General features: G+C 40.1%; 2 protein-coding genes and 1 long non-coding RNA gene across 4 annotated transcripts; 2 read left to right on the plus strand and 1 right to left on the minus strand.

The window, feature by feature from the left end:
• Positions 1-5,666: 5,666 nt before the first annotated feature.
• LOC130550401 (nucleolin-like) lies at positions 5,667-15,020 on the minus strand. 2 transcript variants are annotated; one of them, XM_057327856.1, is made up of 17 exons: positions 14,886-15,020; positions 13,740-13,835; positions 13,455-13,587; positions 13,249-13,377; positions 13,011-13,148; positions 11,731-11,850; positions 11,420-11,542; positions 10,442-10,528; positions 10,133-10,256; positions 9,840-9,976; positions 9,530-9,656; positions 9,306-9,442; positions 9,099-9,225; positions 7,227-7,384; positions 7,020-7,146; positions 6,424-6,704; positions 5,667-6,303 (listed from the first exon to the last, which is right to left on the minus strand). In XM_057327856.1, the coding sequence occupies exons 1-17, from the start codon at positions 14,901-14,903 to the stop codon at positions 6,245-6,247; spliced, it is 2,121 nt and encodes a 706-aa protein (XP_057183839.1). In that variant the 5' UTR covers positions 14,904-15,020; the 3' UTR covers positions 5,667-6,244. The 2 variants fall into 2 exon arrangements, with proteins under 2 accessions (XP_057183839.1, XP_057183838.1); XM_057327855.1 differs by having other exon boundaries at positions 13,249-13,380.
• Positions 15,021-40,963: 25,943 nt separating this feature from the next.
• Positions 40,964-42,481, plus strand: LOC130550399 (putative nuclease HARBI1). The gene is made up of 2 exons (XM_057327854.1): positions 40,964-41,785; positions 41,946-42,481. Exons 1-2 carry the CDS (start codon positions 41,125-41,127, stop codon positions 42,404-42,406), a joined length of 1,122 nt encoding a protein of 373 aa, XP_057183837.1. The 5' UTR covers positions 40,964-41,124; the 3' UTR covers positions 42,407-42,481.
• An 11,788-nt stretch (positions 42,482-54,269) lies between these two features.
• LOC130550398 (uncharacterized) lies at positions 54,270-65,032 on the plus strand. The gene is made up of 3 exons (XR_008962405.1): positions 54,270-54,685; positions 58,800-58,835; positions 64,307-65,032. It is a non-coding gene; the product is annotated as an uncharacterized LOC130550398 (long non-coding RNA).
• Positions 65,033-72,089: the final 7,057 nt, after the last annotated feature.

The following is a 72,089-nucleotide window of genomic DNA, read 5'->3' on the forward strand; positions in this document are numbered from 1 at the left end:
TACTACCCCGTATCACCCCGTTGGAAACGGTCACAGGGCTCTAGAATGCGACCAATTTGGTCGCACATGCGACCTAATTTCTCAATGGTGCGACTAAAAAAATTCTGAGGTCGCACCGGTGCGACCAGCCGTTGGAGGGAAAAAAAGTCTCTGCGAAAGTCTCCCTGTGGTTCAACAACAGACACATTAGGCCCATATCGTGGTCTAAACCAATCAGAGATAGTGAAGGGCGGACCCCCCTCTGATTGGCCGTGGTCCAGATATTCCTGTACGTGTGTGTACATTTGAAAATGCTGTGCTGCAGTCGGACAGAGAGGTGAGTAGCCTAGGCCCGTCAGATAAACAGAGTGGATGTAGCCACGGATGATGAGAGAAGATGAAAAGAACAATTGACAACTTTTTCGTTAAGAATGTTAAGATAAGGCCTGATCCGTCTGAAAATCATAACCAATGCTCTGACACGCTAGACTGCGACTAAATGGTCTCATTTTGCGACAAATTTTCCTGCCAGTGTGACAAGTTTTTCTTAATGGTCACACTGGTGCGACTGTCAAACTGATCAATACATAATTTTTGCGTATTATAAATTTAATGCGCAGAAATGTTATATTGCACAAGCTGCGCATTCAGTCACTCATTTTCGTCTCCCCTCCTTCAACCATTCCTTATCTATCAGTGCCCCTGCCCCCAAAGACGTAATTCGCGGGTTATGGGTAAGAGGCGAAGGACCGAAAGAGCAGACGAGTGAAGCGCTCAATCTTGCAACTTAAATAAATATGCAGAATACAAGAATTTCCCCTGCTAAGGTACAAAACAGCAAAGATAACGAAATGTGTTGCAAGTATTGTATGCATGTGAAGCTAATGCAGGAAACACGTGTTTAAACTTTAAGCACTGAACTATTGCATAAAGATCTCTAACAATACTGCAAAGCATACAAAACGGTATACATCACGCTAAATACTATTTGTGAGTCGCTATTGATAGAAGCCAAACGTGTATCAATGCAGCTTTCAGGAAGAATAATCACTAAAAGCCTTCAGATCTCGCGGGTTGTTTGAGATATGCGCGCGCCCAGAGAGTCAGAGCACAAAATACTAAACGGAGTTCTTTCACACATTCTTACTCTGAAACGGACATATTAACACAAAATAACCTAAAAATTCCCATATTAACAAGAAACCTTGTAAAGGTATTCAGTTTGTTTCGTGACCAAACAGTTGGGAAACAAAACACGTGTTCCAGTATATTGCGCGAGCTCTTAAAGGGGCAGCAGCATAATAAAGATCTCTGTTTATAATGTTCATCAAACAACAACGGACGGGCCCAAAAACACTCACTGATATGAATTGTGTTCTCTTATAGGAGTCGTTCACAACAAATAAAGGAAGAAAGTAGCTTTAAGAAAGATGTGCTTTAAATATGGTAAAGTGTTGAAAGAGAGTTTACATATACAATAAAAATAATTCAATCATAAACAATGATTTGTATTAATTTCTAATTGATTTATTAATGTATTAAACACATTTTAATGAAGTTTTAGTGATTCTTTTTTCTTACCTCACCCCACGACTCTGGTGCTATCAAATTAAGGGCTGGTGCCACCAACTGATTAACTTGGTAGCACCAGTGCCACCTCTCTCAAGTGTTAGTCTAGAGCCCTGCTTTCTTGTAGAATTGTGCTTCAAATAAAGAACTTTATGTTGACCAGATTGTTAGTTAATCATTTACAAGTCAATTTTGCCTATATGGACAGCGATTTAAAAAAAAAGTGCACTTGTAAAACTGCGATTAATTACTGCGATAATAACTGCGATTGTTAAATGCGATGCGGTCGAAAATTTGGGTGCACCTAACTTTTGTGCTGGTGCACCTAAGAAAAAAAGTTAGGCGCACCAGTGCAACCAGTGCAAAAAGTTAGTCTAGAGCCCTGGGTCAGTGCGAACGTTTCAACCGAACGTTGCACAACCTTTTGCGCACGTTGCTGGTGTCGAAAAAAGGAGATTGGCCATCTTGCCTTCCCCAGGTACTGTTTGCTTACAACACTACCCCTCACCAGGCTACGGGGGAATGTCCTTATTTTTTAATGTTCAGGCAGGAGCCTAGACTTCCAGTTGACTTCTTGCTTGGTCAAATTGAAGAGCCACGTGCCGGTAGCGTTCATCGGTGGGTCCTAGAGCATCAGGATCGGTTGTAGGTAGCCTTTGAGGGGGCCCATGAGCGGTTGGGGGCCGCGGCTGATCGTCGGAAGGCCAGACATGATTCACATGTCCGAGAATCACCTCTGAAGGAGGGTCAGTTAGTATATCTCCGCGATCATAGCGTGAGAGGTCGACACAAAATCCACGACCTGTGGAGTTCCGTGCTGTACCAGATCTTGAAGGCACCTAAGGAAGGGGGTGTGGTGTACACTATTGCCCCTGCTACAGATCTAGGTAAGCTAAAACATGTGCACCCATCTTTGCTGAAACCTTGGATTGGTAGGAGCCCTTCCCCCTGTCCTGCAGGATATTCCACTACTGGAACCTGTGCGGCTTCGGGAAGAGGAGGTAGATGAAGAAGACTTGTTTGTCTTGGTTCCGGAAATCTCTCAGGGTAGTAAAAGGCAAGCACCTTTGAGTATGGGCCAGCCCGCCACTCAGGGGCCAGGTGAAGCACAAGTTATAGAAGAAATCCCTGAGGTAGTGGTAAATCCTCAGCCAGTAATGCACCCCCCGTGCAGCCAGTAATGGACTTTTCCTCAGGTTCTGCTGTGAGGGGCGAGAATGTGTTGAGGAGGACTGGACGGAGTGCTGCCGGGCAGCACTCTAATGTACATCATCTCCCGCGATCATTAGGGACAGGTACAGTCTCTAGTATAGTGGGAAGTGCAGGTAATGTTTGGTTCCGTCCCTGGGACTGACCGTTTGAAGGGTAGGTTTTTTTGTTGGTTTAGTTCACCGTCGGGGCGACTAATGATTCGTGTATTACACCCCAGCCTGTCCATGTACCTATGAGTTCTCCGTCGGTTGCTTTACTAAATGGACCTAATGACTGCCCTCCCTTCAGGTATGTGAAAGCTGTTGGTTGTAAACAGAATGTCTAGCGGTTGATCTTAACGATTGGCGGCGGGTTGAGTAACGTATAGTTGTTTTATGCTTTAGTCTAGTAGCGAGTTGTTTGGACGTTGTTTATTCGGACTCGTGACCTGATTGTAAAAACTTGTATACCCTTGTTTGGTAAGTTTAGCATATGATCTTCAGTGGGAAATTCTAGCGGGTATATGTAATTATTAGTAACCCTGTTGTGTTATTCGTATTTGCTACAGGGTCCTTTCTCCGCTCCCTTACCGCAATTGGTTTCATCGTGCCCTTCCCCCTCCTTTGTGTGGGGCGATTAATGGTGCAGCTCAGTCGCTGTTTCTGCTGTATACTACAAGAACATTGCCATATGACGTTTATGTAAAGGAACTACTCACACTTACGTGGAGGAATTACTGCTGTCATTGTCCGGATTCTGGGGCATATTGCGTCCGTTGTGGTTTTACCTCGGGGTGGAGGATTATCCACATCTGTTGGAGACGGCGTGGTGATCACGCTGTCGTTCAGCTCGAGTCCCGTTCTCATTGTGATCCGCTTGGAGCTAGCCCTTTCTTTTGTTTTGCTTTTTCTGTTATATATTTTGTTCATTGCTGATTGTAGTGCTTTTTGCACTCTCTATTGGTTTATGATTTAATAGTGACCTCATTTAACTGATCTTCATTTATTGTTTGTAGAGAGTTATTTATTTTGTTTCTGATCTTCCTTCAGGAGCTGAGGACCCACGGGTGAAAGATCTCTTAGTGGTGGTGGTGGTGCTTCACCGTTTGCCGTGTGATACTCTTGAAGTGAATGAGTGTGTAATTTGAGTTCACGGTGTGTGTGTGTGTGGATGTGTGCTTTTTGGATATCTAGTCATAGTGATCACCCTCGTGGGTAACCTCAGCCCTGTCAGTTGGTGTATTTTGTTTGTTGATTTTGTTTAATGCTTTTCTTATATGTTGTTTTTCTATTTGAACCAGTTGTCAGTTACTGTGTTCCAATAGTTTTTCTTTTTTGTGTGTTTTTGTGATTTAGTATAATTTGAGTTTTTGATTTGTTTGTCTTTTTGTTTTACGGATTCTCTGGTCTAGCGTCAAGCTGCCAGGTTAAAGAGTGCCAGGAGTGGCTCCATACCAGTGAGACTGTTTTTAAGCATTTCTATTATCTTGAATGTAAATTGTTAATAAAACCTTTTGTATTCTTATATGATACCCGCGTCCTCCTGCCTACCTTAAATTATTAGAGAATGTACCTGTGTGCTTTAAAGATCAAAAAGGTTTATTTCTATTTCTTGGGTCATACCTTCTCAGGTGGCGTAGTCGGTTTTTCTATAAGTATGTCTCGTGTTGTTGAGAATGTGCGAGACTTGGTTACACCCTGACGTTTCGGCTACGTTCTAGCGTAGTCGACGGGGCACGGTTACATTGGGAACCGCTACTATCTGTTAATGGAGCCTAACGTTAACTTACACAATGAAAAGTTAAATCCTAAAGCTAAGGCTAAAGGGTGAAACTTATTTAAAACACGATGCTTCCTTCTTGTGTATTTCTAAAGTTTGTATTTAGTACACCTGCTTAGAACGACAAAAGAAATAGAGGATCTCTCCCAACACAGTTTATGTTTATCTAAGGTTAACAAACGCAACATTTAAATCGTTAGAAAGTAGGTAGATAACACTATAATGGTATGGTTCAACAACAACAAAAAAACTTACCTGATTGAGTCTGCCTTGAACTGGCTAGAAAGCGTGTACGTTTTAATATTCCATTTGTCTAGCAAATTGCAGCGAACCATTTGCATCTTTTATATCTTTCGTCAGTCTTTAAAAAGAAATCTGATTTCGAGCTGTACAATCTATTGCACAACTTTTTCCGTTCTAAACAAGGTAAAGATAGCGATAAACGCCGACTCGCTTGACTTTCGTGTGCGCTGCCGTCACGTGCAAGCACTGCCACCACAAGTCAAAATAAGCTTTGTTCAACGAGAGGTGAAATCTGATGTCAATCAACATAAGTAGCGAATCAACTTTTGGGGTGACAACCAGGGTGGCCAATTGGATGTCAGGGGTGTTCAGTACCACCTTAGACACCCCTCTGGCTCTGCATTGGACAGTCAGTGTATCCTACCTTTTTTGTTGCTGACGTCATGTGGTGAAGAGTTGTTGTTGAGGGGGAGGATCTTAATGTTTTTGATTAAAGATTACAAGTTCTAATTAATTTTGAAAAAATAATGGTGTGCACGGATAAATAATTTATAATAATCACTGCAACTGTAAAACACTTGCAATTTTCCAATTTGATTTCATGTTGACTAAAGCAAGAGAGCAAAAATAGTATAAAATCAAGTCTCAAGTAAACCGTACGATATTTACAGCAATAATTTGACATTTATTCGAACTTAACTTATTTATCAGTAAACATTACTCCACCACCTGTGACATCAACTAGGTTTCTGAACCACTTTGGTTCAATCGATTGATCTTAGACCAGAGTACCTTGGTGGTTAAGCAACAAATTACATAGTTGTTGCACCCCTAATTTAAAGTATTAATCATGCTTAAAACACTCAATCATTGAATATCACAATCATGACAATCCAAATCCCAAAGAGTTTAAAAACGGTTTAATCAAAATGGTAAGTTCTTTACATTTTGACAAGTTTGACTTGGATAAAAAATAAAACGGCCAACACGCCAAACAAATTTCATAGTATAAATCAGAATTCTTTTTTATTGACCGCCATCCTTTTCCACTCAAATCTGTCACTGAGCTCTACACGTCTAAATATTTGGAGTCAACTTAATCCATTGTTACAATATGCTTTGCACATTAAAAAGGTACTGCACATTAATTTCATAAATCACCTAAAAAACCGGAAATTAAATATGTTGAAAAAGACAACCGTAACACCATAACAAAAAAGAAACACTGGTCGCATGTACAACATGTACCTAAACCGGCAGAGCAAAATTACAACATTCACATACTAAATGTCTGAAAGAGCCTCTCTTCAACAAAGCAGATGAGGATGTACATGGATGGTTGGGACATTTCAGAACTCACAGTTAAAACGGGAAGCAAAGGGGTCACTGTACAGTTATCCATTACTGATGCTTTCTGGAATGTCCTAGAAACGCTCTGACAAAATAGATTTAAGCGATGAAACAAGTACATTCAATAACAGATTTAATCGTCAAACTTGATCTTCTTTCCTTGTGGCTTGTCGCCAAATCCACCTCGTCCACCTGAAAACATTTTACGTTATAAACAAGGTTAAGAACAGAGTATTATCACACTTTTACATAATATAGTATGCATAGTATACAACATTACACACTGCTGATGTCATGCTATTCTGAACCTACCTCCTCTTCCTCCTCTCCCTCCCCTGAAGCCACCGCCTCTTCCGCCTCCACGGCCACCAAAACCACCCCTCCCACCGCCTCTGCCACCGAAGCCACCTCTTCCACCGCCTCTGCCACCGAAACCGCCCCTTCCTCCTCCTCCCCTGCCTCCGCCACGGCCTCCCTCGCCCTTGGGCTTGGCATAGTCCAGAGACACTCTATTTCCGTCTATCTCGCCATCATCCATTGCTTCTTTTGCAGCTTTGCAGTCTTCTTCGTTGTCAAAGTCTACAAAACCAAATCTGGAGGAACAACATTTAGTCAGTAAGGTGCAGAGAGACACCAATAAAAGATAACTTTTTTGCTTTTAATGCAACATGAAAGCTGTACCTTAAATACTTCATTGGTTCTGTAATTTATAGTTTAATAAAACATCTCGTTTTAAGTAAAATTCTGTCTCACATCAGATAAAATTGTCCACAGAGTGGCAACACCATATAGAATGTGAATTTGAATCTACTTCTCGTGCGAATCCGTACACCACCACTGGATAGACAGTGAGGAGCTCATGAGAAGCAAAACCGTTGAAAAAAAAAGAAGGAATTAAAGGCAGATACCCTTTTGAGGATCCTGTATCTCGATCTGTGACGATTCTGGCACCGACTGATCCGTCAAATGCACCTTTCAGTGTCTGATCTGTAGTATCTTCTGACAAGCCTCTGACAAAAAGTGTTTTTGTGGGTCCTTCAAGCAGACGCAAGACAGTTAGCAATGACGAGCATAGAAATGGCTAATAAACAGTTGAGAAAGTTGAATATACGAACCAGAGCTCCCCCGTCCTCCTCCACCACCACCACCACCTCTTTCTTCCCTGCTCTGACTGAACTCAAGTCTGACAGTTCTGCCTTCAATCTCTGTGTTGTTGCAACTCTTCATTGCTTCCTTCGCATCCTCCATATCATCAAACTCCACGAATGCAAATCTGAAATAAAAGATGACTTTAATACATAAAAAGCAATGATAAAACTAGTCACATTTTCCAGTCAAGTAAGAACTTGAATTCATCAATTTTCCCAATGTTTGTTAATGTAGTGTTTGGAGGCAAAAAATTACACCATCCAAACGCAAAAAAAGGAGAATTTGCAGTGTGAAAGCCAATTCTGGTGGCTGCTAGAGTTCAGTTTAAATTATTTTTGGCTTCAAGTTGGACATTCAACTCTTCACTGTTATGGTAAGCGTGATCAACAGGTTTAGCAGATAACCCTTTTGCTTTGAAGGGGAGTCGGAAAAATCGTAATTACAAATTCCAACCACAATAATGACCAAGCGAAATCATATTGACGAGTGGGGCAACTCTGTGACCCGGGTAGAATTCTTGAGTAAGCAACACATGGGCCCTGACTACAAACATGAGGGAAAGAAAGTCTTGTTAATAGTAATTCATAACTTTGCAAAGTTTAGTGTTTGTCATTTTAAAGGTGGGATGCATAGAACATTGTGCGTTTTTTTATTTTATTAGGATTCCCGACTTGTGAATTGGGTTACAAGTTTGGGCACTTTAGTTGAATGAACTATTGGGCGCAATATTTTTTTGTTTGTACACAAATCTGATGTGAAAAAACCACTCCCTCTTCATCTATTGCTTTGAAATTTACATGTGATGTCTCGTTTTGCTTGTCAGCAATTTTTGTATCATGTTTTTCATTTAAATGGGTGCTGCAACAGTGTGTCATGCATTCCGACTTCTTTACAATGTTAAACGGGCCGTCTTCTCATGCTTAACATTGTCAACTTGTCAAAAACCAAGTTGGGTGTATTACGTAGTATTTCTGTGCTCGATACACTCCCCCAGCGATCGTACAGGTTTCGGAATGTTTTTTTCGAACAAAACAGTTTCGTACAATTTCTTAGTCCCTCATTGAACAATTCTCCCAGAAAAGCACACGGCACGCCCACGCGGAAGCAAGGAGCATGCGCAGACGTCACTTTCACTTGTGTGCAGGAGAGACAGAGCATACTGTATGTTGGATGGTGGATATAACGCAGGATTTTGAAATCGTTTGAAACTGATATATGGAGCAGTCCCAGCGCTAAAAGATACCGGACATGAACCGCATGTGGTGAGTGAAACTGATGTCTGCGTTTTGTTGGCAATGGGTGCGCACGTGCTTTAGTTCAGCCTACCTCTCCCTCCCGCACACGACATTTGCTTTTGGAAAAAATCATACAGCTGTATCCATCTTTTATAAATGTAATCAAACTAAATACACCTCAAAGATACGAAGTATGCAATACTACTCTATAGGTACTCGAGATTAATATGAGATTGGCAGAAACCGCATGTTAGGGCTGCTTTAATGAGATGTGCAAACTAGTGTATTACTGCCACCTACTGTCAACAAGTATCAGGCTTATACACAAATACGTTAAATTTTAAGTCGACTAATACACTTTCACATAGTATTAGTATAGAAAAAAGTTAATTCTAATTTGGACTGATTATTTGATGAAGGTCTAGCAACAAACTGGGTTCAAAACAAATCAAGTTTTACAACACACTGAAATAACCAAGAAATATAATTTATTAGTAACATGCTCTCCTACTTGTAAGTCACTTTAGATTTATTCATTTGGCTATGCTTTTATCCAATGTAATGTAACACAGTAAGAGAGAATTTTACAGTCACCGTACTTACCCCTTCGGCCTGCCATTATTTTGTGGTATTCTGATGCTCACTGCCTTTTCAAAAACACTCTGGAGAGAGTCTTCAGTTGCATTAAATGACAGGTTGTTTACAACAATAACTTTGCTTGAACCAGCAGCTAAAAGAAAGAACAAAAGCAAGCAGTTAGCGTGAACCTTAAAGACATTTGGCTGATGGCAAGACCACCATTTAACCAACCTGGTGCTCTGCCGCCCTGCCCTCTCTTTTCTCCTGTGTAATCTAAAATGATGGAGCGTCCTTGAACATCAGACCCTTGTGCCTCCTCAATCATCTTCTCAGCAACAGCTTCCGTCGCAAACTCAATGTAAGCAATTCTGCCCCACCCCAATAAAAAAACATGAGCCATGTTTACTGCATGCTTTTTTTTATTCTGATAACACTAAGTTGTGGTTGTCTCTTACCCTCTGCTAGAACCGTTGTTGTCCATTGGTATTCTGACTTCGATCGCCTGGTCAAAGACCTCCTTCAGTTCATCTTGTGTTATGGAGTATGGAAGATTTTTTACGAACAAGGTACGTGCATCTCTCTCTGATGAAAAAAAGTAAAAACGCTGATACATCCAACCTTAACAATTTCATGCACTACGTGAAAATATTTCCAGATCAGCACTTGACTATCTTTAACCCACATGGGAGTTCAGGGAGGAAATTAAGCTGTCATCATCTCTGGAGATGGTCAGATTCATGTTCACAGGATTTTTTCATAAATTACCTTTCTTGTGTTCATGGGAGTTTTCTTTACTTCTGGCTCTGTCAAGTTTCAGTGGTAGGCCCATCAACTTCTTGCCATTAAGCTCCAATGCTTTCTGTAGCTCTTCCTCTAATGCAAAGTCAACATATCCAAATTTCCTAGAAATCAAGACTCGCTTTAGTCAAACACTTACACATGAACCAGGTTAAACACTTTGATCACCAACGTTACTAAACCTAACAAGACAAATTTCTGCAAATACAGAAAATACATCCACTTCAAAACAGCACCACGGCTATTATAACCAGACTTACTTGGACTGGCCAAGACGCACATCCTGAATTTCAAGGCCTTCCTTTGAAAAGAATTTTGAGATTGCAGACTTAATTTCATCGAAATCTTTCTCCGGGTTCAAGTTGCCAAGATAGAGACTGAAACCTGCAAATTCAACCCAAAAAAATTGCTTTTGCTAGACCAAGACAGTAAAAATTTTGTTTTGTGTAAAGACAGATTCAGAATTTCGAAAAGGTGACATCACATACATCAGTATTAAGTCCCTTGTTGATCATCATAGTGTAGCATAGTGTTTCTATGAATTTACAACAGATGGGTGTAAGTCTCACCTTCTCCATCGCTTTTTGCTTTCTTGGCTGATGGCGTTTCCTTGTCCTTGTTGTCTGCTTTTCTCTTTGCTGGAGTTACAGGAGCTTCTGGAAAACCAAATTATTTTGGGGGGAAATGGAGGACGTCATTCTGAAGCGCATTTATTAGGTCATCCAAATAAGAAAATCCTCCCATCTTTTAAACCCTATTCACTCAAAATCTTTCAAGGTTTTTAAAAACATTGAAAATGAAATTCCCTTTAAATAAAAAGCCCTATTTGATTTCACTAAATAGAAAAATGACAAAGGTTTCCTTAAAGTGATACTTCAGGCATGAATCAAAATTGTACACGTTTTACTCACCCTGAAGGCATCCTAAGTGAATGTGACCTTGAAGAATAATGCTGTCGGAGTTATACCATCTATCCTTTTACTTCCAAGCGGTAGAATGGGAGTGAATGGGGGGGGCAATCTTTTGAAGCTCCAAAAAGTGCATCCATCAATCAAAAAACAGCTCAACACGGCCTGTGGTCTTTGCAAAGGTCTTCTGAAGCAAATCAATGCATTTTTTCGGAAAAATATCCATATTAACAAAGCTATTGACGATAATGTTTAATAAATAGTTATTGTATATTATATTGCATTTCCGACAATAGATCCTCCTAAAAACACCGTATTGTTCCTTTAAGACCACGTAGCCATGTCGAGCCGTTATTTGATCGAAGGATGCACTTTTGAGCTTCAAAAAATCCCCCCCCCCATTCAACCGCTTAGAAGTAAAAGGATACGTGCTATTATAACTCAGACTTCATTATTCTTCAAGAAGAAAGTCACATTCCCTTAGGATGCCTTGAGGGCGAGTAAAACATGGGGAAATTCTGATTCAGCCTTAAGTATCACTTTAAAAGCAGGTGTGCTTTTCAGAAGCAAAAGTCATACATGGTGTGGCTATGAATGACTATTGTACTACATTATCAACTAGTCATTCTGCAATCGAACCTTCTTCATCATCATCATCATCGTCATCCTCCTCCTCAGATTCTTCCTTGGCCTTCACCATACCTGCCTTTTTGGCCAGGGCTTTGGGTGCTGGTGTTGTATCCATTTCCTCATCCTCAGAATCTAAGAAAAACAAACAAGTCTGAAACATGAATGCAAGAACTAGACATCAGATCCGCTTTAAGCATTAATGGTGTCAATATGATTATTTTACAAATAATTACAACTTTTTAATCCGGATGCTCTGTGGATTGAAATTGGATATTTGAACTCTGTGCTACAGGCCAATCTAGTTTTAATCTCGCACAAACCTTCATCCTCGTCGTCATCCGATTCCTCTGCAGCTACAGGAGCTTTGGCTGCGGGTGCTTTGGCAGCACCTTTACCCGGCAGCGTTTTAGGAGGTGGAGCCTCTTCCTCTTCGGACTCGTCTACAAATGCAACACATACATGGGTCATTCTCACAAAACCATTGAAACATCATGGCAGTAAAGATTTGATTATGACAATTATGTAACAGAAAACGATCATACTAAATTTTATTCTCTACCTTGCAAAAAGTATAATTTTAACATACAATACAATATTAATTTCTATTGCTTTTTCTGTTGAAATCATAATTAACATCACGAGTCCCAATTTGTCTGAGTGCTTTACATGTTGTAATTTCAAATATTCTGGGAAGAAAACAATTGGATGTTCTACTAAATGATCTCAAATAAAAACATTGACAGAATATTCCTGTTCTTAAAAATGAATAGAGGAAAAAAGTGTCCCTGACTGATTTTTCATCCTCTGTAACATTAAAGGACTGTTTCTGCACAAAGTTATTTACATAAAAGTTTGAATTTGAAGAAACATCTGCTAGTACCTTTCAAATGTCTTACAGATTAACAGAATACGCAAAAATTCTCTAGTTAAAAACTGAATATCATCTTGTCACGCTGTGTACGTGACTTTTTGATCGATACGAGTAGTTTTCCAGTGAATTTTTTACATGTACAATTTTCTACTAAAATATAATTCATTAATGTCTAATGCTGTATGAATAATAAAAACTGAGCATCGTGGTTTCGCTTATCTTTTAGCACAACATGTTATGAGATTGACCATTTTTTTTAAGTTTACGGTAATGAGATTTAAGACCTTTTCTTTTTCATAAAAAAATTGTGTTAAACAGTCAATAAAAGTTTTTCAATTAATGCATTTAAACATGTCACACCTTGTTTTAATGAATAAAGGGGAAATTTGGGGACGCGTGTGTTTTTGTTAAAATCATGTATGACATCTTGAAACGAAGGATTTGTGGGAATGACTAATATAAAAGAGATACATACTTTACATAGAAAATTTTGTGAATGGTTCAATCAATCAATGTAATGTGGTTTATTCAATAGCTGACGCATGCAAAACTGTGACAAGCTAACAGTGTTTTTTCAGCAGATGCCCGGAAATTGAATTTTAATTTCATAATGCTTTAGACCAATATAAGAGTTAGTTAAACAATGGCCTCACTTTACGCACACCTAGTGTCATATGAAAGTTACATTATAAGTGTTTTCACCATTGGAAACACTGAACGATTCCATACCGTCATCATCATCATCATCATCAGACTCTTCAGCAGGTGCAGCCTTCTTTGCAGGAGTCGCTGCCTTTGCTGGTGTCGCTGCTTTTGCAGGTGCAGCTTTTTTGGGTGGTGGTGCATCTTCCTCCTCAGATTCATCATCTGGGCATACATGATTGACTCATTCAAACTAGTACATTTCTAATGTCAGCAAAGTATTCCTCAGAACTACAACACAGATCAATAAAAACAAGTTGCATACCATCGTCATCATCAGACTCTTCAGCAGGTGCTGCTTTCTTTGCAGGAGTTCCCTTGGCGGGGGTTGCTGCAGATTTTTTTGCTGCAGCTGGTTTAGCAGGTGTAGCTTTCTTTGGTGGTGGAGTCTCCTCTTCTACCATGAGAAATACATTTAAGTCACACTGAACATAGGCCAAATCTTAGAAATAGGAAAGTAACCCAGCTTACCGGATGATTCATCATCGTCGTCATCATCATCATCTTCGTCACTCTCTTGCTTAGCTGGGGCTCTTCCGTTTTTCACTGTTGCTTTTTTTACAGGTGCTGCATTTTTCTTCACTGCAGCTTTGGCTGGTGGTGCCTGCAGAGTTTATTTGAAATGATTGATGTGGTTAAATCTTTAATCATGTTGCATATGTGATTAAATTAATTTTTCTTTTTTTTACATAAAGTTGCTTTGAAACAATGCAACATTGTAGAACAGCTCCCATAAAAATTGAATCAATTCTTCACCTCTTCCTCATCGCTCTCTTCCTCGCTGGATTCTTCCTCTACTTCTTTCGGAGGTGGTGGGGCCTTTTTCTTCTGAGGTGCCTCTTTTTTACCCGCCTGCAAGAATCACACATTCATTTAGGAAAACAAATCAATCACTTTAGTCAAAATTGTGTATTAAAACAATGGTTTATTGGCATTAGTCAAGGGAATGTAATATACCAATCAACCCTTCACAAAAATTTAGTTTTTTTGTTAAGAGGTAATCAATACGTTAAGAAACTACAGTCTTATGTAATAACAGTGTGTATTTTTTATTTTGTGTTAAAAGTACCATTACTCAAAGTGATATTAAACCTAGTATGTTAAACCCCCTGATCAAATTTTTGGAAAATGTATCGCGCGTGTCTGTATGTTGCTTTTAAACGTTTGGATGGGTTGCAAATCTTAAGTAAAGCACTTCGTTATTCTTTCGGTGTCCCTCAATGAAATTTAAAACGCGAGTCCTGAGTGAAACTCCCCACGTGGACAAACCCACGTGGGCTTCACGTTACACGTGCAAGGCGCTCTAGCTACGGAAGAGAGCTACAAACTATTTTGACACCCATATGTATTTTGCCAAAAATTTAGTCAGCAAAATCGTATAATTATATTTGATGACGACATTGTCTTTTGAAATGAATTCGATAAAAGTCCGCTCGCGCTCTTCCAGGAATCAAAATGGAGGCGCTTAGCATCGAGCTAATCGGCTAAACGACACGCGATCCGAAAAAATGATTTATAATGCGAAACAAAGACGGCCTGTGCGTCGCAGAAATCTTAATGACTTAGGTGAACCGCTTGTGCTTTAAATTAACGCATGCTAAGAACAATCACGTTAAAAATCTTTTGTTATTTTTCACGCGTGTCACCTGAGGCCTGATAACGGAACAGCATGGTCAGACCAGATTCTCTGCGTAACCGATAAAATCGACAACACACTGAAATCAGTTCATATCGGACCCCTCTAACCCTTACATTATCATGCAGACTATTTTTACGTTATGAGCTTAAATCTGCAGGGATAAACCAATCGTAGGCCTCACTATCAAAGGAAGAAAAAAAACTCTCCTTTTACATTTAAATCAACGTCTGAAATTACGTCAGGAATATTCGCAGATATCTTACCTTGGCTAGCTTCACCATGATTAAACGCTATTCTTCCTTCACTAAAGCAGATAAATGAGAGCGTGGCGCAGATAACACTCTACAGTCACACGTGCTGCTCTGTCCGGACGATAAAGACGAGAGCTCGATTTGCGCTTTTAGTGCAACCAACTAAACCCCGCCCACGCAATCTTCTGTCCAATCGGGTTTTCTATACGCACATGTTCGAATCCTACATTTCAAGACACCTCGGAAGTGGGTTATTTCCCACCACAAAGGCGGAAGTAATGTCTGGATGTAGTAACATTAAAAGTATTTAGTAACATTAAAACACCAGCACATCTGGTTTCCACGTGTAGTTGTAACGTTAAGTGTTAAAACCCTGATTCCCCAGTTAACTAAGGAACGTATAACCCTGTTATACACAGTTTTACCAAAACAAATTATGCTATAAATCTATTTATCTTGATGAATACTTCATCTATCCATGTTGGCAGAAAAGTTTTTTTTTTCAAAATTCTTCAGAAAACGTTCTCCTGGCACAGCACACAAACTGCAATGACTCAAAGCACAACCAACTACAATTTACAATGTGCTTAAAGGAATTGGTTCAAAACCGTTTTATAAATGTTTCAAAGCTCATCATAGGCATTGAGACTGCTGACTCACTACAGTTTTAGAAACGAGAGTAAAGAAACAGGCAGTGTTGCAGAGATATCCCAGAAACAGTCCAATGATGATGGTTTTAACAGGTTTGGGGTTCCATGTGCAACTGATGCAGCAATTTTGTGAACAATTTTGATTTAACTGAAAACTTAACCAATTCACAAACTTGTTAGAGAATAAATTTTCTTTTGGAACTTTTTTGAATTATATATACATCTATGGGTTATTTACAGATAACTCAAATTATGTACATCACAAGCTAAAAAATAAAAGCTCTAGCAGCAAGATGGAATCTTGAAGAAAATTTGAGTTGTGTGACTGTGGCAAAGCACCCTTTCTGAAGTCTTTTTAAATGTTAAAATGTTTCAGGAACTTTTAAGTTTTCATTCAGTTATTAAGTCTTCATTAATTGTATGTTTTTGTAAGTTTGACCACTTGAATGTTCATATACAGTATTTTATTTGTATGTATTAATTTACCCGGAACAAACATTCTGTATTTTTTCAATAAATGACACTTCATACATATTTCATATTTATTTCATTTATTTTTTTGTTTCATTTTAATTTATATTTGTATATTTGAGGTGTTGGTTAACTCTTTAAACGCTTCCTTTAGCTCCTGTAATTCTGCAACAGACAACTAAGCAATTTAGTCTTGCGTCTAAGCAAGTGACTATATTTACTGTAGCCAAAACAGAAACTTTCAATCTTATTAGATGGTGTTTTTTGCATTTAAAAATAACATATCAAAATTATAATTTATCTATAGCCAGCCAGATTCAATATTGAGTTTCTGGCATAATCCCTAATAATCTCTTAGGCACACAGCAAAATCGCCAGTGTTAAAAAAGGTCAAATTAACTCTCAGTGTATATATTTTTTATTTATCCTTAATTCATGAGATCCAGGTTTTAAGGCGGACAGTTTAACACTGTGAGATGTTAGTGGTGTCCTTTTTTGTGTGTAGTGCAGGTAAATTAGGGGCCAAATATTGAATTAAGGATTCAAATATTAAGATATATAATTTTTGTATAGGTTAGAAGGTTCCGAAGTTTTCCATTTAGGAACTGCATAGATATGAAATAGAAGTTGCAGTAGCAAAGAAAAAAAATATTTGAGTGAATTGTTGTAAATTGGGCATTGCTAAGAAAGTGGAGGCAGATTTGAATGCCAGTTTTAAGTCTCTGTCTGCTCCAACCGAATATATCGCCCTCTGAATGTCACTCCAGAGTGAAAACAATCATGGCCAACACATTGAAGGGTCGTTCCAAACTGAAGGGCTCATAACTGGCCACTTCAAAGGGCCCTTCAGAATGAAACATTTTGAAGGGTACAACTAATGGACACGCTGTGCTCCCATGATTCTTTGCGTGGCGACGGCGCCTCCGGGCATGGGACGATGATGCTGAAGGGCATTTTAAGAAAAAAAATGTGTTTGGCCTCCAACCCTGCTCCTGGACAAGGCCAGATTAACCATATGGGCAACTGGGCAATTACCCAGGGGCCCACAACCTCTAAAGGGCCCAGGGCGGTGACGCCAATCAACGTGCACTGAGCCGGTCGTGTGACGGCAAGCGCCGCTACACAACACAACTCAAAAAATGCAAACATGGAGAAGCTAAGTGGGAGCGCTAAACGGAAATTAAAAAAGTAGAAGGATATCAGGAACGCAGAAAATTTAAAATATATACCGAAAATAGGGAATTTCTTCACGCTAGTAAACGTTAGCAACTTTTCTGCTAAGGCAGCATCCGTCAACGAGGACAGCTCAGCTAGCCAGGACATTTCTTCACTGCCGGCGCTAGCTAATGTTCACAGCCCCGAGAGCGAAGAGCCCCAGGCAGCATCTTCAACCGACGGCCCGGATTCTGCTGCGAGTGCGACCGTTGAGGGAAGCGGTGATGGGTCTCGAGTCTCACCGCCACTTATCCGACAGATCTGGATGGTTCCTTGTCAGACGAACTTATTCAGTTCAAGCACTTTGTGCAGAATGAGACTTCACATGTACAGCTGCTGCAAGCTCTTGAGAGACATGGACTTAAGACAACGTTTCCAAATGTTTATTTGTTGCACTAAGACTGTTTTTAACCAATTGCCTGTGTCTAACTGCGAGGGTGAGAGGTCGTTTTCTGTTTTGAAACGAGTTAAAAATGAGCTGAGGACCACAATGTCACAGACACGGCTCTCTGCACTTTCTCTCCTGGCCATCGAAGATGAACTTGTTAGTGCCCTTGATTTTGAAGATATTGTACACCAGTTTGCACATTCAAAGTCCAGAAAAATGCCAGTGTAAGATGTGTTTGCCAAATGAAATCAAGCATTTCCAATTTAAACATGCTCTTCCCCATTATTTAGAATTAAAATTGTGTATTTTACCAGATTATTTAGCTTTTCTTTTTGTCTTGTCTAATTGAGAGAAATTGACAGATTTCCAAATGTTTATCATGCACTAAAATGTTTAACCCTTACCTGTCTTGTTGAACTGTGATGTGACGGGTTGTTTTCTGTTTTAAAATGAGTTTAGGAGCAGATGATACTGCATTTTATTTATTTTTTCCTTGTGGTGGCTCAATGGAAATGCTGTAAATTGTTTATTGTTGTTGAGAGAAAACAGCAGATTTCAAAGTGTTTATTTTGCACTATAACTTGATTGACCTGTTGAATTCTGAGGTGACAGGGTGATTTCTGTTTAAAATGAGCTGAGGACCAAAATGCTACTTGATTCTAGGAGATTATGGATTTTTGTTTGTGTCTTGTCTGTGGACTTCCTCTGTGATGGCTCTATCAATTCAATACATTTGTGTTGGGAGTAGGTGTTGTTAAATAAATATTGGATGCTTTGAAAGTGGTTGCTTATTTATTTTTATGTGAAAATGGAGGACACTTCCTTCACTCTCTATGTAGTGGGTCAATTTTGCCAGATTATACTGATGCCGATGCGTTTTGTTTTCATAACATCATGAGTGAGTGGCCTTGACAAGAGAAGATAGTGGTGCATTTGTAGTTCTATGAGCATTTGCACATCTGTACATCAAAATGCACTTGATGACAGTTAATTATTGAAATATTAAGTATATTTACTGTATTACTGTAATTTATTCTGTATTTTGCCAGATTATGGTGATCCTGGGGTCGTGATGATGGGGTCCTTGAATATTGTTGCCCAGGGTACAGTGAAGTGTTAATCTGGCCCTGCTCCTGGAGGGCTACTGTCCTGAAGATTTCAGCTCCAACCCCAATCAAACACCTGAACCATCTACCACTTAATTTACTTTGTTTTTCAAACAATTGTGTGCACTTTGTTCATAAATTCACTTAAAAAAATGTAATGAAAGGGAGACATCTTAATTTGTTCTATTAGTGTGTCCAAATAACACTGAACAAAAACGGAAAAGAAGTTTTAAAATCTTTGTTCTTCAGTAATAATTTTGTGCACTTTTATTTTTTTAAAGCTAGAGAAGTATTACTGGGATAGGGAGAAATTGTTTTGTTATATATTGTTTTTCTGTCCTGTCAATCTGTTATTATTACTATTTTCCAATAATAATTTGGTGCAAAGTTCATGTTTGCAAATTCTATATTTATTTGTTTTAAAATATGTCCTGTGTTTTAACATGCACATGATTAATTAGCCTACAGGCACATTAAGAGGTCATTTTAGAGGTCATGAAAATGTATTCAGATTTAGCATATTAATGATGCATTCATCTGATAAATCATGACACTTCAGCTACAGGAAAGTAAATGTAGTGAATGCTTCTAAAAGTATTGGTATCGGCATTTACTTGGTATCGAATCGATACCAAATTTGACAGATTTTACAGTATCGCCCACCACTAATTGTAAGGGGTGGTTTATGCCGTTTTTTATACCACGGGGCTGTTGAATGCTTCATTCTGATTGGCTGACGAACGTTCGACGGGTGTGCATTATTTTTCAGTTAACCAAACACCTATGAAGTAGTTCCAGATTTGTCGACCGAATTACAATTCCATATCACTGCGCCCAGTTTAACTTTGTAGCCTACTGTCCACCAGTGAATACGTATCTAACAGACAAAGTGACGGACAAATTCCATTGTCTGAAAAGAAATAACTATTAATATTTATGGACAGCATGAACATTAGAACAACAATGGCGAGAGCAGTGTACGACTGTTCAGACGAAAAACTAAAGCATTTATCAAAGGTAACGGCAAACTACATGACACAATCAGCGGGTTAAAGATAAAACACGAAGCACAAAAATAACAAAAACAACATCTTAAATCCGTCTGTGGAATGGGTAAACGGGACTTAAAACACACAGCAGGAAGCTTAATTTATGCCACTGCGAGAACCGCAGCTGGCGCAGAAACCTCCGTGTCACTTTTTTCTCTTAATACTTTTTCTTATACGACAGGGGTGTTAAATACTACGAAAACAAATCAAATATAGATACTTGTCTTTTCACTCTCAGTGAAGCAAACGCGTGTGCATGTGCACTTGTCTGTCTTCCTCTCGCTCTCGGAAAACTGCATATGCAGGCTCAAGCAACGCCTTCAGATGAGATGCGTAAGAAATGAGTCCTACCAAGTGCATTCCGGGACAAATACCATACAAATGTCTTGAGATAAAACATCGTAACAACATCTTGTGGTATCGGCACAACATCTTGTGGTGTTGTGACCGTGGTATAAGCGGAATAATTGACTCTGGTCCTTTCAATTATCGAAAGTTAATGCACACCCCAGGTGGTAATGCGGCCACGAGGCGAAGCGGAGATAATTGAACGGCCCGTCGTCAATTATTCCTTAAGTAATCCGCTTGATAGGACATATAAACACTTGATCAGATTAAAAACCGAAGTAGGAAATTGTGCGCATGTGCAAAGACAACGCTGGCTCATACAGGCGTATGACGCCCGGAACGGAGCAGCTGTTGCTAAAGAAACCAAAAATCATAAATCTGACAAAGCGGTACACATTTCCATATGCTTGTCATCTCTTAATGAACATATTAATGTTTCTATGCATTTAAAATGCATCTAAACTGTTTCCCTGAAGTGAGTTTTTAACTGCAATTTCTGAGTTCATTTTCGATACATTTGCAGATGTACAAACATACTGTAGGCTAAAATATCTAATCATAAATTTTCATTTATATGCGTAGTAGGCTACCGAACATTTATTTTATTTATGGTTTACTTACATGTGCTTTGGAAGGATTTACTGTTTTTACCATGGTAAAAACGCTGTAACGACCTTGCTCCATTGATATGTACTAGACATTATTTTGCGTTTATGAATTGTACATTATTACTATGCTGGTGTCTGTGACATAAAATAAATACATCTGTGCTTATACAACATTGCTTGAGTAGCCATTTTGTGAATGTCTACCGCGCCCGACTCCGTTTACCGTTAATGCTGATATCCTCATATTATCACTTCTAAAGTTCGGTATTAGCTGTTGCTAAACATTTATTTGAATAATTGTTTGCCTGCAGACACTCTGGTGGGTCTTGGTAGTTTTGTCATGGTTTTATACCATGGTAAAACCGCATAGGATGTGCTTGTGCTTCATTGGCACGAGTCATTACCCAGATAGCACAATCCATCTGGTTTACGTCTATTTGACGTCTGCAAGACATCTTAAATACATAGTTTGCTCATCTGCAATACGTCTCGGAGACGTCTGAACGTCTGTAATACGTCTGCTAAAGATCTGGAGATCTGCTGCTTAAAAACATCTGCTAAACATCTTAGAAAGAGCTGTTGTACATCCATTCTAAATCATAAACATCTTACAGACATCTTCTAGATGTCTATATGATGTCTGACAGCAGACATCTCCGAGACGTATTGCAGATGAGCAAACGATGTATTGTAGATGTCTTGCAGATGTAAATGCAGACGTCAAATAGACGTAAACCAGATGCATGTGTGCTATCAGGGTACTCTGCCTTTATAAACGGTACATTGTTTTCGTGCCGTTTGTAAAATAAAATATACACAATGTGCTTTAAAACATGTTTTAGTGTGTATTTAGGTGAACACTTGTGCAGTGTGCGCATGTCAGCAGATTATATCGGATTTTAAACTTGTCATGTAAACACAGTCAATCAGATCACTTAATTTACCTTTCATGTAAACACTACATTCAGATTGCACAATCTGATTAAATTCAATTCGATGTGTCCATGTAAACACAGCTACTGACTCTTGACTTTTTCTCACAATTGGGAGTTTTTAACTCACAATTTTGATTTCTTTTCTATAGAATTGTGAGACATACTCACAATACGCCCTTTTCACATGACGTCACGCATCTTCCGTTCTGCCGCGAAGCAGTGTATCATTACTTCCGCTAGCACTCCAGTTCATAAGGTGGCGGTAATGCACCTATAAGCTGATTTGCCAACCGCCAGTAAAACTCAAGAAGAAGAAGTTACTTCCGCTAGCGCCTCAGAATGGAGTTTACCAAGTGGCTTGCACATCTGCCACAAATACGTCTAGATGATGTACGTCTTGCAGACAAATTTTCGCTAACGACAAGATCGAAGCTAGAGCTAGAGAAAGGATACAAATTCTTCGTTGAACAGTACCTGTTTGATTATGAAGGTAAGTGTTTTGTTTTCTTTTTGTGTTAGCGAAGGTGCTAGCTAAGTACTTGAACACGTGTTCTGTCAGTTTTTTTTCTCACTGTGTTAAATTCCAGCGCGACGGCAAAACGGAAGTTCTTCTTCTTCTTGTTTGTTGCAAGACGGATGTTATGATACACTGCTTTGCAAAAAGGCGGAAGTTAAGTGACGTCATTGTGAAAAGGGCGTATTGTGGACTATGATGTCAAATGAGGGAAAACTGTAATACTGCTGGTGTTTATAATAATATGGAGAGGAAAGCGACCCGGTCCGTGTATCATCTGATCATTTGATTATTTCATTCAATATAACAAACGGAAAAAGAAAAAAAACATTTCTGTATGCACAAAAAAAAACGATGTTTTTCTTCTTATTTCAGCTTGAAACGGGATATCCAATAAATAAATAAACCAAAACGAAATATCGACCCTAATTACTGTTTTTCTCATTTTTGGGTGATTTTGCACGGATTTCAGCGCGCGCAGGCGCACTGTGTGTGCGCGGCAGCGCGCCTAGAGCTCTTCACGAATCTCGCGATCGATCAGTTATCATTTACAATGGCTTCACTCGAGCTGTACATGTTTCATATTCATCAAATGTTTATTAATAAAATGACATATCACGAGATGTCGGAAAAGAGGTCATGCTCTCTGGGGAACACTGCAACATTATTATGGTCCCTCCGTGTGGTACAGGCTCTGGCATGTTACCTAAAAACAGTAGCCTAATGCAAAAAAATCTGCATAATGGAAATTATTGCCTACATAGACAGGCACATGACTACAATCATTTGGCAGTTTACTTGGTTAATTTAGCTAAAACTGATGTAATGTAATAGTGCAAATGACTAGCCTACACAAAAACCACACAGTTTCAACACAAACTGAACATCTTTTATGAATTATTCTATAGCAGGACAGTAGTTTTAGCTGGGGGAACCTAATGAACTCGGTTGAGTGAGGTTATGGGGGGAGGGGCTGTTCGCATCACATAACTTCTAAATTACAAAAGTAATTTATGGATTTACACCTTTGCTGCTGCAAGCCAGCTGTGGCTACTTAATCGTTTACTTAAATTTCACATATTAAAAGCAATAATGCTAACAAACTTCGACTGTAAGCTCTGGAAAGTATTGTATGTGAACGTTAGGCATTGTTCAATATATATTTTTGAAATATTTTCCACAGTCATGTCCTCCTCTCTCAGTGTGACTCTTTTAGTGGGAGTGAAAAGTACAAGCAAAGCATATGCAAATGCATTCATTTCCATTTCGAGCTTCGCAAGTTCGCATGCGCTTGATCCCGGTAAGCCGCTGTACATTGCGCATGCGCAAAGCGTGCGCGCGCAGAAGACCCTGGGAAATCACCCAAAAATGAAAAAACTATAATTAGGGTCGTTATTTAGTTTTGGTTTATTTATTTATTGGATTTCCCTTTTAAAGCTGAAATAAGAAGAAAAACATCGTTTTTTTTTGTTTTTTTTGCATACAGAAAAACGAAATATTGACTGTTTTTTTCTTTTACCGTTTGTTATATTGAATGGAATAATCAAATGATCAGATGATACACGGACCCCAGTCCTTTGGTGATCCCTTTGTTTTATGTAGTAGCTACATCAAAGTATTTAGTTTAAATGACAAAACTTGTGTAATTAATGAAATACGGTACAGATGACTTTTTAAAAGCATGTATTTTGTAATCCGTAGCGAAATACATTTTTAAAGTAACCTTCCCCTTTTCTGAGTCTTACATCATGAGGAGAAGGTATGTGGTTGAGAGGGGAAGATGAGTTTAATGTTTTTGATCAAAGCTTACAAGTGCAAAATAATTAAAAAAATGATGTGCATGGATAAATCCTCTATAATGGATACTACAGCACTTTGTCATTGTTGATTTCATTTTGACTTTGAGACCCACAAAAAGTCTTGATATATTGTACCCGTCTATGTGAGTCCTGAATGAAAAAGTCTGAGAACATCTGTTTTAGACTGTTTGAATATTTCCAAATAGACATCTGGAAAAAAACATTCATTATTATTCAGGAATTATATTTTTATTGTCATTGAATAAAATACAACTTTAATGCCAAACTAAAATCAAATACAAAGAATACCAGTCAAATGCAAAAATCTGTAAGTCAAAGAATGTTACATGAGTCACATGACAGTAATACAGACAATAGTGTGAACAGAGCATCTCCAGACACCTGTAAGCAAATTCAGTTGTCAATCCTAAACACTGACTGATAGAATGTCGCCTGTTTGAAATACATTTTACACTAAAGACATGGTTATGGGTGTTCCTCAGTGTGAAGTCTCTACAGGGCTACAAGAGTTATTTTTCGTGGATAACACTTTTCACACTGAAGACACGCGTATGGCTTCTCTCCAGTGTGAATTCTTATGTGAGAAGTAAGATTTCTTTTTTGTATGAAACTCTTTGCGCACTGAAGACATGCGTATGGACGCACTCCAGTGTGAATTCTCATGTGCATCGCAAGACTAACTTTGTCCACAAAACTCTTTCCACACTGAGAACAAGCATATGGACGCTCTCCAGTGTGAACTCTCATGTGAATATTAAGAAGACTTTTTTGTTTATAACTCTTTCCACACTCAAGGCATTCATATGGGCGCTCTCAGTGCGAGTTTTCATGTGAGCTGCAAGTGTCTCTTTCCTCGTAAAACTCTTTTCACACTGAGGACATGCGTATGGACGCTCGCCGGTGTGAATTGCCATGTGCATCTTAAGACCAGCATTGTGTATGAAACACTTTCCACACCGCAGACATGGGTATGGCCTTTCTCCGGTGTGAATCCTCATGTGTTCCGTAAACTTCGCTTTTTGGATAAAACTCTTTTCACATTGAAGGCATGCGTAGGGGCGGTGTCCAGTGTGAATTTTTATGTGCTCTCTAAGCGTGTCATTTGTTTTGAAACTCTTTTCACACTGAATGCATGTGTGCGGATGCTCTCCAGTGTTAGTTCTCGAGTGTTCTGTAAGTTTTGCTTTGCTTGTGAAAAGTTTTGTACACTGAGAGCAGGTGAAAGCTTTTCCATTGTGGACTCTCATGTGATCTTTAAGTTTTCCTCCTGTCATGAAACTCTTTCCACACTCAAGACATGCGTATGGCTTCTCTCCAGTGTGAATTCTCATGTGGCTCTTAAGATTACCGCTTTTTATGAAACTCTTTCCACACCGAAGACATGCATATGGGAGCTCTGAAGTGTGAATTCTCATGTGATCCTTCAGTTTTTCTTTACTTGTGAAGCTTTTTGCACACTGAGGGCAAGTGAAAGGCTTTTTTCCAGTGTGGATTCTTCTGTGTTTCACAAGCTGCCCTTTACTTCTACTGTAAATGCCTTTTCACAGTGAGGACAAGAAAAAGATTTGCTGGCTTCTGTTCTAGTCATTTCTGATACCGATGTCTCTTCCAGTTCCATTAGGTCTAAAAATAAAACAAAAAAGTACATATTTTAGGTGAGGGTTGACTTTCTATTGTAACTTTCTATTCTCTATCATTTTTAAGCTCATAAAATCTTAACTAAACTCTAAAATCACAGCAATTCATAGAGAATCAAGCAATTACTAATTTACTTTATTTTACTAATATTTCTCATCAGGCATTAATGAGGAATCGATAATGGTAACCAAGCTCTAAGTTCTGCAGTATCTTCATTTTTATTCATTTTTACAGCTTGTTGAGTAGTATAAATTATTCCTGTATTTAGTTGTAATGGTTTAACTGAAGGTGTAAATTGATGTCTGTGTGGTTTGGAGAAACAAACCTGTCAAGATAAATAAAGCTTGTCAACAACAAGTAAAAATAAATGCACACAAAAAATAATAATTGTTAAAACAGTGTTTTTAGAGGTATTTAAATTAATGTTTTCATTCTGGAAAATGTCATGGTTCTGCCTCACCTAGTCTTGGATTTCCTGGTCCTGAGGCAGAGCCATGACAAAGCCTTTGGTTATGTGTGGAGAGAAACATATTATTGTCCTTTTGACAATAATATGCGTTCTCTCCAGTGTCTCGTCATTGGCCCCGCCCCTCTCATTTCCTGTATTGTTTCCTGTCCATGTCTAATGTTTCCCACTTGCCCTGTGTAATTATCCCTCGTTTGTCTCTCCTTTAAAATGCCCTCTTGTTTCATTGTCTTGTTGCTCTTGTATTACGTTTGATGTGCGGTCTATGTATGTATTTCTGAACGTGTCTCGTGTGAGTATTATAGTCTTGTTTGCTTTTGGTTATCCTTTTGCTGCCCCTGGACGTTGTGTTGTGTTGTGTTGTGTTTTGCCCCATCGAGGGAAGTGTTTGTTTCTTGTTTTGTATTTTAGTTCATTCCTGTTTTGTGACACCCCCTCGTGGGTTTTTCCTTTGATTGTTTATTTAAAGAATAAAAGATTTCTGTTAACCCCTTCACCACCTCTGCCTGCCTGCAATTGGGTTCTTTCCACGCAACCTTGACAGAAAAGCAGATAACACTGTATCAAAGTTTAGAACTATAGGACAGTAATATAAATGATTGACATGTTTATATGATGATGGAAAATCATCTGTAAAATAAATCATTTAATGGAATACTTGCAATTGCAACCTTCCAAACAACCATTTACAAAGTAGACACCAAGTTTTCTTCCCAACAAAAGTATTCCTTATCGTTGTGAAATCACCACAGATATGATTACTCTTGGCCGATTGGTGATCTTTTTCTATGGCATGAGTGTAAATGGCGGCAGCATTCATGCATTGACAGCAATGTGCCACAAACAATATGCATACCACAATATGCAATATTGTAACCACATCGATAATGGTTTGTTAATAGCAGTAAGTTAAATGAATGGCCACGAACAGATTCAGAATGACAGTATCAGTGAAATATGGTGATTGTGCACGAGAACTATGAACTTGTGAGAGAAAATATAAACGCATCTGCTTAAGAGAAGAAAGCGTGGGGTCTTTGTCCACATGGTTTTACCACAGAAACACGTGCGTGCAACTAGATGATTTTAATTCATAATTTAGTTTCTTAAACTCGAATTGCACTTTCCCCATTTAAAATAACACCGTCTAATATTCAAACTCTATTTACAGCGCAAAAGACAGACTTTTTTTATGTCAACCGGACAACAAAATATTCAAGCACGGCATACCATCACATTAACATATATGCACCAACCTGGGTTAAAGAAAGTCTTGATAACACACAGTTTTTCTGACCTCCTTTTCTGTTTCTTTGACTTGATCTCTGCGCAGCTTCTACTCTTATGTGCACACTAGCTGGGGTGGGACTTAAAAAATGGGCAGAGCTGGGGGGGTCAAAATACTTTCCACCACCCTGACCACCGCGCTTTCATTTGCATTTCTAAAAAAACAAATAAATAGCAATGCTGTAATATATATATAGAGCACAAAGCTCAGTCCAAAATATAAAAAAGAAAGCTGGCATTTGATTAAATGTACAAAAATGCCCACAATGGTCTACATTGAACGTTATATTATAAGAATAGTAATTTAACAAAATAAATATAGGCAAATACAAGCTAATATCCTAATAATAACAAATAAAAACATTCCCAGGTAATTTTATAATGTGTAATATTGCAGTCTCAGATATGTTTTACAGCTTTTTATATTAGAGGTCGAATACAAAGAAAAAAAAAACATTGAAATCAATACAGAAAAGCGTAAAGCGGCAACTTTCAATTAAAAAAAAGAATAGAAATGATCTTTAAATCTTAACAAGGAAAATATCAACCCAAACAACACTTCGAGCACCAACTGATCAGGAGACAGGTATAGAGAATAAAGTTTCTAGTTTTTTCACATAAGTTTCTATGTTTTCCAGCACCCACAGTTTTATTGACTGCATCATCCACAGACCTGTTTGCTCCGTAAGCAAACTGCAGGAGGTCCAGTAAAGGTCCCGTGATGTCTTTCAGGTTAGCCAACACCAGTCTTTCAAATGACTTCATGGCCACAGATGTTAAGGCGACGGGTCTGTAATCATTAAGTGCTGTGATTTTGGATTTCTTTGGGATGGGAATAATGGTGGAGCGTTTGAAGCAGGAAGGGACTTTGCACAGCTCCAGTGATTTGTTGAAGATCTGTGAAAAAATGGGGGCCAGCTGGTCAGCACAGGATTTCAGACAGGCTGGTGAAACACCGTCTGGGCCTGGTGCTTTCCTTCTCTTTTGTTTCCTAAAGACCTGACGCACATTATCTTCACTGATCTGAAGTGCAGAAGGGGAGGAGAGGGGGTAGCTGGAGGTGTTGATGGCTGTGTAGAGAGGTGGTCAGTGTGGGGTGTGAGACCGGGGGTTTCAAATCTACAGTAAAACTCATTCAGGTCATCAGCAAACTGTTGATTTGCCTCAGTGCTGGGGGATGGTGTCTTGTAGTTTGTAATGTCTTTCAGGCCTTTCCACACCGAGACAGGGTCGTTTGCTGAAAACTGGTTTTACAGATTTTTAGTGTAGCTCTTCTTAGCCACTCTAATTTCCTTTGTCAGTGTGTTCTTGGCCTGATTGTACAAGATTCTGTCCCCACTCCTGTAGGCATCCTCTGTGGCCTGGCGAAGCTGTCTGAGTTTTGGTGTGAACCATGGTTTGTCGTTGTTATATGTTAAATATGTCCTGGTAGGAATGCATATGTCCTCACTGAAACTGATGTATGATGTTACAGTCACTGTGAGCTAATCCAGATCGGTGGCAGCAGCTTCAAAAATACTCCAATGAGTGCAGTCGAAGCAGGCTTTTAAGGCCCGCTCTGCTTCGTTGGTCCATCACTTTACAGTCCTTACTACTGGTTTAGCAGATTTAAGTTTTTGTCTGTATGTTGGGAGAAGATGAACCAGGCAGTGGTCAGAGAGTCCTAAAGCTGCTCTGGGGACAGAGCGATATGCAACCTTTATTATGGTATAGCAGTGGTCCAAAATATTACTGTCTCTGGTGGGGCAAGCAATGTGTTGTCTCATGAGACAAAACAATGGTACTGATATATTTTAAGATGTTTCAGGACCAGTGTTGGGAGTAATGCGTTACAAAAGTAATGCATTGCAGTAATGTATTACTTTTTGCTGTAATGCAGTAGTGTAAGGCATTGCTAATCAATTTTCAGTAATATTTTACTCGGTACATGTTCAGTAACGCTTGCTTTACAACAAACCTTTTGCCCGCGAGACATTAACAAATCAAAAATCCCACAAGTAAGTTCTATTTCCTGTTCGTGAATAGACGCGTGTGGTGTCATTCATCTCCCTCTGGCTGGTGGAACTTTGTATTTTGTATTGTAACGCGGCATTTTTCAGCCTCTGAGCTCGAGGTCCGCTGTAAGCCCTAGCAGCAGTGTTGCCAGAGTCTTCTTCTTCTTATGATTTTTAATGGCGGTTGGCAAACCAAACTTAAAAGGTGCATTCCCGCCACCTACTGGACTGGTGGAGCACTACATGATAGGTGACAATAGTAATAAAAAAATAAAATAAAAACTAAATTCTGTTCATCAGATTAATCTCTTCCTATCTCCCAAAATATTTAAGGCTTGGGATAACTGAAACCTTTCTCTTAAATATGCCTCACACTTTAATAACACATGTTCAACTGTTTCTGCCATACCACACTTGTCACATTTGCCGTTTTCATGTTTCCCAATTCTAAACAGACATTAATTCAGTAGACAATGCCCAATACGAATCCTTGATATTAAGACATCATTTCTCCTGTTTACAAATTTTATTCTTTCTAAATCAACTGTTCCCTGGATACTATATAAATGTCTACCTTTCTTTCCATTATCCCACTCCTTTTGCCATTTCTTTCTAATTTCATATGCAATTAATCCTTTTACTTCTGTTTTACTTAATGCAATTTTAATATCTATTTCTGAAAATTTTAGGGCCTGTTTGGCCAAACTGTCCACCTCTTCGTTTCCTGATACCCCCGAATGTGCTGGTATCCAAATAAAATTAATGCTAATTCCAGTTTGTCTTGTTCTAAAAAGACTCTAGTATTTCATATATCAAATCTAACTACTGATGTCTGTTCCAATGCTCCTCCATACATTTTAACATTTATTGATGGGATAATTCTCCTTTTTATGAAACAAATCACTTGCATTTTTGCCACTGAAAACCTGAAACCCCATTCATTTGCCCAGTTTGCTATTGTTTTAACTGCATTTTTTATCTGCTTCTGTACCATCTCTACTTTCCTTCCCCTCTTCCACAATGCAGCATCATCCACATATAAAGACTTCCCTATCCCTGTTTCAACCTGAGAAAATATATCATTAATCATTAAATTGAATAAAATAGGACTACTTACACTTCCTTGAGGAGTTCCATTCTCTATATTATAAATGTCAGAATAAGCACATCCCACTCTAACTTGAATCGTTCTGTTAAACAAAAAATTCATAATCCAATTATACATTTTACCTTTTATTCCTAATCTTTCTAATTTTATTAATAGTCCTTCCTTTCCACAGCATATCATATGTCTTTTCTACATCAAGAAAGACACCAACTAAAACTTCTTTGTTTACCTGTGCCTTTCTTATGTCAGCTTCCAAACATTGAGTCCATATTGTTGTTTCTTACAGTCTGCTTTTTGTCATATGGCCAATTTTAGAAATCCTTCATCAATTAATTTATCCTTGTCAGGACTCGGTCCTTCTGGTCTCGAGTTTTCTAACTCACTGGACAGTCCTAACAGAACCATGTCCTGTGGGCGTTTTGTGTGGAAGCGCGTGAATTTTGTTGTTATTGTGCGCCACGTGTCCTCCGGTCTTGTCACCTGGGTTCTCATTATACCGTTACGTGACAGAATGAACCGACCAAAGAAGAACCCAGTAGGCAGCTCCGTGGAGGTTGAACGGTCCATCCAGGCTCACGCACTATTCGGTTTTCGCCAAGGAGGGACCCCGGTAAAGGACTTCGCCATGAACTTTTTATCAACTGCGCGCTACACGGGGTTCAACGAGAGGGAGCTGAAGGTGATTTTCAACAGCTGTCTCGACGAGCCGTTTCCATCTGCTGAGATGCGCAGGATGAGTCCCCATGAGCTTCGTTGATCAGCTCGAATGCGCTATGGAGCGTGAGCACTCCAGGGGATCATTCATGGCGGAGTCTCCCTCGGGACTGGTGGCGATTCCAGAGGGTGGTGTCTTGCAGCTCGGGGTCCTGGGCAGTGGCGGAGCCAGAGGGGAGTCCAGGGTGGCACTGAACACCCCTGACATCCAATTGGCCACCCTGGGTGCCACCCCACAATTTGATTCACTACTTATGTTGATTGACATCTGATTTCACCTTTCGTTGAACAACGCTCTTATTTTGACGTTCGGGGCCCATGCTTGCACGTGACGTCACGAACACGAAATTCAAGTGAGTCTAGTTTAGTGATGGGAAGTTCGGATCATTTTACTGATTCGGACCTTTGTGTCTCGTTCAGCAAAATGAACGAATGTTTTTATATCATGTCGTTCATTTCGTTCATTTTAGCTAAATATAATTACAATATTACATGTTACTTTCCTAACACATCTACTACATATGAAAACGTTGATCACATTACAAACAATACAAAACTATAATGCTATAAGAAACAGAAAATATTAATTCATTGTTTACCTGGGTCTTTCGTCTATGATTAGCTCACCACACCTCTTATCTGACAAGTCCTCGGGTTTGACTCGTTCGTTCACGACGTGACAGCTTCGTAAGCTAAACCAATGCAGTCAGAGCCGGAAAGAGAATTGATTAGTTCATCTCCCGAGTCTTCAGGTTTGAGTCGTTCGTTCATCAAGTGACAGCCCCTTACGCTTTACCAATGCAGTTTCTCGACGTTGTGTCAAGCCGACAGGGTGCTCTGTAGTCAGTCGCACTGTCATGGAGACCGAGTCGAGTTCCATACAGAGAAAGAGGATGCTCTGCACGGGGGAGAGCTTGCTCTTTTCCCAGTTGACCTGTAGCCCCAACCGATCTAGGTGCCGGAGCACCAGGTCCCTGTGTGTACACAACAGATCTCGCGAGTGTGCCAAAATGAGCCAGTCAGTGAGATAGTTCAGTACCCGCACACCACTTTCCCTGAGGGGAAGGAGGGCGGCTTCCACGATCTTCGTGAAGACACGTGGAGACAGGGACAGACCGAAGGGGAGGACCCTGTACTGATATGCCTGCCTTTCGAAAGCAAACCGTAGGAACGGCCGATGTCGAGGGAGGAAGGAGACATGAAAGTACGCGTCCTTCAGGTCGATTGCCATGAACCAGTCCTGACATCTGACAGACGTCAGAATGCGCTTCTGCATGATCCTCCTGAACGGCAGCTTGTGCAGGTGCTTGTTCAGGGCATGCAGATCTCGGATGGGGCGCAGCCCCCTGCCTTTCTTGGGACAATGAAATACAGGCTGTAAAACCTGTTGAACATCTTGGCTGGTAGGATGGGCTCGATCGCTCCCTTCGCCAGAAGGGTGGCAACCTCGCCCAAAGCACGGGCGCATCCCCACCTCTGACTGAGGTAGAGAGGATGCTCCAAAACTTGGGAGGGTGTCTGGCGAACTGGATCACGTAGCCGAGACGGATTGTCCTCCCTAGCCAGCCTGACGGCGGGACAGGGGACAGAGACAGGGGGACTAGGGGTTTGATCTGCTTCATCGCCCCCGCGGGGGGTGGTTCGATGGCCAGCAATACGGATCCCTTGCCGGGGGAGGGCCCCGGGGAGGAGATAGGCTCTGCTGTTTTTCCTGCCTGGCGATTGCGCAGCTCAACGCACTGTCTGACTGAGAGTGCCGAGGGCTGGTGTTTATACTCAACGTTGTGCTTCGCCATGGCGCAACGCCAGAGGTGTCTCTCATGGACCACAAGTGCGGTCACCTTGGTCGCCTATAGAGTGAGGTCGGTGGCGGCGCGGAGTTCCTGCATAAGCGCTGGGTCGGTCTTTACCCTCGTGGAGCTCTCTCAACGCCTTGGCCTGGCAGGAGCCATAGCGTGGAGAGAGGAGGCAGCTTGGTCCGCCGCAATGTGAGCTCTCGACACCAGGGATGCCGAGACCCACATGCTTTGGACGGGAGTCTAGGTCAAGCCCCCCAGATGGGCGCCACCTGCGGGCACGAGTGCACCGTGGCGGCACACTCCACCTGGGGGACATCGACGTATCCTCTAGCTGCCTCACCCTCGAGGGAAGAGAGGGTGACAGAACTTTGTTTGACGTGAACGTGCCGGAAAGGGGCATGGCAGGTCTTACTAAGTTCCTCATGCACCTCCTGGTTAACACGGCCCTGGGGGCGGGCGCGGCTTGGAGCCGCGCTCAACCCCGAGGTGCCGTGTAGCCAGCCGCGAGCGCTGGGAGAGGCAGTGCGGGCACTGCAACCCGACGCTCACGGCGGCCTGGGAAAGCATGGCTGACATTTCGACGTCCGCTTCTTCCTGGGCTCGACCCCCCGAGGGAGGGAGCCCGAGGAATCGTCGGAGTCGGATGGCAGTACGTCACCCCCTGATGCTGCAACATCTCATCATCATGCATCGTGTCCAAATACGTGGTTGAGGAACAAGACGGCAGGACCGTCTCCTGGGGAACGGACAGACGAGGTGCGAACGGTCTGTGAGCCAGTGGCTGGTGGATAAGCGCTCACAGTGATCCTCATATCACCCTCGCTGCTTGCCGTAGCGGGCGGCAGGGCTGTAGTCCTGCCGTCACGGAACGGGGAGCAGACAAGGTGGTGGCTGAGTCCCGTGGGAACACAGCCGCCTGTGACGCAACGTCTGAATCGTCAACTGCCCCAGCGTACTGGAAGCAGACATCGTGTCCGTCCCCCTCCTCGATGAGTGTGTTGCAGCCATGAGAACAGCGGGACATGCCATGCTTGAGAAATTTGCTCTTTTAAAAAAAAACTCGAACACTTCTGGAACTGCCAAGACGCCCAGGGGAAAGTCGCTGCAGGAAGGGACCATCCGCTGCACCACGTCATAATATTCCAGCAGTAAATCGGCGTAGAGATTGAAGTCTTGAAGTCGATCAGTGAAGGCTCCGAAGAACAAAAGGTGAATGAATGCAGCACGCCGTCTCCCTTTTATACCCGGATATCCGGGGGCGGAGTCCGGCATGCAAATTTTATTCGCCAATTTCATTGGCCTTTTCTAAACTAGTCAGAAGTTGATAGGTTCTCAAGAGCGAACCCCATCTGTCGGCTCGACACAACGTCGAGAGACTGACAGAAAGGGAACTAAGCTTAATAAACACAGATACTGACTAATTAAAAATATATAATGAATTCCCAAATGAAAAACATGGGATAAGTGTCTTAACAAAACACATATTAAAGTTCTAAAAAAATTGATGAAATGAAAACTAATAAGTTATATAAAGCATTACATTTATTCAATCAAACAGAAAAGTTTAAAATTTTAATATAAGCCTTTTTTATAAGACTTTTTAGCCCATAAGTAACCAGTCTAACTAAATGAGCAAAGCTCATTCACACCCTACGTTCTCTTGTAGTTCACTGAGCTTTGAACGATTCACTGATCTCTTACATTCTGTGTAAACGAATTGGTTCAAAGGAGTCATTTGTATGCGAGTCGTTCTGATCGCAATGTGCGTTCATACTGGCGAACTTGCTGTGTACAGAATAACGCTGATTCAACGAGCCAACTTCACAGCTAAAAACATTAGAATGATGAACAGCAAGTTAATTTAGGAAACCTTTTCAAGAAATTCAAGAAAATGTAAATTGAACGTAAAACTCCTGAACAGCCGTGAAACACAGCTAATACAGCTCCTAATATAGCTCTTTTACTGAACTCTTCAGCGTCTCACTGCTGGTAACGAAACTGCGCCTCTATTGTTTCGTAACTGCAGTTACAAATGACAATCTGTTTAATAATGCACGCAGTGTTTTTTGTGAAGACTCTCGTCAAAAATATGTCGAGTGTCTAAGGCGGCACGAAATTTGATTGAGGCGGCTGCCTCCAATTTCTTTATGCAGGAAAAACCCTGATCTGGGATTACTATATACAAAGTGTGCCCTATCTCCGTCCTTTCATGCATTTAAATGTGACCAAATTTCTGTACTAGTGCGTACAGTATGAATCGTTAGCACTGCACTGACGTTATTATATTATGTCTTTATGTGCCCATCGGTCTGCGCAGCGGAGTCAAACCTTTCTACCTTTGAACTGGCCCTCTCATACCAAGCGCACAGCGCTCTTTGTTTGACAGATGTTTTGGTGGTCAGTCATTATAACTGTGTTGTCGGTGTTCATGGAGAAATACTCACCGGCACATTATCATTGCTCGTGGCCGGGAGAGTGCTGTGTCTGGCCAACCCGTTCTCACTCCCGACTCGTCACATATTTACGCTCGGTTAGCGCCCCACGGCGTCACTTTTGAACGCGCAGGGTACCCCTTTGGCGTCGTTTTTTGACGAACAGGGAACTGTTTGCTAAATGCTCCAGACCGAGATTCGTGCAATTCTTAGCATTTCTTAATTATTTATGGTTTTAATATTTTGTAGCACCTAACCCCAACCTCACCCTAAACCTAACCCTAACCACTTCTCAGCCATATAAAACACAGCACGCGAATAAAAGTACAGTCACGGGTATTTATTGCACAAACTGACTAAAGCATTACAAAATATAACAAACAACTCGTTTCGCAGACCTTGTTGCTCCGTGACACGGACACTCCGTGTGTGTCCGTGAATGCATGAAGTTGGCTCCCATTCAAAAGATAAACCGGAACAGCTTAGATGCAGTCGGTCGCGGGAGCCAATACCGTTCCACGTTCAAAGCCAACGAAATGACGCCATCGGTCACGAGACATGGGAGAGCCAATGGCATCGAAGGTGATGCAACTTCCTCTGGCGGCAATATTTGAACGTCGTTCTTCGCTGGATTTGAGATTACGGCGGACGGTGATCGCTTTCGCATCTGTTCTTCATACAATTCAATCGTTTCGCGTTGGTACCCTTGGAATATCTGTATTTTTGAACGACATTGTGAGTACTTGTTTTATGTGTTTTATATTACGATAAATAAACTGTAACATTACTTGCTCAAACTGTCTGAATAGCGTCATGTAAACGCAATTATCCTGTCCATTAAATTGAAATTAAAACCCCGAAACATCATCATTGCAAATTATATTCAATATACATTTTCATAATGACAGTAAAATTTGCATGCCCTTCACGTCGAAAAACGACGCCAAAGGGGTACCCTGCGCGTTCAAAAGTGATGCCGAAGTAGTGATGGGTCGTTCTTGAATGATTCGTTCATTTTGAACGAATCTTTAATGTGACTCGGGAAGAACGAGTCGTCTTAGGGAGTGATTCATTCAGTCACGCATGCGCATTGCACAACATTCTATGGGTCCAGTACTGGAATTCAAGAAGAACGAACGATTCAAACCCGAAGACTCGAGAGGTGAACTAATCAATTCTCTTTCCGGCTCTGACTGCATTGGTTTAGCTTACGACGCTGTCACGTGATGAACGAAGGCGTCAAACCCGAGGACTTGTCAGATAAGAGGTGTGGTGAGCTAATCATAGACTAAAGACTCAGGTAAACAATGAATTAATCTTTTCTGTTTCTTATAGCATTATAGTTTTGTATTGTTTGTAATGTGATCAACGTTTTCATAAGTAGTAGATGTGTTAGGAAAGTAACATGTAACATTTTAATTATATTTTGCTAAAATGAATGAAATGAACGATATGACTCAAAAAAAGATTTGTTCATTTTTGCTGAACGAGACTCAAAGATCCCAGTCAGTAAAATGATCCAAACTTCCCATCACTACTCCGAAGGACGCTGACCGAGCGTAAATATGTGACGAGTCGGGAGTGAGAATGTGTTGGTCTGGCGGTAGAGAGAGGCGCTACTGCTGTGGAGCAGCGGTGGAGTTTGTGAGGGGGAAAAGCAGAGACTTTGGCAACAATCTTTTGTAAATCGTCTTTTTTCCTCTCTGCTGGAGTAGCTGCGTTCTTTTTGTTTCATTTCCCTGCGACGACTTTTACTTCGTTTTGCAGCTAATGTACCACACAATAACACTCTCGCTGTGGGCAGTTCTACTAATTCCGCCGCTGCGTTAACTTTCTCTAGCTGGTGTCGAACTCGTCTCACGCATATACGGTGCTAATGGAATGGTCCACTCTAATCTATAATGGGGGGAGTGCCTTTGTACAGATGTAATAACGTAAAACGTTAACAGAGATATCCCGACTATTTTTATGATTACTTGGGGCTCTACGTGGCTGCTGACATGGCTTATTGGTTAAGTCCACCCCTTCCTTTTGGGGGCCCTTGGTAGCTCGGGGCCGCAGGCGATTGCCTACTTTTGCCAAATGGTAAGTCCGCCCCTGCCCATCCCTATAATAGCCAGTTCCTCCTTATGCACTAAAATCAGTATTCTATTATTTCTTTGTTTTCCTCCCATTTTTTTAAATCATATTCCATACCTCATTCATTTCTATATCTGCTCCAATATTAGCACAGAAATCCCTCCAATAGTACCTTTTCGCCGTCCGAATAGTCCTTCTTACGATTGCCTGCATTCTTTTATAATAAATAAATTCATCATACCTAAAAGATCTTCTTAAGGTCTTTGCACATGCAGTCCGAAATTTTCGTATGCGTTTTTCGTATTTGGTTCTCGTTTGTACGGTGTCTCTGAATTGTTATAAAAGGCCACTCGTAATGCGCTTGCTACAGATGCGAAAACGCAGAAAATCGAACCCGGTCCGAATTTTTTATGACGGACGAAAATATCGGAGGCAGTGAGTAAATGTGATTGACACAACGTGAGGTCATATTTATTTTTTAACGTGCGGAAATTTCGGACGCAAATTTCGGACTCAATGTGCAATGGGCTTTACTCTTTTAAGTGCTTTATTTCTTTCTACAATTGCCTCACTGTTTTTCATTTATCATGTCAATTGAAATGTCCCTTATCTCCAAATACTTTTCCGCAGCTTTAATAATAATCTTAATCCTTTCCGTTCTACTCTCAGTTTGAGCAGAACAATTTACAACTTCTGCCATGAATGTTATAAATGACACTTTATCTGCAATCACCTCATTTTCTCTGCTTGGTGCTGACACCTTACTATGTTGCGCTTGTGTAATTACAGGGGCTGCCTTGATTCTATCTACATTGGGCATTTGTTTTACTTTTTTAAGTGCCTCAGCATATGACACTCCTTCCTCCATTCTTACATTCTGAACTTTTAACTGCTACCTTTCTCGCCTCCAGTTACAGCACTTAGGGTTTGTGCCTTGTCCACATTCACCATACTTATGTTCGCCACCGCATCTCGCACATCTTTGTTTACCATGGCATACAGCCGCCACATGACCATATTTTTTGGCATTTGTAACATGTTAATGGAGGGCGAATGTATGTTCTGACCACATAATTTAGAAATCCTAGATAAACCCTTTCAGGTAATTTAATTTCATCAAATAGTAACATTACTGAGAGACTGTCTGATTTCTCACCATTTCTGAAACATTTCAGAAGCATGCCTTAACAACCCACTCCAGTTATGTTTCTTTTAATTTCTTCTATTGAAACATCAATAGGAATTCCTGTAATCACACCTCTAATCCCTTTTTTCTCTTCTATAATCGAACATCCTACTTTAATTCCAATCATAGATTTGATTCCCAGTATTGTTTCTTGTTGCTTACTATCTTTACAGAATAGCAACAATCGGTTATCCTTCAATTTCTTGACATCTTCCAAGATCCCTATACTTTCTTTAAGGGCTTTAGTGAGTTTCAAAGGGTTGATGTTGCTTACAGATTCAGAAATTAACTTCATCATTCCTCTTTCTTCCCAGATGACTCTTGTCACTATCCATGTCGGAAATTAACTCACGACTTTTCTTTCTTTTCTTAGTCTCAACCGTTTTCCAAACATGATTTGAATTCCCTCCAATATCCTCATCCATTATTTCACCTTCCATTTCCGGGTCGCTTCCGGAATCTATGTCACTCACTACCATCCGTACTCCAGTCAGAGTCCAGTCGTTTGCCAAACGTTGCCAGAGTCGCAGTTTTTCCTGCACAATTGGGATATTTTGAAAATGCAGTTGTGGGAAAAATCATGGAGCCGCGGGTAGCGGGTTTTTGGGCTACTTTCCTAATGTACTGCGGCCGCCAAAATGTTTATTTATATTCTATGGATAAATGTTAATTGATGAGATTCTTAATGTGTATTCATACTCGGATGAATACCTGGCAACTCCAGGACCGGACCCGTTTTTAAAAGTGTGGGGAACGAGCGTAAGACAGACAGTACAGGGAGGGACGCGGGAGTTCAGCTCAATCAAATAGGAAAATATAGCGGTGGTATTAGAAAATGCATCCGAATTATGTTTTTACCAATGTTTCGTACTAAGGTGCATGTCACGTTGCACAATGAAAGATATCACGCGTAAGTGTACAACAGTTAATTCTTCAGGCTGACAAATATCACGTTTGAGCAGCGCTATACGCAGTCTAGAACCAGGGCTGGTCTAGGAAGAAAAATCAGCCCTGGCATTTTTAGGCCCGCATCGGCCCTCCACCGAATCTGAATCACCGAATCACCCCGTACGGTAGCGGCAAATGCGTCCGTTACTGCCCCAATTCAATTCAATTTTATTTATATAGCGCTTTTCACAATGTGCATTGTTCCAAAGCAGCTTTACAGGAGCAAATTAGAAAAACACAGAAAGGTAAAACACAGCACAGTGCATGGTGTTTATAGACCAAGCAAGATCATTATAATAAATAATATCTAATAAATAAATGAATAAATAAATAAATAAATGCAGTCTCCCGGGAAAACGCCCGGTACGCCAGATGGCCAGTCCGCCCCTTTCTAGAACAACTAATACATTGATGTGCTTGTACACATATGCAATAAATTTAACCATGCTTATTTCTTAAGCAAGTTGTTGCATGTCTTACGAAGAGAAAACACGTTTCTCGTCCATTTCCGTGCGTGGCCTCGAGCACACATGGGATCTTTTTTAAAGGGACACTCCACCCAAACATGGATTAGAAGGCACAATGAAGAGGTCACAAAAAATCGACACATCCTGTCTAGAATAATAGACTGTGTAAAATGTTGTGGCGCATTTGAGCTGGCTTTGCGTGGCCACAATGAGAGTGAGAGCTCAGATATCCCCGGGATATTCCGTGGCTTGGTCGACTTTGTTGCTTCTCTTGATGGAGTTTTGAAAGAGCACCTCGAGAATGCCTCTGTGTTTAAGAGAACTTCAAAAAACGTGCAGAACGAGCTGGTGGACTGTATGTTATCTGTTATGAGGGAACACATAATCCAAGAAGCACAAAACAGTGATTTTCTATCAATCCAGGCCGACGAGACCACTGATTTTGCCACACAGTGCCAACTTGTGCTTGTGCTGTGCTACATTAATGGCAAAAGCAACGTACAGGAGAGGTTTTTTGCTTTTATTCATCTGCATTCAACTACAGCTGATTCCATCGCTACAGCACTAAAAGAGCATCTAAAGGTCAGTTTATGGTTCTGCGTAGGACCTACGCCGTAACATACGGTGTAGCCTACGTACGTAGACGACACCGTCGTGAACATTTATGGTTCTGCGTTGAGAGTATGCGTCATACTGCAATTACACCGCCGAAACGCTAGTTGGCTCTTTGTGTTTTCATGGGTTTGCTCTTCTTCGCCGATGTTTTGTGTGTGTGTATGCTAGTGTTTGCAAACGACAATGGAAGCCAAACCGACGTTAGAGGAAATCTCTCTCCATGATCGCATCTTAATGGAGTTGGAGCTGATCGAAGTAGAAAAACAGTTACTTTTAATTAAATTACTTAAACAAAAAGCTAGAAACCAGAGAAGGCGTCGAAGGAGATGGTATGTACGACCTGTGAACCAGACGAGACAGACGGAAGGCGAATTTTCTGTGCTTGTCCGGCCCCTGAGAGACATCGACGAAGAAATGCATTTCAGATATTTTCGCATGTCTGCAGGTAGATTTGACGATTTGGTTCGTCGTGTAAAGCCATTTATTACACACCAGTGTACGCACAGTATGCCGATAGATATTACGCAGAGACTGGCAATCACCCTTCGAGTTTTAGCTTCAGGTGGAAGCCAACAGGCTGTAGCGGCTAGCTACAAACTAGCCTCTAGCACAGTGTCTGTCATAGTGTCTGAGATCTGTAAAGCTTTGTGGAAAGCACTGCAGCAAGAATTTCTTGTATGCCCTTCAGTCGCGCAATGGGAAAATATTGCTGCTGATTTTTGGCGACTGTGGAACTTTCCGAACTGTGTTGGCAGCGTAGACGGAAAGCATGTCAACATAAAAGCGCCACCACACTCCGGGAGCGACTTTTTTAACTACAAAGGCGCTCACTCCATTGTTCTGATGGCCACATGCGATGCCAGATATCGCTTCACCATGGTGGATGTAGGGGGATACGGACGAGAAAGTGATGGTGGGATCTTCAAGGAGAGTCGATTTGGTTCTATGCTGCTGGAACACGAAATGAACCTGCCCCCACCAGCCAATCTTCCTGGGACAGGTGTAATAATTCCACATGTGATAGTTGGTGATGCTGCATTCCCCCTACACAACAACCTAATGCGTCCCTTTCCAGGTATGTTATAGGCCCTATAAATGAAGTGTAATGGTTCTTTGTCTAAATGTGTATATATCAAATAAACTATTATAATAATAGTAATGCCTATACGTGTTCACATTTTTTTTTTACACAAAGTAATTACCTATTTATCAATGCTTTTTGTTTTGCTACATAGGGACGAACTTGCCCAGGGAAAAGCAGATCTACAATTACCGTCACTCCAGAGCCAGACGGGTGATTGAGAATGCTTTTGGCATTTTGGTGGCTAGGTGGCGGATCCTAGGAAGACCCCTAGAGTGTCGGCCAGACAAAGCTGTCGACATCGTCAAAGCATGTTGTGTTTTACACAACTTCCTGGCATGCACTGATGAGGTCAACACAGCTGTGAATAGATACATCCCTGCAAATTTCACAGACTCGGACACTACAGGGTCACCTCAGCTAGGAGAGTGGCGCAGGGTGGTGGCAGGGGACACTAATGTATTTGAACCTCTAGATCCACGTAACCTTTCAAGGGCACGCTCCAGTAGAGCTGCAATTGGTGTGCGCAATGATCTAATGGCCTTCTTTCAATCACCCAATGGAATTGTGTCATGGCAGAACCAGATTGTGTGCCGTGGTCAACTTGGTCAATAATTTGTGTTGATGTAAATGTAAAGAAGCTGTAATTGACATGTAAACATATTAATAAATACCTGTTATGAAGTCATACTATTGTTCTTTATTTCCATCAACTACACAATATAACAAGTGCAAACTACAGTGCTCAGCGTAAATGAGTACACCCAGTCTCTAAAAGAGGTCATTCTTGAAGAATGGAAAAAGATAGATGTTGCAAAAACATGGAGGCCATACAAAGTACTAGATATAGTAGTTTTTGTTGTGGGGCTTAAGTTTTGCATCACCCTAATTCGAGTAAAACAGAAAAATGTGTAATCCGTTATATTATTAACCTTACTTTCATGTTAGAAGTTAAACAGATGTTATATTAAACTTAGTCCTGTCCACATTTTGGATTTTTATGTGTGTTCATCTAGATATTGTTGAAAAAAAGTATACTTTTCAAAGGGGTGTACTCATTTACGCAGAGCACTGTATATACATAGATGTCAAAACTGTGTATTGAAATGATATCCTGGTAGAATATCATATTTTGTCATGGACAATCTATTAATTGTTCATTTAAAAATGAAACGAAATGAAACCAAGATCTGGAAGTGTCATAATTTTGTTCTTTATTTGCAAAAGAGTCAAAGAACAGAATATGTAAAAGTGCAAACTATGTATAGAGGAGTATACAATGCAATATTAACACAAATATAGAACTTACAAAAAACTAGTAACAATAAAAGGTAAGACAAAAAATAAAACTACAAAGCACAAAAGATCATGCACAGTGTTTATAAAGTGCAAAGTTCTTCATGTCTTTTGTTGACACTCAAAAAGGAGCTTGTACATGTCAAACATGGCCTGTGACCTGTGCTCCTCTGGTACCCTTCGCAGCATGTCAGCAACAGTGTTGCCAAACCGGGAACTTTCATCGCTGTTTTGGCTCAGTCTTTGTTGGAGCTCGCCTCGCCGTTCTTCCAACTGTGACTCTAGCCTGGCAACTTGCACTTGCATCCAATCATCTTTTTCTTTCCTGTTCCGTTTTTGTCCATTCCTTGGGCTGGGGAACAAAGATGGCTGGGGGGACAGAGGAGATGGCTGGAGAGGCGAAGCACGTGGCTGGAGAGGCGAAGGAGATGGTCGGAGAGGCGAAGGAGATGGCCTGGGCGATAGAGGAGATGGCTCGAGAGGCAAAGGAGATGGCTCAAGAGGTGAAGGAGATGGCTCGGGAGGTGAAGGAGATGGCTTGGGATGGAGGGTAACTTCTCCGGAAGTAACCATTGATGAGGATGATGAGGAAGAGGAGGTTGTGCTGCTGGCATCACTACAACCCTATGATTTTGAAAAGAGTAGCAAAATAAAATGTTAGTGCATTACACATACAGCTAATATATTCTGCATTTTTTAGACAGAACTATAAACACATTATATTGCATTGCAATCACTACGTTGTTACGTTTGTTCAGTTCGCATCAGTATGCCATGTACGGCGTGATAGCATTGATAGCTAGCCTAAACACAACACAACACAAAGGAAATGCTATATTTACCTCATCAAAGTTTGACTCGGTGACCCGGTGTTTTATACACCGTTTTATACATCCTTTCTTGGCGGTGCGAGCCAAGAAAGGAATGTATAAAACGCAGGGACTTTCTTCCCACCTGGGTCCCCGCTCCTAGGGGCGAGTTTCTTTCGGAGGCGAACGTACTTGTCCCGGGTGTTCTTCCATCTTTTCACACATGCCGCAACTTCCAAACCGACGTTAGAGGAAATCTCTCTCCAAGAATTCGCCGCCATCTGACAGTCTTTATAGTCCGCCGAAGAGGAGTCATACAGATGTGTGTATTTCCGAACCTCTTCAATCAGACGCTCAGTAACTTGGTCGATGTCGATGCTCACCATGTTGTTCTTTTGTGGACTCTGAACTTGCCGGAAGAAGACACGAGAAGAAGATGCCGGAAATGCGTAGAAGGAAGTACGATGCTGCCAAACCGACCAATCACAGCGCTTGCGGTCCGCGTAGGGTGCGCGTTGAGTTGACGCGTTGTTACATTTTTGGAGAGGTGCGCGTCAGGCTACGGCGTAGGGTACGCACAGGGTACGCGGCTCTGCGTAGGCTACGCCGTAGGTTATGGCGTAGGTCCTACGCAGAACCATAAACTGACCTTTACTGTCAACCTTCCAGAGGATCAGAAGAGTAAACTCATCTCCCAAGCGTATGATGGAGCCAGCGTGATGAGAGGTGCCACTGCAGGTGTTCAAAGGAAGATTCAAGATGTGTACCCAAATGACCATTACATCCACTGCTATGCGCATCAGCTCAATCTAATAAGTTTATTTATTAGACTTTTCTGAGAAATAGCATGACCCAGGAGAGGCTAAATGCATTGGCCATGCTGTCAATGGAGAAGAGAATGGTGACTGAGATAATTGACTTTAACCAGAAGGTCATTGAGAAATTTGCAAGTCAGAAAGAAAGGAGAGCAAATTTTATTTTCAAATAGTGTTAATGGCCAATGATTAGGTAACTATAGTGTGTTGTGTTTTTTTTTTAATGATTTCCTTGATTACTTCATTACTGATAATAAACCCACATTCAATTCAAATTCACTGATTCATAGTACATTTATTTGCATGTATTGCAATGTATTAACATTGACTGTAATAATGATATGTCACCTGATTAATGGCTATTTATAGTCCTGCATTACTGACAGTTGGATTTTCAGTTTGTTTGCGCCCCCCCCAAATATTTTTAGCACCAGCCTCCACTGGCAGAGAGACAACTTTTTTAACCCTGAAATTCCATGTGAAAAACGTTTTTACATGAGTATTTAGTTAACATGGCATTCACATGAAAGTGTGCCAAAACCACATATATCACATGTGAAAAATTTGAATTTCATGTTTTTTTTCTTTGTGTAAAGGAAATACCTGATAATGTGACTCATGTTTAGATGACTGCTTAAGTTGATTTTTGGATATCTTGTTTGTGGGTAGTTTTTCATTCCCTAAATGTTATTATTGTTGTCATTGTTATTTTGACGATATACAATGTGTTGTGAAATAAATGACCATGGAACATTAATTTGAGCTGAACTTGTTTTATTAGCTTATTAGTTTACTTCTAGAGAAAACAGTAATACATGACAGTGAAAAAATGACTGAAAATTAATCATGACATGTTAGTGTGCCCCCTAAAAGCATAAGTGGCCCCTGCCTGGTCCCCCCAGTTACAGTAGTCTAGAACCGCCACTGCGGATAATCTCACGTTCATTGTACTTTCAAAGATCTGCTATAGAGGCGCGCGAATATCTCGCCTTTTTAAAGATGCGCATGCGGCGCGTTTAGAGCGCGAATATGCTCGCTTTCTGTGTACTTTTAAAGATGCGCATGCGGCGCGTTTAGAGCGCAGATATCGCGTTCAGTGACTCAGCAGGTCTTCCCACAGGCAAATGAGTCTGACCCTGGATTTCCACTGCACGCGTGTGCGGCACGTTACGGCTCCGGCAAGGTTTTGTTACGTCCTCCACGCGGTGCCAACTCACACCAGAAGCGGATAAGAAGCGCAGCGGTAGGACCACGTGATTTGCCTGTCAGATATTCTTTGGTTGCAAATTTGGTTTGGTTGATGTTCTTTTTTTGTCCTGATTTTTGCCGTTCCACCATGGGTAAGTTAGCTAAATGGTTACTATTTCTTCCAGTTTAATTGTGTTTATTGTTGTGTTTATTACTATGTCCTACTTAAAATACACTGTAAGTCCAGTTATGAACAAGAATAATATTTTTGTAGTTGTTTTAGTCATTTAAAATACATCCTCAATTATCTTTATCTACATATCACATACAGTGCCTATGAGCAGGAGGAGAGAATTGGCGTTTGTTCTCCTACAGGAATAGGAACTCCTATTGGGTGCAACCTCTCAACCAGCGAAGGAAAGAACAAGGACATTTTTATCATCTTGTAGCTGAACTAAGGGCAGCCAATGCCATCATCAGTATTTCAGAATGAACGCAGAGCAAATGGATGAACTTCTGTCCCTCATTGGCCACACAGTCGACAAATTACAGAGCTGCTAGAACCCAAGCAGAGACTGGCAGTTGGATTGAGGTAAAAGCATAATGTCATTGATAACAAAAAAGCTGACCATAAACTGAAGAAATACAAAATGGTTGGACAAACATCTTCATTTCTGTCTTTATTTTTAATAATAAACATAAAATCACCATTCAGCTTTCAAAAACAGCAAAGGTTCATATTTCGTTTTCGAACAAATATATGAAACAACCATTCAACTTAAAACAAAAAACAATCATCAAAAGTACCAATTGGCATAAATTAACAAATAAAAGGTGCTTTAAATAAGTAAAAAATAAACTTTCACAATTCCCTGCTCGCCCCTAGCGAAAACCAAAGGTTGCTAGACGAGGCAGAGCAGCTGGGGAGACACATGGTAGCAGTGAGACACATGGGAATAAACAGGGTATCAACAGAGGCCTGTAATGTAAGGGAGGTCTTCTGCACCTTCTTTAACTCTCCTGAAGGCAGTGTGCCTTGGAAGGATAAGATGGTGTGATCCAAAAGCATAACTACAAAGCTTATTGCAGAGTGAAAGCAATTGTACATCAGCATTTGTAAGCAAGTTTTTTATTTATTTTATATCACTGATAAGTGATTATGGTCTGAAAGACAAGTACTTGTTGTGTTGGTGAAAAGGTGTTTTGGGGAAAAATGATAAATAAAAAAAGCTTTTGTTTGGGAACTTTGGTGTGATTCTTAGCTATCAATTCCTTGGAAAAGCGGTCATGTCAGTGCCGGCCATTCACATATGCATAATAAAATCTAGAGACTGCAAGTTCAACCACCTTCCCAGCAGTACACTGTATTTGAACAGCATTTACACTGGGCAACTGGGTAATAATCAAGTGAAGTTATGTTATCTTCTATGAATTTCTATGAAATCCTTTATTTACATTACATAAACTACACCTAATGTACACCTTATGTAGTTATATGTTACTATAGCAGATAATATACCACAGGTCCTGTGTAAATGCAAGGTCACTGAGCATTTTAATGGGTTTTCAAGATGCACAAAAACTCACTGGTAACGGGATGTTATAGTAGGCCTACTCCTTTTTGCACAGGGTGTTTATATTGAAATTGACATGATTTTGTGACTTTTCTTTTGTATGCCGTGCGGTTTGGACGCGGCGTCCGTCAAAAATAGACTAGGTGCCTATATTTAGAGAAGCGGCGCGGAGAGCCGCTTCTGGGACACGGTTGAAACGTGCCGCGGCGCGTCTGGTGAAAACTCAAGTCAATGCTTGTATGACCGCGATCAGTTCCCGTAGCCGCGTCGGAGCCGTAACGTGCCGCACACGCGTGCAGTGGAAATCCGGGGTGAGACGCGAGATTGTCTCAGGACACGGGCAAGAAAGCGAGGGAAAATGCATCAACTAGAGAGGATTGCCTTTTAGGGTAGGACGTAAACAATCAGATGAACGCTATTCGAATGCTGCAGTGTTAATAATTTATAAAATGTTATAGGACAAAATAATTTGTACAAATATTATGATATTTAAAACAGATCACAACATGTCATCTGCGTGTGTGATACATGATTCAATATTACGTGCTTAAAATGTCACGCCCGTAACGAATTATTATGGTTGTTCAGAGCAAATAAGTGAGATGAATTGTTGTTTAAAATCATCAACATACATATTTGGCTTTATTAAGTTTCAAGTTATTTGTATTCGTTCGTAATTATTATATGACATAAACTTAAACTATAAAACGTTATGGACGTGACACAGCAGTGAGGCTTTGTGACATCCTAATTATAGCCATTATAAATTCACAAGGCAGTAATAGTAAGACAGAGTGAGTGTATTCATTTTTCAGACATGCCTTCATCTTTCTGCAAAATGCCTTTTTTAAACATAAATTACAAAAAAGTACTTTGATCCTTCTTCAGAAAGCATGAAAAATGGTTGGTGGAAAATGTAATTTTGGCATTGTTGTATACCTGATGTGGATGGGAAATCAACGCAATTTTCTTAAAATTTTTATTGAAGTACATTAATACAATATAAAGCAGGCCTAAATGGACAAATTAAAAATGATTTTGTTCTTTTAGTAGAAACTTTATTTTTTCATGGTTAGGTTGACATTTTCATGGAATTGCTCTTTACCAATGCAGTCAGAGCCGGAAAGAGAATTGATTAGTTCACCTCTCCAGTCATCGGGTTTGAGTCGTTCGTTCATCATGTGACAGCCCCGTACGCTTAATCAATGCAATCAGAGCCGGAAAGAGAATTGATTAGTTCACCTCCCGAGTCTTCGAGTTTGAGTCGTTGTTCTTTTGTCACGTGACGTGACAGCTTTGGCCAGAGAAATTAGTTAATTTACTAATTCTAGTACAGGACCCATAGAATGGTGCGCAATGCGCATGCGCGACTGAACGAATCACTCCCCGAGACGACTCGTTCTTACCGAGTCACATTAAAGATTCGTTCAAAATGAACAAATCGTTCAAGAACGACCCATCACTAGCGCAGACAGCTGTAACTGTCAGTGACTGAAAAACAATGTCCTTTTCAAAAGTTAGAAAAGTTGACGCTGAAAACCATGTTTTCCGAGATGAATGGGTCGAGAGATTTGCATTTATTCTTCCTGCATCGACATGCACGAGACCGTCTCATTTGCTCGGAGTCTGTTGTGGTTGTCAAAATTGGAAACCTTAAACGGCATTATGACACTAGACAGACACTTTGAAGATACTTACCCGCAGCAGTCCGAGGTAAGGACACGGAAAATATATTAGCTCAAAACCCAGTAGGAGCGATCTACACGGTCCCTTCCTCACTCACTTACCACCCAACAACGACATATGAATGTTCCCTAAGAAAACAGTGGATCTTAGGAAAACATAACAAGCCCTTTACTGATGGGAAAACAGTAAAAGAGTGCATGAAGGCTGCGTGTGAAACACTTTTAGAAGGAAAATAAAGACATGAACTAAGAGAAAATATTAAACAAACCCCTCTTTCAGCTGCAACAGCCACAAGAAGAGCTGAAATGTTATCAGAGGATGATCAGTCACAACTTGATGCTGCTATTTGTTAATCTCAGTTCAGCAGAAAACAACACTTTAGTTTTCTTTTAAAGTTGTTAATGTTGAAATGAATGTGTTCAGTGCAGGTTTGGAGATTAGGGCATTTTGCACATTTTCCTTCATTATATTGTTGTCAGACATTGGTATGCCATCGTATAGATATGAAAAACCATCTATTCATATTTTTAGGTATTTAATTGTCCGTACCTCGGCTAGTAAGGAAGGTTCGTTTACTGGACCTCAAGCAATTTTAGTTGAAGACTCCTGACCTATTGTATTATTGCTCCTGTATGACATATCGCTTTAGTGCTCCGGGTGTCACAACTCTGCCTTATCTTGTCATGGTTTTCTTGGTCTTGTGGCAGAGTCGTGACAAAGCCTTATGTTCAATGTGAGAAAGCCATGGGGTGTTTATCTTTTTGACATTCCATGTGTTTTCTCGTGTCTTGTCATTGGCCCCGCCCCTCTCGTTTCCTGTATTGCTTCCCTGCCGTGTCTCATGTTCCCCACCTGCCTCGTTAATTATCCTTCGTTTGTCTTCCCTTTAAAATGCCCTCATGTTTCTTTGTCCTGTGCTCGTGCGTTGTGCCTTGTGCTACGTTTCGTCCAGAGTTCCATGTACCCCGTGTCCGGTCCTTGTACTGTGAGTTCCTGTGCGTTGTCCGTTACCTGTGCCTTGTTTGTTTATTTTATTTACCATAACCTGCCTTGACGTTGTGTCGCTTATTGTTTAGTTTTTCTTGCCCCATCGAGGGAAGTGTTTTGTTCTAGTTTTGTATTTTAGTTTGTTCTTGTTTTGACACCCCCTCGTGGGTATTTCCTTTGTTTGTTATTTGTAAAATAAAGTCTTTGTTAACCCCTTATTTCCCGCCTGCCTGCACTTGGGTTCTTCCGCCTCGTAGTCGTGACACCGGGAACTTTCTGTAAATCACTTTGGCTAAAAGTGTCTGCCAAATGACTAAATGTTCACGTTAAAGTAACAAAATTATGCTATACCTCAACCTACCTGTTGTAATAAACTGTTTGAATTGTCCTCCTCTGAGTCCTTCTGTTACGGTAGGAGCCTAGGAGGCTACTAAGTTATTTGGCCTACAGTCTGAATGTGCCATCTCTATGATCATTTTGGAATCAAATACTCTCATTTTTATAGGCGCCCTGTAACATTTCAATATTTTAATTTAATTCATGTTAATTTGTTTAGCGCTTTTTACAATGTTAACCAGCTTTACGCGAAAAAGGAATCACAAAAAGAGGAAAATTATAATACATTAGACACAATACTTTTTTTGCAGCAATACTTTCCAATCTTAACAGGCGTGCCTATCCAGCTTGCATGGAAATAGTGTGTGAGCAAGAGTGATGCAAAATGTCATGATGGTGAAGAAAATTGTACAGTAGAATTGGAAGAACTTGTATGCAAAGGGAATTTGCAATAATTGCCCACAAATAAAACACTTCATTTTGTCAGTCATTGCACACAGGCACGTGCACAGATAGGGCTCAACCTGTGCAGAGCACATGCCCTTTTTGCCCTTATACTCCGAAGTGCCCTTTTATGGTTGTGTATTTTTTCATTAAATCAGTGCTATTGGTAACCCTTTACGTCTGTTTTAGAAATATTTAGCCAATGAAAGGTTAAAAAGAGCTTGTGACTAAATCTTGTTGGATACGCTCAAACGTCAGTAAAACCTCATGTCTCCAACCCCCTCTGTCTTGACTGAACTGCAGTTCTTTCCACAGCAGCTGAACGTCTTGCAAGGGTAATGTTGTCATTAAATAAAGGTCTTGTTGTTTGAACAAGTACAGCGTTTTCTTTACGCAAGAAACATTATATCTAAAATGTTAATTTTTATGTATTTGAGGAGACATTTGGGACCGGAGAGAGAGGGCTAGCATTTACCTGCACAATAGCCTGTGCACACAGTAGCATTTCATCTTTTATAAATTAGATTTTGGCCAAATGTATTTTACAACAGGAAAACTGAGCACCCATATACAACAACTGTTGATTAAAACGGTGATGTCGGTGTTTTTATGATGACGGACAAAAAGCACATTTGCACACATTCGCTGGTCAAAAACCCCATAACGTTAACTGTATTTGAGTTTGACGCAAAGCCACTGAGTGATCCTCGTCACCTTGGTAAAATATATCTAAGACATTTATTTTTTTAATTTATGATTGATGATACACTTCATTTATTAATAAATCGTATTGTATGATCGCATGGTTAATTCATGTTCACGCTGTAAAAACTTGGATTTGGAAGCGGCTTGAAACCAGCTTTTTTATATGTAATCAAAACGTGTAATATGTAAATTTCACCATGTGATGGGTTTTCCCAGATGGCATCACCTTTTCAGAATAACGCTTTAAAAATATTTAACGCAATTTTCTGTCATCCTTCTAGCGTTACATTATACAATCACACCCGTATTCATGTAAAAGCCCTTAAACCATTTAGGCGTGATTTTAAACGGTTGTTTTGACGCGTACAGTATAGAGACAGCTAGCCGCGACACAACGCAATGCTACAAAGGTCCCATCTGGTGTAGCCCCTTATATACACGGGCTAAAGGATGCGTCACTGATCTCTGACAGAATGTGTCGGACAGCGCACCAGTATTACGTTCTCCTTCGTGCATGAATGAACAAAAATACGCAAGATTATGCCTTAAAGCACATTTTGTTTAGTATTTTTGTAAGCACAAAGCAAACGGGAACGCATCAGATCTGCGCAGAGCGTCAGCTCTTAAAGGGGCCGCATTCTTAAACTTGCTGCTGTGACTCCTGTCACTAATAATAATCTAAGAACAAAAGAAAAGAAGAAATGAATGTGTTTTTGTAGCTTTCATGAGTATTCTTGTGTATTTAATTTAGAATTTAGCAGTAAAGACTGTAAAGTGTTTGAGAACTTCATTCAATTTCTATATATTGTCTACCTGTTAGACTCTCTGTTGTTAACAGTGAGTAAATCTAAAGCTTTTGAGACTATTATTTTGTTTGATTTAATTCGTCATAAAGATGTGACCAATAAATGGGGGGTGCCCTTTTTCAGTTTCAGCACATGCCCCTCAAAAGTTCTGTGCACGGCCCTGATTGCACAAATAACATAGTGAAAATCATCGACTCTAAATGCATATCTTATGAAGGACATTTTTTGGAACGGTTGCAAGATTGAACTAAGAATTTATATGAGACAATTAATTGTTGTGTATGAAGCTATATATTCACAGTAGCACAGATGAGGACCTCAAGAGAATAAGACCAATAGTTCTTGAGGTAGCTTTACCAACAATCGACTTCACAATTGTCGAGTGGACGCCACCAGACTGACACATGATATACTGCAATTCATGATGAATGCTATACACAGTAAATGGACACATTTCACAGTGAGTCAATTTGATCTAATTAATTATGTGATAAAAGGGTTTGTTAAATATTGGGACGTCATGTTTCACGTCAAGAATTTTTTATCAAATTTATAATAGAAAATATTTTTCTGACCTGATTTCTAGACTTTCATAGACCTAGGATTTTATTTTCAACAATACATTCAGTAATTAATCCGAAGTCCAAGTTTTTTGGGAGCCGTCTGCTGAGAATTGAGTGAGAATTTTTTACATTTTTGTTGATAAAGTGAGTGCTATTAGTTCTTCTTTTGCCTCACAGCTCCCAGACCTGTCTTTGAATTCGCTGTCCAGTCCTAAGTGTCCAACTGTTGATTAACTCATCTTTGGGCACTGGTGTGGTTCCAAACTGCTATAAGCATGCGGTTGTTCAGCCTTTACTTGAGAAGCAAGGTTTGGATGAGAGCTGCGTTAATAACTTTCAGCATGTACAAAGTGATCTTTTCTCTCAAAACTTTTAGAAAGTCATCCCGTCACAATTAATCCTGTTTTTAAATACAGCTAATTTATTAGAAACCATTTAAAATCTGGATTCACTGCTTTCCATAGCATAGAGTCCGCTTTGTGAGAGTGTTCAATGTAGTTTTGCACAATAGACTGGGATTTGACATCGGTCAACTGCAGAGCTGCATTGTCACTAAAGTTTAGCGCCGTTTACTTATTTAAACAATAAATACGTTCTATTTAAATAGTTTTCTAACTGTTATTCATTGTTGTCACTCTCATTGCTACACTGTCTATTGCTGTCTACACAGTAAAAATAAAAGGTGCCTCAAATATCCTGTTGTGTACTCAAAGAACCTTAAACTGTATTTTAAGTCCTCCAAAGCTCTTTTTCTCAATAAAAGGGTTATGGTGGAACCATCTATAGTCTTTGTGGTTCTTCCAGGAAACTAGAAGATTCTTGAATAACCCCATATTCAGTTGTGAAGTTCTGGAGTCACCTTTTCACTACACTGGGACCTCAAAGTGCTTTGCGGGTTATTGAAGGAACTCAAATTCTAAAAAAATGGTTCTTGTAAGATCTGTAAACTTGTAAGTGGTTCCTGGAGAATCTCTCTTGTACAAGACAGTATCTAGAGGAACCCCACAAAATTCTGCATGGAATAGGGATTTTTAGTGTCTGATCATTTTGATGTTTTATGAGAATAAGAATAGTCCAAAGTTTAGTTTTTGGCCCCTGCTAAGTGAACACACATTTTAAAATCATGCACATGATTAGAAAAGGCTAAATGTTAATTTAGAAAAATTTCAGCAAGCTTTTTATTATTTTATATTTCTTACTATTTGTATTATATATTAATTATATTAATATATTATAAATAAACATTTTTATTCTATAAGTAGATCCTAAGTCACTGAAATCTTTTGAAAATGTAAACGTTGTTGTGCTTTCCATCCAAACAAACTGCAGCTGCTCTGTGTGTTTATTGTGCAGTCTCGCCCTCCACAGTACTGTGGCGCTGTTGGCCCAATGTCGCAGCGTCAAGGCATGTGCCATGTGGCGCTTTCGTTAGTATGTGTGTTTAACTTTTTCCAGCTCTGCGCAGACCGATCACCTTATGACAAAAAGCATGCGGACTTAGAATAACATCTCTAAAGCATACAGAGCAGTCAGTTCACAAATAGCTCTCACTGTGCTTTGATGTCGCCGATCCGTCTGCGATCAAACATCAGTGGCACGAGTGTTCACCGGTGTTGTTCCGCTCGCGCGACAGGCGGGAATTCAAAATAACGGATCGCAACAACCTCTCGACTGTCCCATTGGATGTAAGTAAAGTCAAAATATATAAATAACTTAAATATACTAACTATATACTATTTATATAAATGTATACTCTGACACGTCTAATTGTATGGCCGCTTTTGGCTGTTTAAACCATTTATTTACACAGTGTAGGCAGCGCATGTTTTAGCCGAGATGCTAACGAATATAAGTTAAGATGAAGCTTGTGGGGCTAACGTTAAATGGGTAACGTTAGTGTTAAATGACAAACAATGACTTTTAGCCACTTTTAGCTATTATGTTCACTTTTAGTGAATGTATAGCTCTTTTTTAACTTATTGATGTTTGTGTTGAATGGTTTTCCCACCCATGTTACATAAATTGTCTGTAATTAGGGCCCGAGCACGGAGGAGCAAGCCACCGGCTTGCACCGTAGTGCAGAGCCCTTTTGTTTCTGTGTTGTTTATTATTTGGGCCCGAGCACGGAGGAGTAAGCCACCGGCTTGCACCGTAGTGCAGAGCCCTTTTGTTTCTGTGTTTCTTCTTCTTCTCTCCCTCTTGATCGCTAATTTGAAGGCCTAAACATGCTCAAAAACTCACAATAATTTGCACACGCATCAGACCTGTGCGAAAAATTTACGTCTGATAGGGTTTCAAAATTAGGCGTGGCAAAATGGCTTGCTAGCGCCACCTAGAACTGCCCAGGCCACTACGCAAAACGTACATGCACCAAATTTGGTGGGCTCATAGAACACCCCGAATTAATGAAAAGTCTCTTGGAGCATATCTCTAAACCCAACAGGAAGTCCGTGATTTTTGATTTCCTGTGCAATTTTGTAATTTGTTTCAATTTCCAGTCGTCGTACTTTAATGAACTCCTCCTAGAGTTTTAATCCGATCAACATCATCTTCATGTCATTCTCATTTTAAGGCCTTTGCGAAGCAAAGAGAGATCCTGACTTTTCATGGGGGAACGTGACCCTGGCGGCCTGCCAAAGTTTGGCGTTTCGCCATGAACAGGAAGTTGTTGTAACTCAGGCCTACAATGTTCAACAGGCCCCAGACTTCACCCAGACATCACACATTTGATAAAAGTCCTGGCCTGAAGACATCTACATGGTAATATTCAGATACTGTTATAGCGCCACCTGCAGGAAACAGGAAGTGGCATGTTTTAAACTGTGATTAACTCCTCATAGAGATTCAAACAGGTCAGCATCATATTTGGCCAGCATGATCTTCAGACCTTTGTGACAGATACATTGCAAGTTCCTGACTTTTCGTTGAGGGGCGTGTCCTGGCAGCCTGACAAAGTTTGATGTTTCGCCATGAAACAGGAAGCTATAGTAACTCAGGCACATCAATGTCCGACCGGCCTCACACTTCACTATGTTTGATAATGAGTGCTGGCCTGAACACATATCCACGTCAGTGTTCACTTATAGCATAGCCCACCAGCTGGCAAAAGGGAATATGGCACGGAAAAATCTATAATGTAACTCCCATATGCACGTTGCCCACCGTTCACTGTTCCTGAGGCCGACGGGTGGTGATGTCACAGGGTTGCGGTTGCACTTTTGCGCGAGGGCCCGATCATCGCTGCTTGCAGCTTTAATTAGGGCCCGAGCACGGAGGAGCAAGCCACCGGCTTGCACCGTAGTGCAGAGCCCTTTTGTTTCTGTGTTGTTTTCTGTGTTCTTCTCCCTCTTTGATCGCTAATTTGAAGGCCTAAACATGCTCAAAAACTCACAATAACTTGCACACGCATCAGACGTTGCAAAAATTTACGTCTGATAGGGGTTTCTAAAATTAGGCGTGGCAAAATGGCCCGCTAGCGCCACCTAGAACTGCCCAGGCCGCTACGCAAAACATACATGCACCAAATTTGGTGGACTTATAGAACACCCCAAATCATTAAGAAAAGTCTCTTGGAGCATATCTCTAAACCCAACAGGAAGTCCGTTATTTTTAATTTCCTGTGCAATTTTGTAATTTGTTTCAATTTCCAGTCGTCGTACTTTAACGAACTCCTCCTAGAGTTTTAATCCGATCAACATCTCTTCATGTCATTCTCATCTTAAGGCCTTTGCAAGCTAAATTGCGGAGATCTGACTTTTCGTGGGAATCGTGACCCTGGCGGCCTGCCAAAGTTTGGCGTTTCGCCATGAACAGGAAGTTGTTGTAACTCAGGCATACTTCAACAGCAGATTACCCGTCACACATTTATAAGCTGGCTAGACATCTCTGTTCAGTCATATAGCGCTACAGGGTACAGTAAACGATACTCCCATGAGTTTACAATCAGTCATTAGAGTCAGCCAGTTTCTTCAGATGAAGATAATGAAATCCTACTCTGAGGGTGTCGCGGCTGATAATGTTGCCATAAACAGACCTATAGACTCAGTCCTTCGGCCCCAACTTCAATGTATAAGAGTGCCAAGACTTACTGAATATTAGTATATAGCGCCACCTGCGGCAACAGGAAGTAGGCATGTTTTAAACTGTGATTACTCTCTCATACGAGATTCATAACAGTCAGCATCATATTTGAGTGCGCAGTATGATCTTCAGACCATTTGTGACGATACATTGCAAGACCTAACTTTTCTTTGAGGGGCGTGTCCGTGGCGGCCTGACAAAGTTTGATGTTTCGCCATGAAACAGGAAGCTATAGTAACTCAGGTACACAATGTCTGACCAGACCCAAACTTCACATGTTTGAGAAGAGTCCTGGCCTGAACACATATCCATGTCACTGTTCACTCATAGCAATAGCGCCACCAGCTGGCAAAAGGGAATGTGACACATTTAAATAAATAATAAATCCTACTATAATTCGCCTGCATTAATTTTATTGCCTATGATTACACATATCCATGTCAGTGTTCACTTATGGCAATAGCGCCACCAGCTGGCAAAAGGGAATGTGACACATTTAAATAAATAACAGGAAATCTAGTACATGTAAATAAATTAAAGTCTTTCTATAATATAACTTCCTAGACCTTTGTGACAATACATTGCAAGTTCCTGACTTTTCGTTGAGGGGCGTGTCAAAGAGTTCATGTTTCGCCATGAAACAGGAAGCTATAGTAACTAAGGCACACAATGTCTGACCAGTCTCACACTTCACACATTTGATAAAAGTCCTGGCCTGAAGACATCTACATGGTAATATTCAGATACTGTTATAGCGTCACCTGCAGGAAACAGGAAGTGGCATGTTTTAAACTGTGATTAACTCCTCATACAGATTTAAACAGGTCAGAATCATATTTGGCCAGTATGATCTTCAGACCTTTGTGACGATACATTGCAAGTTGCTGACTTTTCGATAAGGGGCGTGTCCATGGCGGCCTGACACAGTTTCATGTTTCGCCATGAAACAGGAAGCTATAGTAACTCAGGCACACAATGTCTGAACAGCCTCACACTTCACATGTTTGATAAGAGTCCTGTCCTGTACACATATCCATGTCAGTGTTTACTCATAGCAATAGCGCCACCAGCTGGCAAAAGGGAATATGACACATTTAAATAAATAACAAATCCTACTATAATTCGCCTGCATTATTTTATCGCCTATCATTTACTTTTTTCTTTACATGGCAATATTCAGATACAGTTATAGCGCCACCTGCAGGAAACAGGAAATGGCATGTTTTAAACAGTTTTTAACTGCTCATAGAGCTTCAAACAGGTCAGCATCATATTTGAACTGTATAGCCAGTATGATCTTCAGACCTTTGTGACGATACATTTCATGATCCTGACTTTTCATTGAGGGGCGTGTCCGTGGCGACCTGATAAAGTTTGATGTTTCGCCATGAAACAGGAAGCTATAGTAACTCAGGCACACAATGTCCGACCAGCTTCATACTTCATATGTTTGATAAGATTCCTGGCCTGAACACATATCCACGTCAGTGTTCACTTATAGTCATAGCGCCACCAGCTGGCAATAGGAAATATGGCACGGAAAAAGCTATAATGTAACTCCTTACATGCACGTTGCCCACCGTTCACTGTTCCTGAGGCCGACGGGTGGTGATGGCACAGGGTTGCGGTTGCACTTTTGCGCGAGGGCCGATCATCACTGCTTGCAGCTTTAATTAAATATTTTTATCATTCAGTTCTGTTTTTATCCTTTTAACTCAGAATTTTCAGTATTTTCCAGTTGAGCAGCAAAAAAATGTAAGTATTATATTTATTATGATATTTTCATTATTATGTTATTTGTTATATTTGCACATGTAAAAATACTCATTGATAATGGAAAATTTGAATAAAGTGGATTATTAGGGCCCGAGCACGGAGGAGCAAGCCACCGGCTTGCACCGCAGTGCAGAGCCCTATTGTTTCTGTGTTCTTCTCCCTCTTTGATCGCTAATTTGAAGGCCTAAACATGCTCAAAAACTCACAATAACTTGCACACGCATCAGACGTGGCGAAAATTTACGTCTGATAGGGGTTTCAAAATTAGTCGTGGCAAAATGGCTCGCTAGCGCCACCTAGAACTGCCCAGGCCACTACGCAAAACGATTATTGATGTTTGTGTTGAATGGTTTTCCCACCCATGTTACATAAATTGTCTGTAATTAGGGTCCGAGCACGGAGGAGCAAGCCACTGGCTTGCACCGTAGTGCAGAGCCCTTTTGTTTCTGTGTTGTTTATTAGGGCCCGAGCACGGAGGAGCAAGCCACCGGCTTGCACCGTAGTGCAGAGCCCTTTTGTTTCTGTGTTGTTTATTAGGGCCCGAGCACAGAGGAGCAAGCCACCGGCTTGCACCGCAGTGCAGAGCCCTATTGTTTCTGTGTTCTTCTCCCTCTTTGATCACTAATTTGAAGGCCTAAACATGCTCAAAAACTCACAATAACTTGCACACGCTTCAGACGAGGCGAAAATTTACGTCTGATATGGGTTTCAAAATTAGGCGTGGCAAAATGGCTTGCTAGCGCCACCTAGAACTGCCCAGGCCACTACGCAAAATGTACATGCACCAAATTTGGTGGGCTCATAGAACACCCCGAATTATTCAGAAAAGTCTCTTGGAGCATATCTCTAAACCCAACAGGAAGTCCGTGATTTTTGATTTCCTGTGCAATTTTGTAATTTGTTTCAATTTCCAGTCGTCGTACTTTAACGAACTCCTCCTAGAGTTTTAATCCGATCAACATCATCTTCATGTCATTCTCATTTTAAGGCCTTTGCGAAGCTAAATTGCGGAGATCTTGACTTTTTGCGGGGGATTGTGACCCTGGCGGCCTGCCAAAGTTTGGTGTTTCGCCATGAACAGGAAGTTGTTGTAACTCAGGCCTACAATGTCCAACAGAACCGAGACTTCACCCAGACTTCACACATTTGATAAAAGTCCTGGCCTGAAGACATCTACATGGTAATATTAAGATACAGTTATAGCGCCACCTGCAGGAAACAGGAAGTGACATGTTTTAAACTGTGATTAACTCCTCATAGAGATTTGAACAGATCAGCATCATATTTGAAGAGTACAGCCAGTATGATCTTCAGACATTTGTGAAGATACATTGCAAGAACCTGACTTTTCATTGAGGGGCGTGGAGGCCTGACAAAGTTTGATGTTTCGCCATGAAACAGGAAGCCATAGTAACTCAGGCACACAATGTCTGACCGGCCTCACACTTCACATGTTTGATAAGAGTCCTGGCCTGAACACATATCCATGTCAGTGTTCACTTATAGTAATAGTGCCACCAGCTGGCAAAAGGGAGTGTGACACATTTAAATAAATAACAAATCCTTCTATAATTCGCCTGCATAAATTTTATCGCCTACCATTTACTGTTTTCCTTACACAATCGTGCAACGATTGCACTTACTTGTCTATCATCTCAATACCAAGTAGGGCTGGGCGATATTGACCAAAATTCATATCTCTGTATTTTTTTGATGAAAAGCGATATCCGATATGTATCCGATATCCGATATGGAATAAATGTTCACTAGCAAGTCAAAGCCTCATGTGAGATGTCACAATCACCTATATTAAAATGGCTTGTGAAAAGAAATTCAATGACAGGGTTTTTTCCCTATTTGAAAACATACACAAGGTTTTTCCTGGCTCAAAATGAGGCGGAGGTGGTGCCATCCTGATCCTGTACACACACACATAGGCCTACCGTACCTTTAAGTGGCTTAACCAAAGTGACTTTGACCTATTAAAAGTTCTAATAGAATTAGGTGAAAATTACAATTGTTAAGTTATATAAAACATTACTTTTATTCAACCAAACAGAAATGTTTTTTTTTATCAAATAACGCATTTTTATCATTTTCAACTAACTTTTCAGCCCACAATAGCCAACTGAATTAACCAGTCTTACTAAATGATCAAAGCTCATTCACATATTGCATTCTTTGTGGTTCACTTTAAATGATTCAATGATCTCTTATATTCGCTAGTGGCTGAAAGTTCAATAGTTTAAATGAATCGGTTCAAATGAGTCATTCATGTGCGAGTCGTTCTAAACGCAATGTGCGTTCATACTGGCGAACTCGCTGTGTACAGTATACGCTGATTCAAGCAGCAGGATATCTGGTACATGTAAATAAATTAAAGTCTTTCTATAATGTAACTTCTATATGCGCATTGTACACCGTTCGCTCTTCCTGAGGCCGACGGCTGGTGGTTGCACCGGGTTGCGGTGGCACTTTCCGCGAGGGCCCGAACATCGCTGCTCGCAGCTTTAATTACAGTTGTTACTATAAATAACCTATTGTACTCCTTAACCATAGACCAAAACAGTGACTTCCAGGCAGGGCCGTATTAAGACCTCCATGGGGCCCGGGGCTATGAATCACCACAGGCCCCCCATAGAACGTGGAACGCATCTCTGCGCTTAAAAATGCGAATTCAGCGCTCAGGAATGTCTTTTAAAGGCACAAAGCAGAACGAGAAGGTCTCGAGACTATTTATAACAAAACAAAACAGTTGCTGTACGAACTATATGGCAAGAAATAATAATTAACGACTTACACAAAGAGATCAACATGAGTCATGACAAAAACCTTACTTCAAGCATTCAAAATAACGGCTGTCAATTCTATAATATTCCAATAAAAAATCAGTTTATCTTAAAAAGTTTTTTCCTGCTTTTGATGTAGGAAAAGTGCGTGATAATTAGAGGTGCACCGATTGACCGGCAAGAGATCGGAATCGGCCGGTTTTTCGTATGATTGGCCCGACCGGTGACCGGCCGGTCAGTCTCACGTCTCGCCGATTCCAAGCCGATCTTCTGTTTCCCGTGATGCGGGCAAGAACGTCACAGCCGTCGGTACACTTAAAGCCGCAAGTAAACATGTAAACGTGCGCGTGCATAGCCTGTCTTTCACGGCTCATTTATACTCGCATGTGGGTCCACTGGACCGCGAGTCTCTGCTGACTGACGCACATCTCTCATATCCGCTGACTGCACGCGCGTGCACACGCATCATGTACTGTACGGACAAAAACGTGCATTGTAGTTCATCTCTCGCTGCTCCGTCTACATGGGGTATGTATGCCAACAGTGATGCTATTAGCATCATGCTAAACTTTAACACATGCTAAACTCATGTTGAAGTCGTTCACTCTGTGTAAAACAAACGTAAATTCCATTCAACCTGATTCCTTGTCTAACGTTAAAACTGTGGTCATTTCACCTAGGTAAAATGACATTCAACATGACTTCTACTTCTTTTTAAAAAAAACAAAATATAAAAAAATGAATAAATCAACCAATATATGTGATATATATCTGATTGAGTTCTTTACTAACACAAAAAACTGCAAATACATATACATCTTTAGAGTAGAATTCACTCATAAGATTTTTTAAACTTTTTTATTGAAGTTGCAGCAACAATCAACCCACTTCTTTTAATCCTACAGACACAAGATAAAGACAATTTATTTTACATTTCAGAAAAAATGAAATAAAGCAATGTTAGTTTCATAAACGGAAACAGACGAGAATAAAGTTGAAGTATTTTATTGTTATCTTAGACTTTTGTGAGATGAGTACAAAAATGAAAAAGGTAAATTAAGTGACATGTTTGGTTATATTTTATTATTTGTACTTCTTTTCAGTCACAGAGTTCTTCAATTTAAGAGTTGTTTGGGAAAGAGAAGATTCTGTAATTTAATGCAGCTTGGAGAACTGCATTTAGGGAAATTGGGGTAAATTGTAATGTTCAATCATTTATTCAAAGAAAATAAAAAAAATGTGTATTGAAGAAAAGTTAATATGGTTTTATATACAGTATACTGTCAATTATAGTTTGTGGATAGAAAATCGGAATCGGCAAAAATCGGAATCGGCAGGTTTCACTTGTAATAAAATTGGAATCGGCAAAGAAAATTGCAATCGGTGCATCTCTAGTGATAATGTCACTGAAATCCAGGGATCGGAGGATGTCACATTCCAGGGACATCAACGCTAGATTGTTCCGTCGTTCTTGCAACATTGTTGAACGAAGACAAGTTTTTGACTAAAGACAGTTTGGAAAAAGAACGTTCCCCGCTGGCGTTAGTAACAGGCAATGTCAGGAAAATATGGAAAGATGTCCACATTAGGAAACATTTATGCATTTGGCAGACGCTTTTATCCAAAGCGACTTACATTACCCTATAAATTTGTTTCTAATTATGTGCAATCCCCTGGGATCCAACCCACGACCTTGTTGTTAACGCCGTGCTCTTACTGAGCTACAGGAAACACCGACTGCAATTGTTTTCTCCTTAGTAGCTGAAGCAATGCTACAACACTTTTGTTTGTCTCATTTTTAGTAAATTCTCTGAAATGGGCAATTTCGAAAAAAATCGACGCATTAGCCATTTCATTAAGACAATTTGGCTTGTATATAGCGAATATATATAAAATAGAGTTTGTTTAAATACAAAATTAGTATGCATTAAGTCAAACTAACCTAAAATTGGCGGGCAGGATGACCCTTCATGGGCCCGGTCAACTCCGTCTTCGTCAGCTTTTGTGAAATATCCTGATACCTTTGGAATCTTATTAAGTAACTCCTGTATTCGCTGCTGCTTGTCTCTTAAGTTTTTCCTTTCTTGAGCCCCTCTCTCACATTTTTTGGCAAAACCCGACATTTTAGCAGCTCTTCAACTTCCCAGCATAATCATTCCCGTGGTTAAGATCATGAAATGTAAATTTGACACAATCATTGGAAATCTGATCAATCTGATCTTACCAATCAAATGGCTTTAATTTTTGAATGACCTGCACATAAACCTATGGGATGATTGGCGCGCTAAGGCTGTCCGCATCCTCCAATCATCTCCACTCTTTTCGCAGTTTGGTTTTCTCCTGGAGCCAGCACTTTTTTTCACACGATCTACTGTACCGCTGGCTGCGCCGCGCGTCACAACTCAGAGACGTAGATAATTATTTTAAATATGTAATTTAAATATATATATTTGTGTAAAGGCCGGGCCCCCTTGCAGTGACGGGCCCTGGGCTTAAGCCCCGGTAAACCCTTGCGTTAATGCGGCCCTGCTTCCAGGCATTGTAATATTTTGTTTATTGTTACATTTGTAAAGCAATTTGTGATGTGCTAAATGATTAAATTTAATGTTTTATGAGACGTTATCTAAATCCCTCTTTTTGGTCTCCATGTCTTATTCGCAGGGGCAACCAAGGCCAACAGACCCAGCCCACCCTGATGCTCATCCTTGCACTGCCTGGGACACCTAAGGCCAACAGGCGCAGCTCCTGTTCTCTTTTTGCCATAAATACTTTAGCAATGCAAAATTGTGAAATGTACTATAGAAATAATTTTTACTTTGACTACATGGATCCTCACACCACCTGGTAATAGCAGGAAACCCATTTGGAGAGAACAGCATTGTTTTCTGTAGCTCGCAAGGATTTGCTTTTTGGCAAATTACAACTTTACCATGTGTGTAGGCCTTGCTATGAGAGACTACTTTTTTGCTGGACTTTTTTACAATTGTACATTTGTACAAAGTACCTGAAATATTTCTGTATGTACAGTATATTTAAAATTAAGGCAAATTATTTGGTTAGTTTTGTTAAGATAAAGACTTTTCATTTATAACAATATCACCAACACAATATTAATTATACATGTGATTTCATGAATTTAGGATGGTAATGTTCAATATTGACCATTCTGTAAATATTTATTCAATGTAAATTGTTGTTGTTTATCAATAAACTGTTGTATTTGATTTAGTATTTCTGCTTATTAAAATATTGTGAATAGCAAATATAAACTGTGAAATGGTGCCTTGAAGCACCCAAGATGGTTCCAGACCATTTTAATAAAAGGGATCCCCAAGAAGCCTTGGAGGGTTCCTCAGAGAACCGCCCTTCATTAAGCGGTGCCTTGAGTTTCCCCTGAGGGTTCCGCCGGCGTGGCAATGTGAAGAACCCCAAATGGTTCCTCAAAGTACCTTTAATTTTTACAGTGTACAGCAAGATCAGTTTTCTTAGAAATACACCAGAATATACAATTAGCCACCTAGTATTACTGTATGTTTAACGGCATCTACAGTCTGGATAAAAACTACTTTATATACATATTTATGCTTACAATTAAAACTACTCTATGTATGACAGAGTTATTAATAGACCTCTATAACAGTGCAACCTTGTTATAACTTTAACATAATCATGTTTTAAAAGCCTAATAATCTGTGACCCTGCCTCTCCACAACATGACAGGACTGCTTCTGTCACCTGACCTGACATAATAATGCATTAATGCATTCCATATGAGCACATTTATGGCTAAGATATAGCTTACTGTAATCATTACAAATTCCATAAACAAAAGCAATTAAGAAAATGTTTAAGTGGCTTACTTTGGTTTGTTTAACATTTATATCATGTTCATAATATAGATTTTATATTGCCTCACACAGCAGTATTGATCACTAACGGTTAGACAGAAACATTATTTTTAGATCATAATTTGGAAAAATGCATATAAAATAATATATATATATATAATAAATGCATATGAAACTGTAGGTTGCATGATATTCAACTATATTTAGCTATCCTCATAGATAGCAAAACCAATCCTATTGGCGACACATTGCAGAAAATGAAACTTAATAATTTGTGTACCACAAACTGAGCTATTTTTTCAGAATGCGATTTGTAAAAGATTTTTAATTTCAATTAAATAATTCCTGGATAAATAAATGTTGAATAAAATAAGTAATAAGTAAAAAACACAAGACGTCAGTGGTTATATATAAGTGTAGATTAATTGTTTGGTTGAAATTATTGGTAAGGACCATTTAGTGTTTCTGAATATTGGCAGGGACCTGCCCCTACCCAAATGGGAATGATAACAATAGCATATGCATTCTGATTTATTTTGTGACAGGCCAACATGCGGCTTACCAGCTTTGATATCACTTTACAATTAGGTTCCATTTCTAAACATTAGTTAGCCAACAATGGGTAATACTCCTACAGCATTTATTCATGTCAATGGTTCATTTAAACAGATTTAATAAATATTTAAAAACCATTTAAATATTAACTGTCATATTTGTTAACATTTATCAATGAACTAACACGAATAAACAACTAGATTAGTATAGGTCTTATCTAGTATTTATATAGGCTATGTAGAAGAACTGTTTTTATCAATTACGGGTCATATCCAAACTTAAATCGTTTTTAACTTTTCAAGATCTGGAGAAGGTCATTCATGCTTTTGTACCTCACGTTTAGACAGATGTAATTCGCTGTACTCAGGTCTCCCTGAGTCGTGGCTTCCATGCCTCCAGCTGGTACAAAATGTAGATGCAAGGCTGTGGACAGGAGCTAAGAAATATGACCAGGTCATCCAAATTTTAGCTTTGCTTCATTTAGTTTCTGGCCCAGCTTAAAGTTCAGTTCAAGATTCTGTTGTTATTAGTTTTAATGATCAAGCACCATCTTATTTGAAAGATCTTCTTATCCCTTTGTCATCTTCCAGACTTTTAAGATCCAATGACAAGGGCTTGTTACATGTCCCATGATGTCGGTTAAAATCTAAGGGTGACAGAACTTTCTGTCTCATTGCCCATCGTTTGTGGAACCAACTCCTTCTGGACATCCATCTTGCATCTTCCATTATTGTTTTTAAATCGAGGATGAAAACGTATCGTTTCTCATTGGAATTTTAAAATTATTTTATTTCATTTTATTGCTGTCTGTTTTGTCCGATTGTTAATTGGTATTTTATTTTACCAATTAACAGTGGTTTATTTTAACAATTAACAGTGTTTTTTTCCAGTGGCTGTTAAATCTGAAGACAGCGTCACCCAGACGGCTTCCATCTGGGCCAGCTGGAGTGTGGGTCCCTGGGCGTGAACAAGGCGACGCTACATGAAAGATCAAAGCATCTTGACAAGCCTTCATGACCACATCGAAAACCCATCTTGACAACAGAAAATAACTCTATAAGAACTATATCTTCAAGAGAACCAAACTCACCTTCCATCTACGAGCTGGTCGATGTTACTGGATATTTGACATTATCGCATACGGACATCAATTCGTACTTCTGGACCTATTACACAACGTTCTAACACAACAATTGAACTTTATTGAATGTGGAAGCAAGTAGTGCCTTTGACAATAGATGATCACAGCCGACGAGAGTTAAAGACTCCAGACGATTTCCGTTTGATCCATATTCATTGGAACAAGCTATTAGGCTCCTTGGACAGTCAACATCGGACACTGCAGAGCATTCTGCTTCAGGACAACAGCATCTTAGAAGCATTTACCACAATAGCTGTACAATACCTATTCTCTATAACCACCCTTGGAATGAACACAGTTGTTGGTCGAACAAGACCTAACCTTAGACCCGTGCTTGATAGAGCCACAGGACATTTAACAATACAGCACACCAAGTTTGGCTTCACTACCTGGCGATATACCAACACCTATTACAATCTAAATTAAGACATTGTGTGATCATGGAACTTGACGTTACGACGGCTGCCGACAAGAACTTTGACATCCTGAATGACACTACAATCCTGTGCAATGGATCGGCACTTCGCAGCAAACAACAGATCAACGATAGATTCAGCGCTACCTTAGACACATGGATGGACCACCCTGGTTCTCCACATCCTTATGCAATGAACATGTTGTGGAGGCTGACAAACCACACGACGAGAATCTACAGTCCAAGGAACTACAATGTTTGTGCCCAGTTTCCCAAAAATACCACTGGAGGGAACTGGTGGCCTCATCAGAACTCTGACACAGTGATTGAAATGACTATGGTAGCAAGATCACCAAGAGAGTATTTGGCCAGGTGGCAACAGTCTGGGAATTCCCAGAGAATATGATATGCTACGCAAGGACTACAGGATGTCATCACTTGGGAAGAACCCAGAGACGAAAGTGTTCACATATCTATGAGGAGACAACAACCAACCGCACTACCAGAGAGGAATGTCTGAGATGCCTGAGAAAAGTGCCAGTAAAATATCCTTCTCAACTTAAAACGGACCAATGGTTCGAAGACCTGACTCAACCAGTAATTGCATACCAGTATCTGGTCTACACTGAAGCAGAACTGAGGCGATACGCAGCACATTGTTCTATGCTACATGTTCTGGACGAAAGAGGGGCTGGAATCATACAAGACAACTACTGGTTGTGTGGTTACAGAGTGTACTTATCTCTACCAAGAGATTGGACAGGAGTGTGTTCCTTGGTACAATTGCATGGAGGAGCAATCATCATACTACATGAAGTGTTGTCATGAAAGCAGAGGACACAGAGAGGACTATTAGACTTCCTATATGACAAATCAGTCACAAAGAATCATCGTTTATGGGTGCTGGCAGAGAAAGTATCAGCTGCTATTATTCCAATGTTGGGCGTCAGCTCTTTGATGAATGAAGTTGAGATCACCAGATTTGAATTTACATCGTTTATGAATACCACGAACATTGTCATGAAAGGCATCAAGGAGGAGCTACGTAGACTAAGATTGACAGTTTTGCAAAATCGCCTGGTCTTGGACCAGTTGACAGCTGGAGAAAAAGGGGGAGTTTGTGCGGGTATTGGAGAAACCTGCTGTACTTATATTCCAGAGAACGACGCGGATGGACATCTCATCGACGAAGGAATGAAGAACATCTCTTTAATGATTGAGACTTTGACCAAATCTGAGGTTACCTCAGAAACTTTTAACTGGGACTGGATTACAAAAGTCTTTACCAATATGAAGCATTTCATGTTACTAGCGGCTTTCATAATTGTATTTATACTATTGACATTATGTATTTGGCCATGCATAATGAAGTCATTTCAAAGGGCAGCTGAAGCCACTGTCCCGAGCCAGATGGTAGTATATGCTGTGTCACAACTTAGCATAGATAACGACTCAATATATTCAATATATGCCAATATTGAATAAGGGTCAAAAATTACTGAAGCCTAGAGGGTTTAAAAACAGAAATACTCATGTTATGAAGTATTTACAGAATTTTTTTTAATATATCGCTTGCTAATACCCTAAGTATTATTATATCATTCACTGAATGCACATGCAATTTGAAATTTTAAAAACACTTTTGAGCACTTTTTATCTATTGTTTAAGATTACTATTGATTAAGATCTTAGTTTAAAAATCCCTATGTTTATGGTTAACACCTGATTGGAGTGTGAGGTTTGTCAGCCTCAAAGGGGGGATTATATGGTGGTTTTTCTAGACATATTATTGACTTTTCTTATATTCTAAATATATTACTGAGTTTTCTTATATAAAAGAATACATTTAAAGGTAGATATAGAGTTCATGTACTTCTCTGATCTTAACAAGGGCTATGGGTCTCATGTATGAGTTTGAACACTTGAACACCTGCGTACACACCAAATATCTTATCACACTAAGACAGGAACTGCACGTACGCCACACACAGTTTTGTAGAGAAGTTTAATTAAGAACGCTGGGTTGCTTATTATTACGCTAAACAATGAACTAATTTTTAATAAAACCACACACTTTTGTAGAGAAGTTTAACTTATCACATACAGCCAAGGACGCTGGGGTGTTCATTATCGCTAAACCATGAGTTCATTTTTAATAAAACCAATGTTAAATCATGTATCGTCTGAAAGCCCCCGGAAAGTTGTCAAGATAAAGAGCACATGATATAGGTATGTGTTGATTGAGAGGCGCTCCCTACGATTAAATCCTAATATGGTAGGCCGGAAATATAACTGTAGCGAGCGCAGGCTGAAATGTAACTGTAGCAAGTCATAAGGGGATGGACTAATAAAAATAAGTGATGTCATGTAAAACCTGGTTGGTAGAAGATGATGTCAGGTAAAACATTGATTGGTTTAAACTGTGATAACAACTTGAGAACAATGTATAAAAGATGGAGTCAGACATGTACTCTTTGGACATCATTGGGCATCTTCAGATGAACTCTGTATGTCTCACTTTGCTTGCTCGAGCAAATAAAGTTTAAACTCTTGGCATTTGGAACCCTTGTCTCTGAGATTTCTTTCTGCGATAGAAGGCCGATTCGCCACAACAAAGACGAGGCGTGCTGCTGCGTTCTGAACCAACTGGAGTGGTTTGATAGCCTTTGCAGGAAGACCAGCAAGGAGAGCATTGCAGTGGTCCAACCTTGAGATTACCAGGGCCTGGACAAGGAGTTGTGCCGCATGCTCAGTAAGATAGGGTCTAACACAGGGCTAATCAACTGGCGGCCCGTCAATCATCTTTACCTGGCCTGCCTTAACATTTCAAATAAGTGGGGGGAATTTAAGAATTGTGTGCTTTAAGAAATGCGCGTGAGACGCCACGCCTTTGAAAGTCTAAAACGCTGCTACATTCAATACGAAAGTAATTTCCGCGGTTCATAACGATTGACGTCTTATAAAGTGTTTTGATCGGTCTGTCAAAGAAACTTAATGTTATTTGCAATGTTATAATCGGCAATCCACAGCCACAGGCAGTCTGTTTGCGCACGCGATAGGTCGCTTTCCAAAACGTGTCTTGTGCCCTTGAATGTAACAGCAGGAAAAGTACTACACCACGTGAACTGTTGTCTCAGATAAGGAAATAACGATGTTGTTTTTATTACTGCATTCATTATGTATGATTTAAACAGCAGTATATGCGAAAACAGCTGTTCATCTCCCTCCAGAACTTGCACTTCAAAGGATCTGCCCTTATAAGTGCGTGGGGCACATGAATGCGATTGGAATTCACCCGAAGATTCGATAATAGCGTTCAGTTTCTTGCACAGACCGATTGATTCGCTTTATAAGACGCCATTTTAACGTCAAGGGGCAGGGATTACTTTTGTGCTGAACAGCGTTTTTGACTATTTTTTATTTGACTTTCATTAATTCAATATCTTCATAAATATCTTGGAAGTACTGGGGGTGAGTAAATTAACAGCAAATTCATTTTTGGGTAAACTCACGTATTATGGAATATAAAATATGAAATAAAAAGATAATATCCCTTTTAATTAAATATCATGAAAAGGTATACGTATACTGGATGCAATATTTGTGTGCATGTTTTAATATATGACCTGTAAGTGACAGCAACACAAACAGTATAAAAGGAACAAAATGCAATAAGTAACAGAAATACAAAATAACAGAAGAAATTATGATATGGTAAAAAACTGGCCCGCATCCTATTTATACTTTTGGAATCTGGCCCTCAAAGAAAAGTAGTTGAAGACCCCTTCTATATACAGTACACACATTCACAGAATGAGTTAAAGCAGATTTCTAGTTCCCAGCATGCTTTACTTCCAACTGTTAAAGGAGAGTTTAAATGAGGTGTTATTTAGTGTTTTTGCTCAATATTAATATAGGGGGAGATCCGTTAGTGTTTAATGTTATATTATTTTGGAATTTAGAATGGTTTCTGTTATGTGTAGTAAATTTGTGGGATTACCATGGTGCTGAAGAGTAGAGTCTGTGGTTAGGATATTATCTGTTCACTAAGTGTTTTAGTATGAGTAAGTGTTCTTAAGTAAAATCAATTGGAAACTAGCTTTATTAAAAAAACATGTTTTATTGTAATAGGGAGATAACGACTTTTTATATGCAAAACCCGGAAGGGAGTTAGCAGTTTAGGACTTCCGGTTCCATCACTCCAATGTCTACGGGTTTTTTCAATGGGTTTTTGGTGAATCTCCCGAAATAAGGTCTGTGGTAAACAAAACCCAGATAGCACAATCCATCTGGTTTACGTCTATTTGACGTCTGCATTTACATCTGCAAGACATCTTAAATACATAGTTTGCTCATCTGCAATACGTCTCGGAGACGTCTGAACGTCTGTAATACGTCTGCTAAAGATCTGGAGATCTGCTGCTTAAAAACATCTGCTAAACATCTTAGAAAGAGCTGTTGTACATCCATTCTAAATCATAAACA

Source organism: Triplophysa rosa, unplaced genomic scaffold (assembly GCF_024868665.1).
Source record: "Triplophysa rosa unplaced genomic scaffold, Trosa_1v2 scaffold300_ERROPOS259071+, whole genome shotgun sequence".
In the NCBI taxonomy this organism is placed as follows: domain Eukaryota; kingdom Metazoa; phylum Chordata; class Actinopteri; order Cypriniformes; family Nemacheilidae; genus Triplophysa; species Triplophysa rosa.

Excerpts from the sequence above, each read along its gene's own strand:
- LOC130550399 (XM_057327854.1), top strand. The coding sequence starts at position 41,125 with ATGCATTTCAGATATTTTCGCATGTCTGCAGGTAGATTTGACGATTTG. Across the intron at positions 41,786-41,945 it reads CCTAATGCGTCCCTTTCCAG|GGACGAACTTGCCCAGGGAA; the intron begins GTATGTTATAGG and ends TTTGCTACATAG.
- LOC130550401 (XM_057327855.1), bottom strand. Across the intron at positions 11,543-11,730 it reads GGATGACGACGAGGATGAAG|ATTCTGAGGATGAGGAAATG; the intron begins GTTTGTGCGAGA and ends TGTTTTTCTTAG. Across the intron at positions 9,226-9,305 it reads GCAGGGCGGCAGAGCACCAG|CTGCTGGTTCAAGCAAAGTT; the intron begins GTTGGTTAAATG and ends TCTTTCTTTTAG.